Source organism: Physella acuta, unplaced genomic scaffold, assembly GCF_028476545.2.
Source record: "Physella acuta isolate Inbredline_101_S28 unplaced genomic scaffold, ASM2847654v3 ptg000098l, whole genome shotgun sequence".
Classification (NCBI taxonomy): Eukaryota; Metazoa; Mollusca; class Gastropoda; family Physidae; genus Physella; species Physella acuta.
The window spans coordinates 102-72,190 of NW_026731618.1; the positions used below are offsets into that span (position 1 = coordinate 102).

General features: G+C 40.4%; 4 protein-coding genes across 5 annotated transcripts; 1 reads left to right on the forward strand and 3 right to left on the reverse strand.

Moving 5' to 3' along the window:
- The first annotated feature begins 7,385 nt into the window (after positions 1-7,385).
- Positions 7,386-23,300, forward strand: LOC131930148 (box C/D snoRNA protein 1). Of its 2 annotated transcripts, none has more exons than XM_059286558.1 (9): positions 7,386-7,493; positions 12,066-12,228; positions 16,899-17,089; positions 18,297-18,397; positions 18,989-19,092; positions 19,600-19,668; positions 20,744-20,902; positions 22,314-22,444; positions 23,120-23,300. In XM_059286558.1, exons 2-9 carry the CDS (start codon positions 12,122-12,124, stop codon positions 23,260-23,262), a joined length of 1,005 nt encoding a protein of 334 aa, XP_059142541.1. In that variant the 5' UTR covers positions 7,386-7,493; positions 12,066-12,121; the 3' UTR covers positions 23,263-23,300. The 2 variants fall into 2 exon arrangements, with proteins under 2 accessions (XP_059142541.1, XP_059142531.1); XM_059286548.1 differs by having other exon boundaries at positions 7,395-7,549.
- A 654-nt stretch (positions 23,301-23,954) lies between these two features.
- LOC131930266 (phospholipid-transporting ATPase ABCA1-like) lies at positions 23,955-46,235 on the reverse strand. The gene is made up of 11 exons (XM_059286685.1): positions 46,092-46,235; positions 45,052-45,246; positions 43,868-44,153; positions 42,054-42,215; positions 38,511-38,640; positions 37,934-38,076; positions 32,727-32,953; positions 31,072-31,259; positions 30,481-30,651; positions 27,169-27,376; positions 23,955-24,825 (listed from the first exon to the last, which is right to left on the reverse strand). The coding sequence occupies exons 1-11, from the start codon at positions 46,179-46,181 to the stop codon at positions 24,604-24,606; spliced, it is 2,022 nt and encodes a 673-aa protein (XP_059142668.1). The 5' UTR covers positions 46,182-46,235; the 3' UTR covers positions 23,955-24,603.
- Positions 46,236-46,850: 615 nt separating this feature from the next.
- LOC131930453 (uncharacterized) lies at positions 46,851-50,455 on the reverse strand. Its single transcript, XM_059286948.1, has 6 exons — positions 50,444-50,455; positions 49,558-49,709; positions 48,167-48,214; positions 47,551-47,594; positions 47,001-47,335; positions 46,851-46,874 (listed from the first exon to the last, which is right to left on the reverse strand). The coding sequence occupies exons 1-6, from the start codon at positions 50,453-50,455 to the stop codon at positions 46,851-46,853; spliced, it is 615 nt and encodes a 204-aa protein (XP_059142931.1).
- A 1,323-nt stretch (positions 50,456-51,778) lies between these two features.
- Positions 51,779-56,520, reverse strand: LOC131930156 (phospholipid-transporting ATPase ABCA3-like). Its single transcript, XM_059286572.1, has 3 exons — positions 56,422-56,520; positions 55,044-55,198; positions 51,779-51,970 (listed from the first exon to the last, which is right to left on the reverse strand). The coding sequence occupies exons 1-3, from the start codon at positions 56,501-56,503 to the stop codon at positions 51,779-51,781; spliced, it is 429 nt and encodes a 142-aa protein (XP_059142555.1). The 5' UTR covers positions 56,504-56,520.
- Positions 56,521-72,089: the final 15,569 nt, after the last annotated feature.

Sequence of the window (72,089 nt, forward strand, 5' to 3'; positions counted from 1 at the left end):
ATATATATATATATATATATATGTATATATATATATATATATATATATATATATATATATATATATATATATTATATATAATTATATATATATATATATATTATATGTATATATATATATAAATATATATATATACTATATATATCTATATATATATATATATATTTGTATAATATATGTATCATTATATATATGTATATATATATATATATATATATATATATATATATATATATATATATATATATATATATATACATACATGTATGTATGTGTATGTGTATGTGTATGTGTATGTGTATGTGTATGTGTATGTGTATGTGTATGTGTATGTGTATGTGTATGTGATGTGTATGTGTATGTGTATGTGTATGTGTAATGTGTATGTGTATGTGTATGTGTATGTGTAAGTGTATGTTTATGTGTATGTGTATGTGTATGTGTATGTGTATGTGTATATGTATATGTATATGTATATTTATACCTACCCATCCAAAAATAATTTGGCCTGCTATACACGTTGGAGGGGTGGTAATCGTAAGCTGCAAGCATTTGAACCGCAATGTTTTGCCGATCTCCTTGAAGTCATCGAGTTCAAACTTGACAATAGCGATTGGTATTTCAGCATAAAAAACAACTTCATAGTCGGTATAAAAATTCGCCTTGAAAAATTTTGCCTCGCTCGTGGATGCGAAGGAGCGTATTCTGGGGTCTGACAAATTATAAAAGTTAAAAGTTAAAAGTATAAAGTTTAAAGTTAAAAGTATAAAGTTTAAAGTGCTTCGCTGTTTGAAATGTTTGAAGGATTTATACGAAAAAAAACTCGCGAACGTTTCTATGATCAAATTAAATGACGTCAATACCGATGAATTTCGAAAAAAATAAAAAAATAAAAAAGCATTGATTGTAGACCTAACATTCCTTTTTTTCAGAAATATGTTAGTACTAGCTAAAGAATGACTGATAAAATGGTTTTTAATTAAGAAATTGAATTCTATTAAAAAATAAGTCACTATTCCACTGATGAAAAATAAAACAGTACAGCGTGACCTATACACACACACATATATATGTAATATATATATATATATATATATATATATATATATATATATATATATATATATATATATATATATACTAGCGTACACGTCCGCGCGTTGCCGCGGGAAATAGAAGAAAGTCCGACGAAATATATATATATATATATATATATATATATATATATATATATATATATATATATATATGCATGTATAATATAATATAGGGCCTAAAATTATATACTACAAATATACAGGTGACTCAACAACGAAACAAATGACTAGTACGTTCTAAGTATCCTAAGAAAGAATTACATATTTTTAATCAGAGCCATCTTTAAAATTTACATACATTTATTTTGATTGCGGTTTAATTTTAATACATATTTTATTCATAATTAAAAACTGTTCAACGAATTATAATTAAAAATTACTTTAAATTTAAACTTATAATACAGGCCTATACATTACGAATAAATCCATACCCATAATATTTGGGTGTATATTATTTAAATAGAAAACAATCTAAAGTAAATTCCTATAACTAAACTTTAAAGAGATGTTATAATGTTAACTTTAAAGATATGTAAAAAGATAATGTTAACTTTAAAGAAATGTTATCAAGGAGAAGATATGAAGGAGTAACGTACACTCTTGTATGTTGAGAGACATGAGTTTATCAAGGAGAAGATGTGAAGGAGCAACGTACACTCTTGTATGTTGAGAGACATGAGTTTATCAAGGAGAAGATATGAAGGAGCAACGTACACTCTTGTATGTTGAGGGACATGAGGAGGGCCTCTACGGCTGGGGAGGCGGGCGTATACAAGAGGTAATCAATAGATCCTGTTCTTTCTAGCTGATGACGTGAAATCTTCTTCTCGTTGTTGGCTCCAAACAAGGAACTATCAGACTCACGCAGGGTGAAGATCGCTACGCACAGGACTGCTGGGAACACTAAACAAGAGCATTGGTTACAGCACAGGACCGCTGGGAACAAGAGCATTGGTTACAGCACAGGACCACTGGGAACACTAAACAAGAGCATTGGTTACAGCACAGGACCACTGGGAACACTAAACAAGAGCATTGGTTACAGCACAGGACCGCTGGGAACAAGAGTATTGGTTACAGCACAGGACCACTGGGAACACTAAACAAGAGTATTGGTTACAGCACAGGACCACTGGGAACACTAAACAAGAGCATTGGTTACAGCACAGGACTGCTGGGAACAAGAGCATTGGTTACAGCACAGGACCACTGGGAACAAGAGCATTGGTTACAGCACAGGACCACTGGGAACACTAAACAAGAACATTGGTTACAGTACAGGACCACTGGGAACAAGAGCATTGGTTACAGCACAGGACCACTGGGAACACTAAACAAGAGCATTGGTTACAGCACAGGACCACTGGGAACAAGAGCATTGGTTACAGCACAGGACCAATGGGAACAAGAGCATTGGTTACAGCACAGGACCACTGGGAACACTAAACAAGAGCATTGGTTACAGCACAGGACTGCTGGGAACAAGAGCATTGGTTACAGCACAGGACCACTGGGAACAAGAGCATTGGTTACAGCACAGGACCACTGGGAACACTAAACAAGAACATTGGTTACAGTACAGGACCACTGGGAACAAGAGCATTGGTTACAGCACAGGACCACTGGGAACACTAAACAAGAGCATTGGTTACAGCACAGGACCACTGGGAACAAGAGCATTGGTTACAGCACAGGACCAATGGGAACAAGAGCATTGGTTACAGCACAGGACCACTGGGAACACTAAACAAGAGCATTGGTTACAGCACAGGACTGCTGGGAACACTAAACAAGAGCATTAGTTACAGCACAGGACCACAGGGAACAAGAGCATTGGTTACAGCACAGGACCACTGGGAACACTAAACAAGAGCATTGGTTACAGCACAGGACCACTGAGAACACTAAACAAGAGCATTGGTTACAGCACAGGACCACTGGGAACACTAAACAAGAGCATTGGTTACAGCACAGGACCACTGGGAACACTAAACAAGAGCATTGGTTACAGTACAGGACTGCTGGGAACACTAAACAAGTACATTGGTTACAGCACAGGAACACTGGGAACACTAAACAAGAGCATTGGTTACAGCACAGGACCACTGGGAACAAGAGCATTGGTTACAGCACAGGACCACTGGGAACAAGAGCATTGGTTACAGTACAGGACCACTGGGAACACTAAACAAGAGCATTGGTTACAGCACAGGACCACTGGGAACACTAAACAAGAGCATTGGTTACAGCACAGGACCACTGGGAACACTAAACAAGGGCATTGGTTACAGCACAGGACCGCTGGGAACACTAAACAAGAGCATTGGTTACAGTACAGGACCACTGGGAACACTAAACAAGAGCATTGGTTACAGCACAGGACCACTGGGAACAAGAGCATTGGTTACAGCACAGGACCACTGGGAACAAGAGCATTGGTTACAGCACAGGACCACTGGGAACACTAAACAAGAGCATTGGTTACAGCACAGGACCACTGGGAACAAGAGCATTGGTTACAGCACAGGACCACTGGGAACACTAAACAAGAGCATTGGTTACAGCACAGGACCACTGGGAACACTAAACATGAGCATTGGTTACAGCACAGGACCACTGGGAACACTAAACAAGAGCATTGGTTACAGCACAGGACCACTGGGAACACTAAACAAGAGCATTGGTTACAGCACAGGACCACTGGGAACACTAAACAAGAGCATTGGTTACAGCACAGGACCACTGGGAACAAGAGCATTGGTTACAGCACAGGACCACTGGGAACACTAAACAAGAGCATTGGTTACAGCACAGGACCACTGGGAACAAGAGCATTGGTTACAGCACAGGACCACTGGGAACACTAAACAAGAGTATTGGTTACAGCACAGGACCACTGGGAACAAGAGCATTGGTTACAGCACAGGACCACTGGGAACACTAAACAAGAACATTGGTTACAGTACAGGACCACTGGGAACAAGAGCATTGGTTACAGCACAGGACCACTGGGAACACTAAACAAGAACATTGGTTACAGTACAGGACCACTGGGAACAAGAGCATTGGTTACAGCACAGGACCACTGGGAACACTAAACAAGAACATTGGTTACAGTACAGGACCACTGGGAACAAGAGCATTGGTTACAGCACAGGACCACTGGGAACACTAAACAAGAACATTGGTTACAGTACAGGACCACTGGGAACAAGAGCATTGGTTACAGCACAGGACCACTGGGAACACTAAACAAGAGCATTGGTTACAGCACAGGACCACTGGGAACAAGAGCATTGGTTACAGCACAGGACCACTGGGAACACTAAACAAGAGCATTGGTTACAGCACAGGACCACTGGGAACACTAAATAAGAACATTGGTTACAGTACAGGACCACTGGGAACAAGAGCATTGGTTACAGCACAGGACCACTGGGAACACTAAACAAGAACATTGGTTACAGCACAGGACCACTGGGAACACTAAACAAGAGCATTGGTTACAGCACAGGACTACTGGGAACAAAGAACATTGGTTGAATTTTTTGCCTAACCGTATATATCATCAACAATGTTTCTTCCAGACTTTTTTCTCCGGGTAGGGGGGGGGGGGCTTTTGAAATTTTCGGGGTGGGGGCTTTTGAAATTTTCGGGGTGGAAGGTGGCGGTCAACATTTTTCGGGGGGGGGGGGGGCGGACACTAGTAAAAGTGTATGTTTACTATATAAAATCCATCCGAAGAGATGCCTGGAATAAACTCTGATCATCAAGTATTAACGTGTTTTATGTAGTTCATCTACTACTAGGTATGGAGTGTCTGGTATCTGTATTAAAGTGTCATAAGGAGCTAGTCTATCTAGGTCACACGCGAATATATATATATATATATATATATATATATATATATATATATATATATATATATATATATATATATGTATATATATATATATATATATATATATATATATATATATATATATATATATATATATATATATATATATATATATATATATATATATATATATATATATATATATATATAAACACCACATAGGCTACATAGAATAAATATAGTCCTAATAAGTAGTGATCAGTTAAGCCTTTAACCCCTATGAACACTACTACCCTAGTTTGGACGCCCAAGTAGAGTTAGATATATCTACACCCGGGATCCACTTACCTAACTCTGCTAAAATACTATGGATTGAACGCCTTTTGATAAGGAAATGTTTCCATAACAGCGCCTTTAACTGTTGAACTGATCCCATTTTACAAATCGCTTTTCTCTAAAAATGTTTTCGTAGGCTATGCGTAATTTACAAAAATTCGCGCTATTTTATTTTCTTCGTCATTCATCTAAATAGAGCGACAGCTAAACACTAGACTATATCCATTAGTGTCTGGTTCAAAGCGGTGCTCCAAAATAGGGAATATCCGTTTTATCAGAGATCTCACACTAATTAATGTAGGTCAACAAGTGAATGGCGTCATGTAGCGTACGCAAAGGGGGGGGGGGGGGAGCAAGAAGAGCGACCGCTCCACCTACGACCATTTTAAGGATAGTGTCGGCTTTTCGGAGAATAGGCCCTAATTGAATAACATTTAAAACTACGTCCCGACACACACACGCAAAAACAATAACAGCAACACATTACTGAAACTAGGAATTATGTACCCTAAATATCACAGTTTTAACATTTGCAATTTTATCAGAAATGGAACTATCTGATCTATAACATTTTCCAAGACATTTTGTACATATGCATTGTGTAAAATCTCCATGCAACTATATATGGGGGGGGGGGGGCTGAGTAAATGTACAGAAAAATAAACACATTATCACTTGAAGAATGTTAGTGTGAGTCAAGATGATCAGCACGTACAGACCTACTCGACGATTTATATACCTAAATATCCCCCCCCCCTCGGGTAAATTATGTTAAAACATTAGGGGCCTATAAAAAGACTTATTTTAGTTCAGTGTCACACGTTTTATTATTTTAAGGACAGCTCTCTTTAATAAAAATTGTCATACGGGAAGCGATGACCGCACTGTACAACTTGTGCGTTTGTGTCTATCTTAAGGACAAACGTATATTTTCATGGCAGAACAAATGTCAAATTGATGTGTTTGTAAAAAAAAATAAGCTTATCGTTTGAACGTTAACACATTCATTGAGATAGTAAAAACATAAATCGCCAGGAAAATCGATGAATTGTGTATATTATTGTTAAAAAGTGAAAATTTGGGAGCCCCTAAAATCTGGGGACGAGCTAAGGCCTCACGACTTCTGTACTCTTGAGATAAACCCCACCATGTCCTTGTTGCTAACACTTGGCGTCTAGATTAGGTTTTAACTATTGTAAATTAGGCACTTACAACATCGCTACTATCCGACCTGTCACTTTCAATAACACACTCAAAACACAATTCTTACCTTACAAAAACGTGGTATGAATGCTTGCGAGTGCGAATTAATATAAACAGTGTAGACCCTATGCCTAACATTTGTGTTTTATTTTGTCATTAGTACCTTACTACACAATCTGGCGTTATCTGACTAAATGACTTTCAAATTCCTGTCTTACTATTTTTAAAAAGCCCTAATTTTTTTGGTCTGAATTCCGCTGCTGTTTGTGGTATAACTTTGTTTGTTATTTTGAAAAAAAAATGAAAAAAATGTGATTTACGCATTAAAACATTGATTTTTATAGCAAAAAAACAAACAACCACTAAGTAGTAAAGTGTAATTTACTATGGTTCGTAAGTGAAAATTAGGGGTCCCTGACTGAAGTCTCCCCAGCTCCTCCCCCCACCCCTTTATCCGCCACTTTCTAGACAGACTGACGACATACTGAAAACAGAGAAAGCAAGTTAAATAAAAGCTTGTAAAACAGCTAGATCATCTTGTTTTACAGGAATATAGAATCTATATTACTATATAATTTTAGGACTTTCTTGTGTACCTATACATCTAGTCTACATCATGGGCAAAATTTAGAATTTTTATCCATCAAGTTCCGCCTTTGACTACGAAAAAGAAAATGTAGATTTACATAGACGCTTATAATTTCTTGTTTTTAGGGCATTTTAAAATTTGTTATTATAAACACATTTTAAAAAGATATGTTCTAATATAGATCTAATTAATACTTAATTATGTTGTTACATCAAATCACCCGTTGAGTAGAATTCAAGACTTATAAATTTTATTTAACATTTTGCAAATTTTGTAAAAAAGCGAATGTTTTTTATTTCTTGGTTTTTTCCCCCATTTATAGAATGGGAGGCTACTCTGTTGTGTTTTCTCTATCAACAAACAATTACAAAGCATGAGGCTGATGAACGTTTAAGTTTCATAGCTTTGCTAGAAGAATCAACAGACAGTAAGCCGTTAAATAGTGGTTCCATCTATTAAATAAACAGATCTAGATCTATCTAGGTAGTAAATAGGCCTATTAGTCCCTAATATTATTAAGTTATTAATTTATTTTAGAATTTACTTTTAGTTTAGGGCCTAGAGAAGTAGCATGCCGCTGGTGCGAGAAAATCGGACAAATCGGCTTTTCCCTACCCCCTGCATGTTTAACTCTGTTTTTTGCATGATTTTATTGTGTTTATATTAACATGTTATACACTATTCTGTTCGTAATTGAATAACCTTTTAAACTGTATAATTTTGATTTTAATATGATTTCAAACGTTGAAGAAATCGCCGATTAAATTACATTTTTTACCCTCCGCGGCGACGTGCCGATTAGGGGGGAGGCTTTTTCGCCTTTTTAAAACACGGGTGCTACTTTGAGTCTATAGACTCTTCGAGTTTTCGCCATTCAACAGTGAAACTTGGCAGAAATACAGATTAGATGCAGACGTATACAGCGCAGGGTTCGTCGTCAAAATATATTAAATACTTTCGGAGATATCGTACAGCAAAGTTGAACCAAGTTTCCAGGGTTATTTATAGACCAATTTTTAATTTGAACCCTGCGCTGTATTGCTGAAATCTGGACGTTTATTAATATGTATGATATGTACTATAATGCCCTAAGATAGAGACGTCTATAGACTTTGAAGTGGACCGAAAATCAAAACATAACACGCCGACCGTTGTCCGACTGAACCGCTCGGCTGTGCTTCGAATCGCCCTCTTTACAAAGACGACGCGTTACAAAATTCTTATACACGAATCGAGTTTACATACTACAACAGTGAAACTTGGCAGAAATACAGATTAGATGTAGACGTATACAGCGCAGGGTTCGTCGTCAAAATATATTAAATACTTTCGGAGATATCGTACAGCAAAGTTGAACCAAGTTTCCCGGGTTATTTATAGACCGATTTTTAATTTGAACCCTGCACTGTATTGCTGAAATCTGGAAGTTTATTTATATGTATGATTTTCTCTACAATACCCCCAAATAAAGCCGCCCATACATTTTAAAATGGAGCAAAAATTAAAATTAACGCGCCGACCGCTGTCCGACTGCGTGCTCTGCTGTGTCGATCTACACACCGTGTGGCACGTCCGAATGCCTGGTCACGTGACGCTAGGCGGTCGATCCGATTGGATGATACTGTAAACAATTTCTAAAGATAGATAGGCCTACATGTGTTCCCGTGTTAGACTCGACGGCTATTTCTATTTTATATAGATTAGATCTATAAGCCGACAGACATGTTTCATAATTTTGTCCTTACCCATTTAAAAGGGAAAAAGTCTTATTAATATTTACGTCTCAGGTTTCAAATTTATCTTGTTTTTAAAATTAATCCAGATGGTTACTGTCCGATTATAACAATTCTGCGTTTCGCGCACCCTAATTTCATTTAAAATTAGAGCATTTCTTTTTCATAAAAACAGCTTTAATTTTTTTCCCGGTCCCCCTTTTTTTCACTACACACTTACATACGCTTAACAACGTGGAGGATACTAGCCTGCCAAATTGACCAAAAAGGGATGGGGTGGGTATGGGTGGGCATTCTGTATAACACCCAACGTAACACCCATAGCCTATGAAGCCTCACCCCGCCCCCACTAGTCCGTGACGCGACGAGTCGAATGTCGTCGCCTTTGATGTTGTACAACACCCGTACGGTACCTACTCAGTTCGTGGTGGATTCATACCCCACCTACCTCCCCCTTCTCTTTGTGGAGTTGATGTTACTAACCCTCGGGCATAGATCAAATAAATCTTGCCAGACTTTTGTCTCTGAAAGTACATAATATTCGTCTGACACGTTCATCGGGTTGGCCGACTAGCCTATCCAGCGGTCGTGTTTACGTAATAGGGCAATAAAATTCATTGGTCAGAAGATCTGGCTAGTCAGATTAAACAAAATCTAGGCAATAGCTTGTGGTGGTACACGTGTCTGTGTATAGGCACACACTGTAATCTTACACAATTTCTAGAATCTACTAAATCTACACAGTCAAGCACTCAAACACGTGCTTTTTTCTTAAGAAAGTTTTTAATTGTAAAAGGCCTACTGGTAGACCTACAAATTTAATAAGCCTACTTACTACTAGCATAAACATTGGGCTTAAATATAATTTATGTTATAGACCTATAACTTACACTAGATCTATACCTTGTGCAAGTTTTTAAAAAAAATGTTTCCTCCAAAAAATATTTTATTGAAATTGTAAAAAGGAATAATTTTAATATGGGTAATAATATTACGTAATTATCATAAAGCACACTCTGATTCTGATCAGACACATTTGTGACTAGACTAATTTTATAGCAAAATAACAAGAAATATAATTATAATGAAATAGGCCTAAATTTTGGAATAGAGTAGGCCTAAAGTATTGGACATAGATTACATAACATCTTTTAAGAAGTTACATAATCACAAATTTACTATTGTAATAGCATTCTTCTCTTTGTATTGTAAAACTTGATTAGTTATATTTTCTTTTAGTAGGCTATTAACTTGAAGTTAACTGACAATGAGCAAAAGTGATTTCAAAACTAATTAATGGTATATTTTGAGCAAAGGGTGGTATTACATAACCATAACATTTGATAGTTATGTAACAATGTTGGACCATTTAAACACTACCATTAGCTTCAGCATATATAAATGTCATATTATAGATTAAAACAGTGTTACATTTAAACAATGACTTCTTATCACATTGATTATTAGATGTTTTAAAAAAATAGAAAGGGGGGTATTACATAATCTATGAGATTAGTCGATTATGTAATCGAAGGACACTTTTTAAAATAGCATCATTGGATTCGGCATACAAAAATCTATAAAATACCATATCATGACATCAATTTATGATTTTGCTTGCTTTAATACCACATTTAGTGAAAAACTCTTTAAAATTTGGTCCATACCCTCCCAGTATTTTTCCTCTTTCAGGGTCTACCCCGGTTGTCTGAAAAAACTGCTATTTTTTAATGACAAAAAAAATCATAACTTTTTTGTTTATGGTCAGATTTTGAAAATTTAAACTGATCTGTAATCAGATTGACAGCCCCTATCCAAATATGTAACTATTATATTGTTTTACTGAAATTAAATTTTTGCATTGGCCTAGCTATAAGGCAAATAACTCAGCTATCAAGATAGAACATTAAACTTTGTTCAATACACATTACGTCTCGCAAAAACGAGAGCTTAGATTGGTTCCGACCCCGGGTCCGAATAGCCACTTCCAAAACATTATGCCTATCACTATCATTGAGTATCATTATCAAACTATCAATAAAAATAGACCTAATGATGCCCTAATGTCTTATATTTTTGCTAGCTCTTTTAGTAAACTAAGCCAACTTTTTAGCATATTTTAACTTTATGTGCAGTCATTATTAATAATATTGTTAGGCCTACTGAAAAAAATGCCAAAGTCAGGTCAGCCTGTGGCACTTGACTGAAGGAAAAAATACTTGACCTGTGACCTTCATTAAAATAGAATTTAGGAGGCTTCTGGGTATGTTTGTTTTCATGCTATCTCACGTCCCATAGGCTTACTAAAATGGCGACCAGTTTCACTTTTACTATGCGGTAGACTTGGATAAACATACTAATGATTATGAAGCCATCGTCAAAATTGTATACATTTCATAGCGTACTTATTGGTTAGTAGAGTAGATCCAAATCAAATTTGAATGAAATAGTGCGAATATGCCTTAATTTTTATTTTCCTTCTTTAAATAAAATTTAGTTTATACATTTATAACATCCACCTTATTATTTTCAACAAAAGTCTGTATCTGTAAGTTCTCCATGTATCGTTGAACATACTGATCACATTTTAAAAAATGATATTATTTTCTTACTACAAAAATGGACAAAGAATTCAAAAGTGCAAACATTTTGATAATTTTTTTCTGTGCATATCCTCTTAAAAACCTTTCCATCCCTACCCTAGATTTTCACCAAGTTTTGTGACAATATGTCTTTAAGTTCTTGTTTTAAAAATAGTCATATATAAGTTGCTGAATATTGTGATTTATGCTTGGTTTAGAATTAATTTGATTTGAAATGCACCAATATTAAGAGAATTTAATTTTCTTACGCATGCAAGATAAACTAAATTTTATGTCCAAATGGTATTTAACAACTCTGAATTTACTAATTCAAATCAAATATGCTCTGCCCTGGCTAATCCAATTACTAAAATGACCTGATTACCAGACAGTTATTAGTTTTAGTCCTCTACCACTTAATAAACAAAAGGCAGCAGTCTTAGCTAGTGGCTAACAAGAAACAAACTCAGCACAGTGAGGGTGCTATGAAACCCAGCACATTGAGAGTGCTATGAAACCCAGCACAGTGAGAATGCTATGGTAGCGTCACACATTCTTCAAATCACATCAATGACGCCCCTTAGCAAACAATGACAAAGTTGTTGGACACAGTGAGGAATGACATGACTGACAAAAAAACCTGCCAGTCCCTCCTCTCAAGACATTATCCCTTACATCTGACAGGTCCCTGACAACCTGTCCTGCCTGAGATTCTTGTAGGTTCTGCTGCCACTGCTTGTATGGACATGTTATCCAGCCAGACAGCTGATGGATGTGGAGAAACTATTCCAGACACATCAGTTCCAGTTACTGGTTGCCATGGTGCTGACATGGAACAATCTAGAAGGTATGGAACAAAAGACACATTGTGTGTGCTTGTATTTAGTTAACATATCTAAGGTGAGATCACACATAGATATGTTTTCTACGAGAGTTCAAGAGAATCACTAGAGAGGTTACTGCTTAGAAACACTGTTGGTAATGATGACAGGAAATTTTGGTTTTAAAGTCAAGCTGAATCATGTGTCTTGTGAGAGATTGTAAAGGTACACACAACATTGTGAGAGATTGTAAAGGTACACACAACATTGTGAGAGATTGTAAAGGTACACACAACATTGTGAGAGATTGTAAAAGTACACACAACATTGTGAGAGGTTGTAAAGGTACACACAACATTGTGAGAGATTGTAAAGGTACACACAACATTGTGAGAGATTGTAAAAGTACACACAACATTGTGAGAGATTGTAAAGGTACACACAACATTGTGAGAGATTGTAAAGGTACACACAACATTGTGAGAGATTGTAAAAGTACACACAACATTGTGAGAGATTGTAAAGGTACACACAACATTGTGAGAGATTGTAAAGGTACACACAACATTGTGAGAGATTGTAAAAGTACACACAACATTGTGAGAGGTTGTAAAGGTACACACAACATTCTGAGAGATTGTAAAGGTACACACAACATTGTGAGATTTTAAAGGTACACACAACATTGTGAGAGATTGTACAGGTACACACAACATTGTGAGAGATTGTAAAGGTACACACAACATTATGAGAGATTGTAAATGTACACACAACATTGTGAGAGGTTGTACAGGTACACACAACATTGTGAGAGATTGTAAATGTACACACAACATTGTGAGAGGTTGTAAAGGTACACACAACATTGTGAGATTTTAAAGGTACACACAACATTGTGAGAGGTTGGAAAGGTACACACAACATTGTGAGAGATTGTACAGGTACACACAACATTGTGAGAGATTGTAAAGGTACACACAACATTGTGAGAGATTGTACAGGTACACACAACATTGTGAGAGATTGTAAAGGTACACACAACATTGTGAGAGATTGTAAAGGTACACACAACATTGTGAGATTTAAAGGTACACACAACATTGTGAGAGATTGTAAAGGTACACACAACATTGTGAGATTTTAAAGGTACACACAACATTGTGAGAGATTGTACAGGTACACACAACATTGTGAGAGATTGTAAAGGTACACACAACATTGTGAGAGATTGTAAAGGTACACAACTTTGTGAGAGATTGTAAAGGTACACACAACATTGTGAGAGATTGTAAAGGTACACACAACATTGTGAGAGATTGTAAAGGTACACACAACATTGTGAGAGATTGTAAATGTACACACAACATTGTGAGAGGTTGTAAAGGTACACACAACATTGTGAGAGATTGTAAAGGTACACAACTTTGTGAGAGATTGTAAAGGTACACACAACATTGTGAGAGATTGTAAAGGTACACAACTTTGTGAGAGATTGTAAAGGTACACACAACATTGTGAGAGATTGTAAAGGTACACACAACATTGTGAGAGATTGTAAAGGTACACACAACATTGTGAGAGATTGTAAATGTACACACAACATTGTGAGAGGTTGTAAAGGTACACACAACATTGTGAGAGATTGTAAAGGTACACAACTTTGTGAGAGATTGTAAAGGTACACACAACATTCTGAGAGATTGTAAAGGTACACACAACATTGTGAGAGATTGTATAGGTACACACAACATTGTGAGAGATTGTAAAGGTACACACAACATTGTGAGAGATTGTAAAGGTACACACAACATTGTGAGAGATTGTAAAAGTACACACAACATTGTGAGAGATTGTACAGGTACACACAACATTGTGAGAGATTGTAAAGGTACACACAACATTGTGAGAGGTTGTAAAGGTACACACAACATTGTGAGATTTTAAAGGTACACACAACATTGTGAGAGATTGTACAGGTACACACAACATTGTGAGAGATTGTAAAGGTACACACAACATTGTGAGAGATTGTAAAGGTACACAACTTTGTGAGAGATTGTAAAGGTACACACAACATTGTGAGAGATTGTAAAAGTACACACAACATTGTGAGAGATTGTACAGGTACACACAACATTGTGAGAGATTGTAAAGGTACACACAACATTGTGAGAGGTTGTAAAGGTACACACAACATTGTGAGATTTTAAAGGTACACACAACATTGTGAGAGATTGTACAGGTACACACAACATTGTGAGAGATTGTAAAGGTACACACAACATTGTGAGAAATTGTAAAGGTACACAACTTTGTGAGAGATTGTAAAGGTACACACAACATTGTGAGACATTGTAAAGGTACACACAACATTGTGAGAGATTGTAAAGGTACACACAACATTGTGAGAGATTGTAAATGTACACACAACATTGTGAGAGGTTGTAAAGGTACACACAACATTGTGAGAGATTGTAAAGGTACACAACTTTGTGAGAGATTGTAAAGGTACACACAACATTGTGAGAGATTGTAAAGGTACACACAACATTGTGAGAGATTGTAAAGGTACACACAACATTGTGAGATATTGTAAATGTACACACAACATTGTGAGAGGTTGTAAAGGTAAACACAACATTGTGAGAGATTGTAAAGGTACACAACTTTGTGAGAGATTGTAAAGGTACACACAACATTCTGAGAGATTGTAAAGGTACACACAACATTGTGAGAGATTGTATAGGTACACACAACATTGTGAGAGATTGTAAAGGTACACAACATTGTGAGAGATTGTAAAGGTACACACAACATTGTGAGAGATTGTAAATGTACACACAACATTGTGAGAGATTGTAAAGGTACACACAACATTGTGAGAGATTGTAAAGGTACACACAACATTGTGAGAGATTGTAAAGGTACACACAACATTGTGAGATTTTAAAGGTACACACAACATTGTGAGAGATTGTAAAGGTACACACAACATTGTGAGATTTTAAAGGTACACACAACATTGTGAGAGATTGTAAAGGTACACACACCATTGTGAGAGGTTGTAAAGGTACACACAACATTGTGAGATTTTAAAGGTACACACAACATTGTGAGAGATTGTACAGGTACACACAACATTGTGAGAGATTGTAAAGGTACACACAACATTGTGAGAAATTGTAAAGGTACACAACTTTGTGAGAGATTGTAAAGGTACACACAACATTGTGAGAGATTGTAAAGGTACACACAACATTGTGAGAGATTGTAAAGGTACACACAACATTGTGAGAGATTGTAAATGTACACACAACATTGTGAGAGGTTGTAAAGGTACACACAACATTGTGAGAGATTGTAAAGGTACACAACTTTGTGAGAGATTGTAAAGGTACACACAACATTGTGAGAGATTGTAAAGGTACACACAACATTGTGAGAGATTGTAAAGGTACACACAACATTGTGAGAGATTGTAAAGGTACACACAACATTGTGAGAGATTGTAAAGGTACACACAACATTGTGAGAGATTGTAAATGTACACACAACATTGTGAGAGGTTGTAAAGGTAAACACAACATTGTGAGAGATTGTAAAGGTACACAACTTTGTGAGAGATTGTAAAGGTACACACAACATTCTGAGAGATTGTAAAGGTACACACAACATTGTGAGAGATTGTATAGGTACACACAACATTGTGAGAGATTGTAAAGGTACACAACATTGTGAGAGATTGTAAAGGTACACACAACATTGTGAGAGATTGTAAATGTACACACAACATTGTGAGAGATTGTAAAGGTACACACAACATTGTGAGAGATTGTAAAGGTACACACAACATTGTGAGAGATTGTAAAGGTACACACAACATTGTGAGATTTTAAAGGTACACACAACATTGTGAGAGATTGTAAAGGTACACACAACATTGTGAGATTTTAAAGGTACACACAACATTGTGAGAGATTGTAAAGGTACACACACCATTGTGAGAGGTTGTAAAGGTACACACAACATTGTGAGATTTTAAAGGTACACACAACATTGTGAGAGATTGTAAAGGTACACACAACATTGTGAGAGATTGTATAGGTACACACAACATTGTGAGAGATTGTATAGGTACACACAACATTGTGAGAGATTGTAAAGGTACACACAACATTGTATAGAAACAGCACATTGTACTCTCCACAGTACTCTTAGTTTGTTAGCCTATTTATATTGTACTTTTACTCTATAATCAGACTTTATAACCAATTGTTATATATAACCTTACTGTATAAACAATTAATATACCCAGACTGTATAAACCATGGTTATAACCAAACTGTATAAACCATGGTTATAACCAGACTGTATAAACCATGGTTATAACCAGACTGTATAAACCATGGTTATAACCAGACTGTATAAACCATGGTTATAACCAAACTGTATAAACAATTAATATACCCAGACTGTATAAACCATGGTTTTAACCAGACTGTATAAACCTTGGTTATACCCAGACTGTATAAACCATGGTTATAACCAAACTGTATAAACAATTAATATACTCAGACTGTATAAACCATGGTTTTAACCAGACTGTATAAACCTTGGTTATACCCAGACTGTATAAACCATGGTTATAACCAAACTGTATAAACCCTAGTTAACCCAGTATCCCCACTATCCACAGCACTAAGCCAGTCACCAGGTGTGAGATGTGTCAGATGGTTGCAGCCAAGTACACCTGCCCTGGCTGTGAGCTGAGGACCTGCTCGCTGTCCTGTGTCAAACAGCACAAGCTACAGCTGGGCTGTTCAGGGGAGAGAAACAAGGCAGCCTTTGTTGACATGTCCCAGTACTCCGATGGTCACATGTTAAATGGTAACTTTTGTTGACATGTCCCAGTACTCAGATGGTCACATGTTAAATGGTAACTTTTGTTGACATGTCCCAGTACTCAGATGGTCACATGTTAAATGGTAACTTTTGTTGACATGTCCCAGTACTCAGATGGTCACATGTTAAATGGTAACTTTTGTTGACATGTCCCAGTACTCAGATGGTCACATGTTAAATGGTAACTTTTGTTGACATGTCCCAGTACTCAGATGGTCACATGTTAAATGGTAACTTTTGTTGACATGTCCCAGTACTCAGATGGTCACATGTTAAATGGTAACTTTTTTTTACCTGAGAAACACGTTGAATCATGACTTTATCTAAACACGTTAAATGATAAACTTTCTGACTTCAAATTATCTTTCTATTACTGATTTAATATTGATTTGTACTAGTTTACATAGATCAGTCTAAAATTGTGTGTATATCCAACAGACTAAAATTGTGTCTATATCCAACAGACTAAAATTGTGTCTATATCCAACAGACTAAAATTGTGTCTATATCCAACAGACTAAAATTGTGTCTATATCCAACAGACTAAAATTGTGTCTATATCCAACAGACTAAAATTGTGTCTATGTCCAACAGACTAAAATTGTGTCTATATCCAACAGACTAAAATTGTGTCTATGTCCAACAGACTAAAATTGTGTCTATATCCAACAGACTAAAATTGTGTCTATGTCCAACAGACTAAAATTGTGTCTATATCCAACAGACTAAAATTGTGTCTATATCCAACAGACTAAAATTGTGTCTATATCCAACAGACTAAAATTGTGTCTATATCCAACAGACTAAAATTGTGTCTAAATCCAACAGACTAAAATTGTGTCTATGTCCAACAGACTAAAATTGTGTCTATGTCCAACAGACTAAAATTGTGTCTATATCCAACAGACTAAAATTGTGTCTATATCCAACAGACTAAAATTGTGTCTATATCCAACAGACTAAAATTGTGTCTATATCCAACAGACTAAAATTGTGTCTATATCCAACAGACTCAAATTGTGTCTATATCCAACAGACTAAAATTGTGTCTATATCCAACAGACTAAAATTGTGTCTATATCCAACAGACTAAAATTGTGTCTATATCCAACAGACTAAAATTGTGTCTATATCCAACAGACTAAAATTGTGTCTATATCCAACAGACTAAAATTGTGTCTATATCCTACAGATTACAGATTCCTTGAGGACGCCAGCCGTAAGTTGTACAGCAACAAAATGCCAGCTGAACATCGCTACAAACATTACGGATCTCCGTACCCAAACAAAAGAGTAAAGCCATTTCTTGTCCTGTTTGTTACACCATGGCTTTGTGTTGTTGTCTACATGCCTTTACTTTGTGTTGTTGTCTACATGCCTTTACTTTGTTTTGTTGTCTACATGCCTTTACTTTGTGTTGTAGTCTACATGCCTTTACTTTGTGTTGTTGTCTACATGCCTTTACTTTGTGTTGTTGTCTACATGCCTTTACTTTGTGTTGTTGTCTACATGCCTTTACTTTGTGTAGTACTAAACCCTTCTGCTCATTGTTTACCTTATGTCTCTGAAAACAAATTTAAACTGCTGCCCACTAATTGTAACATTTTAAACTGCTGCCCACTAATTGTAACATTTTAAACTGCTGCCCACTGAATGTATGATTTTAAACTGCTGCCCACTAATTGTAACATTTTAAACTGCTGCCCACTAATTGTAACATTTTAAACTGCTGCCCACTAATTGTAACATTTTAAACTGCTGCCCACTGAATGTATGATTTTAAACTGCTGCCCACTAATTGTAACATTTTAAACTGCTGCCCACTGAATGTAACCTTTTAAACTGCTGCCCACTGAATGTATGATTTTAAACTGCTGCCCACAGTGTAAACTACTGATGACAGCTGCATACAAACGAGGGGTCAAAGTTCATATGGTGGCACCAATGTTGTCCAAACACAAGACCAACACCAGCTTCTACACAATCAAGTAAGTGGAGTCAGTCACCACTAGGTAGATGTGTGAAGTCAGTCGCCACTAGGTAGATGTGTGGAGTCAGTCACACTAGGTAGATGTGTGGAGTCAGTCACCACTTGGTAGATGTGTGGAGTCAGCCACCACTAGGTAGATGTGTCGAGTCAGTCGCCACTAGGTAGATGTGTGGAGTCAGTCACCACTAGGTAGATGTGTGGAGTCAGTCACCACTAGGTAGATGTGTGGAGTCAGTCACCACTAGGTAGGTATGTAATGTGTGGGGTCATAAATGTTCCATGACAAAAAAGCTTTTTTAAAGCTTCATGAGTGAGTTCGTTTAAAGCTTTATATCTGTTAAAACTAAATGTTCTATATCTTTTCTCCAAAATTTAGATTGGCCTGTTCTGTTATTCATTTGGCCATTAATTTAGTAATTTCAGCCCCATTATACTGACTTCTTCAAAAACAAATTATAGCAGCGAAACACATTAATCTGTGATTATTATGTCCTTTTTTTACCAGAACAGACAAAATAGTGTGGCATATAGAATGGAACTTTGTAGCATCAAAAACTTTGGTCAAGGATGAAAAGTAAGTCAGTGGTCATTTAATGCAGAATACCATCATTTTAGACTGGTTAGTTAAACTGTTAGTTTGAGAATTGACACAATCGGCCATGTAACTGTCTAATCTAGACTTTAGGCACATGTAACTGTCTAATCTAGACTTTGGGCACATGTAACTGTCTAATCTAGTGACCACATGTAACTGTCTAATCTAGACTTTGAGCACATGTAACTGTCTAATCTAGACTTTGGGCACATGTAACTGTCTAATCTAGACTTTAGTATGTAACTGTCTAATCTAGACTTTGGGCACATGTAACTGTCTAATCTAGTGACCACATGTAATTGTCTAATCTCGACTTTGGGCACATGTAACTGTCTAATCTAGACTTTGGGCACATGTAACTGTCTAATCTAGACTTTGGGCACATGTAACTGTCTAATCTAGACTTTGGGCACATGTAACTGTCTAATCTAGACTTTAGTATGTAACTGTCTAATCTAGACTTTGGGCACATGTAACTGTCTAATCTAGTGACCACATGTAACTGTCTAATCTAGACTTTGGGCACATGTAACTGTCAAATCTAGACTTTAGGCACATGTAACTGTCTAATCTAGACTTTGGGCACATGTAACTGTCTAATCTAGACTTTGGGCACATGTAACTGTCTAATCTAGTGACCACATGTAACTGTCTAATCTAGACTTTGGGCACATGTAACTGTCTAATCTAGACTTGTTACTGTCTGTTGTGGGCCAGTCATAAAAAAGATGCCTGCCATTTGTCTGTTACTGTCTGTTGTGGGCCAGTCAGAAAAAAGATGCCTGCCATTTGTCTGTTACTGTCTGTTGTGGGCCAGTCATAAAAAAGATGCCTGCCATTTGTCTGTTACTGTCTGTTGTGGGCCAGTCATAAAAAAGATGCCTGCCATTTGTCTGTTACTGTCTGTTGTGGGCCAGTCATAAAAAAAGATGCCTGCCATTTGTCTGTTACTGTCTGTTGTGGGCCAGTCATAAAAAAGATGCCTGCCATTTGTCTGTTACTGTCTGTTGTGGGCCAGTCATACAAAAGATGCCTGCCATCTGTCTGTCGCCAGAGTGCCAGAGGATACCCCACTGATGGACGCGGCCAAAAAGTTTGTCAACTTTGTAGAGCACCCAGAGCTGAGGAAACCTCTGGAGGAATACAAGAAGGAAAATCTAGAACGTTCCAGGTTTTTGCTGAGGGTGGATGGTCTACCTGCCAATAGAACCAGGTAATTATTTACGGTGACAGCCTACATGCCAATAGAACCAGGTAATTATTTACGGTGACAGCCTACATACAAATAGAACCAGGTAATTATTTGAGTATATGTGGGGGCAGATCTGATCAATTTTTCAAGCTTTTATTTGACCAAGGCAAAAAATAGCAAAATATATACAGAAAAAGGATAATTAAGTAATTAATTAGAGTATTAAATAGTCTTTTAAGAGCAAATTTGACAAATCCTGACAAGGGTGGGGGGGGGGGGGGGGGTGACACCATAACGTTAACCTGCTAATGATAGAGAAAACATGCTACATCAAGCTGTAGGCCTATTTATAAGCAACTATAGATAAAAATCATTAGTGTTATATCTGAACACAGTTTAAAGGTATCAGTGGGGGGGGGGGGGGGGGTTGAGTGATGTAAACCTGCTAATGATAGAGAAAACATATGATAGAGTGGGGGGAAGTTACATTAACTCAACATTACAAGATATGCCTGAGGTAAAAGGTTTGGTTGAGAATCAGAGAATCATAATAACTTATGTGTTAATCCATGTATGGGGAGGGGGGAGGTAAAAAAAATACATTAAAAAATATATATGAATACATATACACATGCATATATACATACTCTTTTATATATATATAAATATTTTTATATATAAAGCAAAGTGGTCGGGTGCCCGATATATACATACATATATATGTACATATATTATGATATATATATATATATATATACATATGTATATATACACACACACACATATATATATATATAATTATTTTACGAGGAGGGGGGTGACATCATTAAGTGCAGTACCGGGTGACACCTGACCTCGCTACACCACTATCTGTGTGTTAGTCTTTTTACCTATTTATTATTACTTTTTTCCATGGGTTCAAACTGAGCAAAATTTCCACCACTTCTAATAGACCCATTTCTTTCAAACAACATGAGCTTTTAGACCCGATTTGACTTAATTTGATGTTTATTAATTTTTTTTAAAAATGTAATTAAAAATTGCTATATGATACTAAAGTAAAACATTTAAATATTTACAATTAAAATATTTAAAAAAAAGTAATTACAAGTTTTCATGCATGTGGTAGAAAATATGTTTCTCTAAAATATATATAGCAATGTACGGTAGTTAATGATCTATACAGAAAAGTGTGTGAGATCATACACATTTAGTAGGTGTATTCAATACATAAATACAAATAATTAATTATATAGCAACCCATGTTTGTCTGAAGTTATTTAAATATTTTTTAAAAAAAATTATTTCTATCTAGTGTATGTTAAAAATGGTTTTAATAATTTATTAATTTTTAAAATTCCATTTTTGCCTGTCATGTCATCTATTCACATCTGAAGACAAATCTGATCAATTTTTTTTTGTACCTGTCCAGGTACTTTGAGCTGAAGCCTGACCTGTCAATCGCAGGGAACCTGAAAGGTCATTGCTTGACCGAGTTCCCCAGTATTGCTGTCCTACCCCCATCTCCCGGCGATTGTGCAGAGTTCCTGCTTTTCTCTAAAGGTGAGAGATTCAACTTTGACCTTTATTGGACAGATCCTTGAAATCATTGAATTAATTAGCCAGTGTTATGTACTGCAGGTTTATGTCTGATTTTGTTCAAGGTAATCACTAGTGATTGTCTATGCTAATTTTGTTTTTAAAGCTTTTACTTCAACCATAGTTTCTCTAAATGAAGATAATTGTTGTATATTTATATTTCATATGTGCGTATACTGATACATGCTCCATGTCTGTGTTCATGATCTGTGTGTTTGTATGTTTGTCTATTGATCCACGTATCATGTCTGTGTTCATGATCTGTGTGTTTGTATGTTTGTCTATTGATCCACGTATCCATGTCTGTGTTCATGATCTGTGTGTTTGTATGTTTGTCTATTGATCCACGTATCTATGTATGTGTTCATGATCTGTGTGTTTGTATGTTTGTCTATTGATCCACGTATCCATGTATGTGTTCATGATCTGTGTGTTTGTATGTTTGTCTATTAATCCACGTATCCATGTATGTGTTCATGATCTGTGTGTTTGTATGTTTGTCTATTGATCCACGTATCCATGTATGTGTTCATGATCTGTGTGTTTGTATGTTTGTCTATTGATCCATGTATCATGTCTGTGTTCATGATCTGTGTGTTTGTGTGTTTGTCTATTGATCCACATATCATGTATGTGCAGATGACCTGGCCTACATGGAGTCGTCCAACCGTGTCCACATGATGAAAAACTTGCCAGGCCTCAACTACCAGGCAGAGCTAGAGCAGGAGCTCATCAACCCACACTCAGATATTTTCTCCACACACACGACCCCCCACACATGAGGGGGTCAGGGTCAAATAAACATTCACTTCTTTTTTGACTCTTTGTAATAGCTTAGTAATTATGTAAAGGTGGTTGTTTCCATGGTAACCATGTAGTTGCTCACATTGTTTGTAGTGACAACAGAATTTTGTTGGTATCTAATGTATCTTGCTGGTACCACTGCACTCCTATAGTACACATTTTGTGTAGCAGGTATTGGTGTCACCACTTTACTTGTATAGTACACATTTTGTGTTGCAGTTATTGGTGTCACCACTTTACTTGTATAGTACACATTTTGTGTTGTAGTTATTGGTGTCTCCACTTCTGTCAAGGCAGCTACACTGTCACCACTTATTGCATGGACACACGACATCACATGGACACACGACATCACATGGACACACGACATCACATGGACACACGACATCACATGGACACACGACATCACATGGACACACGACATCACATGGACACACGACATCACATGGACACACGACATCACATGGACACACGACATCACATGGACACACGACATCACATGGACACACGACATCACATGGACACACGACATCACATGGACACACGACATCACATGGACACACGACATCACATGGACACACGACGACACCTGCCACATTACTGCTGTCCCTAGTATTATATTTCATTGAAGTGACACCTGCTTATTTGGTCAAACTGAGCTTAAAGCTAGAGCTAAACTGAGCTTGAGTTTAACACATCTGGTCCTACACCAACAGGTCTTGTACATGTTTGAATGCAGTTGTACACAAGCAAATACATGTTCAGAGCAGGTTTTGTTGAAATGACATTTAATAGGTGAGATGACAACAAATACATGTTCAGAGCAGGTTTTGTTGAAATGACATTTAATAGGTGAGATGACAACAAATACATGTTCAGAGCAGGTTTTGTTGAAATGACATTTAATAGGTGAGATGACAACAAATACATGTTCAGAGCAGGTTTTGTTGAAATGACATTTAATAGGTGAGATGACAACAAATACATGTTCAGAGCAGGTTTTGTTGAAATGACATTTAATAGCTAAGATGACAACAAACAAATGACATTTAATAGGTGAGATGACAACAAATACATGTTCAGAGCAGGTTTTGTTGAAATGACATTTAATAGGTGAGATGACAACAAATACATGTTCAGAGCAGGTTTTGTTGAAATGACATTTAATAGGTGAGATGACAACAAATACATGTTCAGAGCAGGTTTTGTTGAAATGACATTTAATAGCTAAGATGACAACAAACAAATGACATTTAATAGCTAAGATGACAACAAACAAATGACATTTAATAGCTAAGATGACAACAAACAAATGACATTTAATAGCTGAGATGACAACAAACATTATTCTTTGGTGCTAGCTGAGGTGCTGTCTGTTCCTTCATGAGCAGCAGGAAGACCTGCTCTAGGGACGTCTGCTGGACTGAGAAGTGGCGGAAGTCAAAAATTTTCTTGGCGCTGACTAAAATCCTGAACAGTCTGGACAGGCGTGTGCTCTCGGGCACCTGCAGTTGGTAGTAGGAGGGTTGGGCGTTAAACACCTGGGGAGGTAGGAAGGTTGGGCATTAAACACCTGGGGAGGTAGGAGGGTTGGGCATTAAACACCTGGGGAGGTAGGAGGGTTGGGCATTAAACACCTGGGGAGGTAGGAGGGTTGGGCATTAAACACCTGGGGAGGTAGGAGGGTTGGGCATTAAACACCTGGGGAGGTAGGGGGCTGGGCATTAAACACCTGGGGAGGTAGGAGGGCTGGGCATTAAATCAGAGATCTTTTTTAAAAATCTAAGTTCAATATAAAAAACAACTATACTGGTATTGTTAAGATTTTTACCTTGACATTGCGTCATATTTTTGTATCACGGTCTAGGGGAAATAACTAAATATATTCTCTTTTCAAACTAGTATATGTACAGTAGCTTCCCTTAGATTAAATAAATTCATATTTTAATCGTCTTTTTTCTAGCCCAATATCATTACCCAAATCAATCAGAGATCTTTTTTAAAAAAATCTAAGTTAAAATATTTTAAAAACCAACTATAGTGGTATTGTTAAGATTTTTACCGTGACATTGCCTCATTTTTTTTCACGGTCTAAGGGAAATAACTAAATATATTCTCTTTACAAACTAGTATATGTACAGTAGCTTCCCTTAGATCAGAAATTTATATTTTATTAGTTTGCTTTTCTAGCCCAATATCATCAACAATATCGACTAGAACTATTTTTTATAAAAAAATGTAGGTTAAAATATACAAAACCAAAACGTGATTGTTAAGTTTTTTACCTTCACTTCGCTTCATTTTTTTTCACGGTCTAAGGGAAATAACTAAATATAATCAATTTACAAATTAGTATATGTACAGTAGCTTCCCTTTGATCAAATAAATTCGTATTTTTATTCGTCTGTTTTCTAGCCCAATATCATAACCAAAATCAATCTGAGATCTTTTTAAAAAAATCTAAGTTCAATATAAAAATCAACTATAGTGGTATTGTTAAGATTTTTACCTTGACATTTTTTTTCACGGTCTAAGGGAAATAACTAAATATATTCTATTTACAAACTAGTATATGTACAGTAGCTTCCCTTAGATTAAATAAATTCATATTTTATTCGTCTGCTTTTCTAGCCCAATATCATCACCAATATCGATTAGAAATATTTTTTTCTAAAAAAATCTATACAAAAACAAACCAAAACGTGATTTTTAAGATTTTTACCTTGATGTTGTGTCATTTTTTTTTTCACGGTCTAAGGGAAATAACTAAATATATTCTATTTACAAACTAGTATATGTACAGTAGCTTCCCTTAGATTAAATAAATTCATATTTTATTCGTCTGCTTTTCTAGCCCAATATCATCACCGCTATCGATTAGAAATATTTTTTTATAAAAAAATCTATACAAAAACAAACCAAAACGTGATTTTTACGATTTTTACCTTGACATTTTTTTCACGGTCTAAGGGAAATAACTAAATATATTCTCTTTACAAACTAGCATTTGTACAGTAGCTTCCCTTTGGAAAAATAAATTCATATTTTTTTATTCGTCTGCTTTTTCTAGCCGAATATCATTACCAGCATCGATTGGAGATATATATATATTTTTTAATTGATTAAAATATAAAAACAAAAAAATGTGACTATTTATATTTGCACCTTGAATTGAGTTTTTCACGGTCTAAGGGAATTAACTAAGTATATTATGTTTACAAGCTAGTTTTTGTACAGTAGCTTCCCTTTGATATCTTTTTATTTATTTTTTTAAAAATTGGTTTAGCTTAATATTATTATTACCTGTGTTTATTTCAGTATTTAGGTTAAAAAATTTAAATAATTTTTATTTATGTACTTTGACCTAAGCTCCTTTGTTTTACTCAATGGGAAATAAAATATATCTGGTTTACAAATTAGTATTTGCAAAGTAGCTTACCTTTGTTAGAAAAAATTAAATTTGTATTCATTCAGGTTAAAATTGTTATTAGTGCGTGAAAAGAAAATATAGAAAAGAATAAAAAGCTACCAAAAACTATGAGGGTATATTTGATATTTCTGCCAACTGAGACAAACTGCTGGCTGTCTAAAAAACAAAGTATTCAGCGTTGAGAAACAACTAGCTACCTACATGATTTTATTTGTGCGGAATTTGATAACAAACAAATGGAACTGGCCGTTACTGATGGATACAATAGAAAGTAAAATTATCAACTGAATCAAGCTAAGAAGTTATAGAATCAGGAAATAGTTTAAAACAGCGATCTTTGGTAACTAAACATAGTTATGGTAGAGCTGTTACATGTCCATGGTTGGCTGCCGAAGAAGACGAGCTTGAAAAATTACCAGTGTTCATGTCAGTTCAAATGTGAATATTTACGTACCTTGACCTCCGTGCCAATACAATCAATAATGAACTCAACAGCTGGCTCTAAGGGCGTCAAACTCCCGCCCTCTCGTTGTTGCGCGTGCAAGAAGACTGAATAGCCTTGACCGAATTTGGTTTTTAAGTGCTGAGAACTGCCCAGACAAAGAATGTTTCCGTTCTTGATGATTGCAATCTGTGTACACAGAGATTCGCATTCTTCCATGCTGAAATGTTTTTCTCCTATGTATCACTGGAAGACACGGACAATATGTACCCACTTCAGCCCCCCCCCCCCTCCCCAACATACCAACTTCACACCCCTCCCCCACATACCAAATGGACTTTCCTCCACAAGTTTCCACATTGTGGGGTTTCTGAACTAGATTTTTCGTTAATACAACTACCTCGGAACACATTTGATCACACATTTGGGCATTTTTATATGAACAACGTACCCAGCTGGACAACGCCTCTACATTTTAAATGACCCCCATTCAACTAACTGTGACGTCAGCACCATCGTCCACCTAACTACGTGACCTCACACCTGTGTTCACCTACCTGTGTGACGTCAGCACCATCGTCCACCTAACTACGTGACCTCACACCTGTGTTCACCTACGTGTGTGACGTCAGCACCATCGTCCACCTAACTACGTGACCTGTATTCACCTACCTGTGTGACGTCAGCACCATCGTCCACCTAACTACGTGACCTCACACCTGTGTTCACCTACGTGTGTGACGTCAGCACCATCGTCCACCTAACTACGTGACCTGTATTCAACTACCTGTGTGACGTCAGCACCATCGTCCACCTAACTACGTGACCTCACACCTGTGTTCACCTACCTGTGTGACGTCAGCACCATCGTCCACCTAACTATGTGACCTGTATTCACCTACCTGTGTGACGTCAGCACCATCGTCCACCTAACTACGTGACCTCACACCTGTGTTCACCTACCTGTGTGACGTCAGCACCATCGTCCACCTAACTACGTGACCTGTATTCACCTACCTGTGTGACGTCAGCACCATCGTCCACCTAACTACGTGACCTCACACCTGTGTTTACCTACCTGTGTGACGTCAGCACCATCGTCCAACTAACTACGTGACCTGTATTCACCTACCTGTGTGACGTCAGCACCATCGTCCACCTAACTACGTGACCTCACACCTGTGTTCACCTACCTGTGTGACGTCAGCACCATCGTCCACCTAACTACGTGACCTGTATTCACCTACCTGTGTGACGTCAGCACCATCGTCCACCTAACTACGTGACCTCACACCTGTGTTCACCTACCTGTGTGACGTCAGCACCATCGTCCACCTAACTACGTGACCTGTATTCACCTACCTGTGTGACGTCAGCACCATCGTCCACCTAACTACGTGACCTCACACCTGTGTTCACCTACCTGTGTGACGTCAGCACCATCGTCCACCTAACTATGTGACCTGTATTCACCTACCTGTGTGACGTCAGCACCATCGTCCACCTAACTACGTGACCTCACACCTGTGTTCACCTACCTGTGTGACGTCAGCACCATCGTCCACCTAACTACGTGACCTGTATTCACATACCTGTGTGACGTCAGCACCATCGTCCACCTAACTACGTGACCTCACACCTGTGTTTACCTACCTGTGTGACGTCAGCACCATCGTCCACCTAACTACGTAACCTCACACCTGTGTTTACCTACCTGTGTGACGTCAGCACCATCGTCCACCTAACTACGTGACCTCACACCTGTGTTCACCTACCTGTGTGACGTCAGCACCATCGTCCACCTAACTACGTAATCTCACACCTGTGTTCACCTACGTGTGTGACGTCAGCACCATCGTCCACCTAACTACGTGACCTGTATTCACCTACCTGTGTGACGTCAGAACCATCGTCCACCTAACTACGTGACCTCACACCTGTGTTCACCTACCTGTGTGACGTCAGCACCATCGTCCACCTAACTACGTGACCTGTATTCACCTACCTGTGTGACGTCAGCACCATCGTCCACCTAACTACGTGACCTCACACCTGTGTTCACCTACCTGTGTGACGTCAGCACCATCGTCCACCTAACTACGTGACCTGTATTCACCTACCTGTGTGACGTCAGCACCATCGTCCACCTAACTACGTGACCTCACACCTGTGTTCACCTACCTGTGTGACGTCAGCACCATCGTCCACCTAACTACGTGACCTGTAATCACCTACCTGTGTGACGTCAGCACCATCGTCCACCTAACTACGTGACCTCACACCTGTGTTCACCTACCTGTGTGACGTCAGCACCATCGTCCACCTAACTACGTGACCTGTATTCACCTACCTGTGTGACGTCAGCACCATCGTCCACCTAACTACGTGACCTCACACCTGTGTTCACCTACCTGTGTGACGTCAGCACCATCGTCCACCTAATTACGTGACCTGTATTCACCTACCTGTGTGACGTCAGCACCATCGTCCACCTAACTACGTGACCTGTATTCACCTACCTGTGTGACGTCAGCACCATCGTCCACCTAACTATGTGACCTGTATTCACCTACCTGTGTGACGTCAGCACCATCGTCCACCTAACTACGTGACCTCACACCTGTGTTCACCTACCTGTGTGACGTCAGCACCATCGTCCACCTAACTACGTGACCTGTATTCACCTACCTGTGTGACGTCAGCACCATCGTCCACCTAACTACGTGACCTGTATTCACCTACCTGTGTGACGTCAGCACCATCGTCCACCTAACTACGTGACCTCACACCTGTGTTCACCTACCTGTGTGACGTCAGCACCATCGTCCACCTAACTACGTGACCTGTATTCACCTACCTGTGTGACGTCAGCACCATCGTCCACCTAACTACGTGACCACACACCTGTGTTCACCTACCTGTGTGACGTCAGCACCATCGTCCACCTAACTACGTGACCTGTATTCAACTACCTGTGTGACGTCAGCACCATCGTCCACCTAACTACGTGACCTCACACCTGTGTTCACCTACCTGTGTGACGTCAGCACCATCGTCCACCTAACTACGTGACCTCACACCTGTGTTCACCTACCTGTGTGACGTCAGCACCATCGTCCACCTAACTACGTGACCTGTATTCACCTACCTGTGTGACGTCAGCACCATCGTCCACCTAACTACGTGACCTCACACCTGTGTTCACCTACCTGTGTGACGTCAGCACCATCGTCCACCTAACTACGTGACCTGTATTCACCTACCTGTGTGACGTCAGCACCATCGTCCACCTAACCACGTGACCACACACCTGTGTTCACCTACCTGTGTGACGCCAGCACCAGTGTTCTCTCAGCTGACCTGATCATATGCAGACACCGCCATAGACTTCTCCTGGACACCGGATCCAGACCAGCTGTCGGCTCGTCCAACATGATGAAGTGGGGGTTGCCGATGATTGCTATACCAACAGACAGCTTCCTCTTGTTGCCGCCACTATCGATACGATATATCAAACGCTAGCCACCCGTAAATGTGGGTTGGATAAATCAACCACTAGCCATCCTAAAATGTGGATTAGATATATCGACCACTAGCCAGCCTAAAATGTGGATTAGATATATCGACCACTAGCCAGCCTAAAATGTGGATTAGATATATCGACCACTAACCAGCCTAAAATGTGGATTAGATATATCGACCACTAGCCAGCCTAAAATGTGGATTAGATATATCGACCACGAACCAGCCTAAAATGTGGATTAGATATATCGACCACTAACCAGCCTAAAATGTGGATTAGATATATCGACCACTAGCCAGCCTAATTTATTTTTATTCTATTGATGGTATCAGATCTCGATAACCAGTAGATCAAATGTCACGTGAGTTGTACGATGAGATGGCGTCAAAAACCTGTAGTGTGATGTGCACTTGTCCTCGTGAGGCCTCAGTGTGATGAAGTCGATGATGGTCTCGGTCACCTCACGCAGGCTGCCCTCCTGCACCCCCCTCAACCTGCCGTACAGGTACAGGGTCTCTCGTCCTGTCAACACGTCATGGAGGGCGTCAAACTGGGGGCAGTAACTCATCATAGACTGGACCTGTAACATTAAGGGCAGTAACTCATCATAGACTGGACCTGTAACGTTAAGGGCAGTAACTCATCATAGACTGGACCTGTAACATTAAGGGCAGTAACTCATCATAGTCTGGACCTGTAACATTAAGGGCAGTAGCTCATCATAGACTGGACCTGTAACATTAAGGGCAGTAACTCATCATAGACTGGACCTGTAACATTAAGGGCAGTAACTCATCATAGACTGGACCTGTAACATTATGGGCAGTAACTCGTCATAGACTGGACCTGTAACATTAAGGGCAGTAACTCATCATAGACTGGACCTGTAACAATTAGGGCAGTAACTCATCATAGACTGGACCTGCAACATTAAGGGCAGTAACTCATCATAGACTGGACCTGTAACATTAAGGACAGTAACTCATCATAGACTGGACCTGTAACATTAAGGGCAGTAACTCATCATAGAATGGACCTGTAACATTAAGGGCAGTAACTCATCATAGACTGGACCTGTAACATTAAGGGCAGTAACTCATCATAGACTGGACCTGTATCATTAAGGGCAGTAACTCATCATAGACTGGACCTGTAACATTAAGGGCAGTAACTCATCATAGACTGGACCTGTAACATTAAGGGCAGTAACTCATCATAGACTGGACCTGTAACATTAAGGGCAGTAACTCATCATACACTGGACCTGTTACATTAAGGGAAGTAACTCATCATAGACTGGACCTGTAACATTAAGGGCAGTAACTCATCATAGACTGGACCTGTAACATTAAGGGCAGTAACTCATCATAGACTGGACCTGTAACATTAAGGGCAGTAACTCATCATAGACTGGACCTGTAACATTAAGGGCAGTAACTCATCATAGACTGGACCTGTAACATTAAGGGCAGTAACTCATCATAGACTGGACCTGTAACATTAAGGGCAGTAACTCATCATAGACTGGACCTGTAACATTAAGGGCAGTAACTCATCATAGACTGGACCTGTAACATTAAGGGCAGTAACTCATCATAGACTGGACCTGTAACATTAAGGGCAGTAACTCATCATAGACTGGACCTGTAACATTAAGGGCAGTAACTCATCATAGACTGGACCTGTAACATTAAGGGCAGTAACTCATCATACACTGGACCTGTTACATTAAGGGAAGTAACTCATCATAGACTGGACCTGTAACATTAAGGGCAGTAACTCATCATAGACTGGACCTGTAACATTAAGGGCAGTAACTCATCATAGACTGGACCTGTAACATTAAGGGCAGTAACTCATCATAGACTGGACCTGTAACATTAAGGGCAGTAACTCATCATAGACTGGACCTGTAACATTAAGGGCAGTAACTCATCATACACTGGACCTGTTACATTAAGGGAAGTAACTCATCATAGACTGGACATTCACCAGTAGTAATGATGAAATTTAAAATTAAAGCAAACGGAAATCAAGTGTGACCCACGGTTTTTAAGTGCGTTTTTATGTTTTTCCCTTTCATGTAGACGTTTCCTTTGGTGATGCTCAGGTCACCCGTCAGCATTTTAAATAGAGTTGTCTTCCCGGCACCGTTCTTGCCCAGCAGACCCAGACACTCCTTGTCGGGAATCCCCAGATTTGTCGGGTGAACCGCGGGCTTGCAAGACGTCAGATGGCAGTAGGTCTTTTGGAGGTCCACCATCAGGAGGGCATCTAGAATCACCAACATTGTAGGGACATGGGCAGACGGTGGAGATATGAAACCACCAACATTGTAGGGACATGGGCAGACGAAGATATGAAACCACCAACATTGTAGGGACATGGGCAGACGTAGATATGAAACCACCAACATTGTAGGGACATGGGCAGACGGTGGAGATATGAAACCACCAACATTGTAGGGACATGGGCAGACAATGGAGATATGAAACCACCAACATTGTAGGGACATGGGCAGACGTAGATATGAAACCACCAACATTGTAGGGACATGGGCAGACGGTGGAGATATGAAACCACCAACATTGTAGGGACATGGGCAGACAATGGAGATATGAAACCACCAACATTGTAGGGCAGACGGTGGAGATATGAAACCACCAACATTGTAGGGACATGGGCAGACAATGGAGATATGAAACCACCAACATTGTAGGGACATGGGCAGACGGTGGAGATATGAAACCACCAACATTGTAGGGACATGGGCAGATGGTGGAGATATGAAACCACCAACATTGTAGGGACATGGGCAGACGGTGGAGATATGAAACCACCAACATTGTAGGGACATGGGCAGATGGTGGAGATATGAAACCACCAACATTGTAGGGACATGGGCAGACGGTGGAGATATGAAACCACCAACATTGTAGGGACATGGGCAGACGTAGATATGAAACCACCAACATTGTACGGACATGGGCAGACGGTGGAGATATGAAACCACCAACATTGTAGGGCAGACGGTGGAGATATGAAACCACCAACATTGTAGGGACATGGGCAGACGGTGGAGATATGAAACCACCAACATTGTAGGGACATGGGCAGACGGTGGAGATATGAAACCACAGTAGTATATTAGGTCCCTTTTGGGTCGTATGGGTGAAGGAGCCATGGGTGAGCAGGAGCAGGAGCAGGAGCAGGAGCAGGATGCGGAACAAAGGATATATAGTAAAATACTCGCCCACCTGGCGGAGGGTGAAGGAGCCGGCGGGACAATGAGATATAGTAAAATACTCACCCAGCGGGGTGAGGGTGGGTGAGGGTGAAGGAGCAGGCGCAGGGTGAAGGAGCCGCAGGCGCAATGACATATAGTAAAATACTCACCCACCTGGGTGAGCAGGTGGGTGAGGGTGAAGGAGCCGCAGGCGCAAAGGCATATAGTAAAATACTCACCCACCCTAGGGTGGGTGAGCAGGTGAGGGAGTAGGTCAGTAGGTCACCACCGGTGACCTTGTGACGTAATCAGTGACCTAATTACGTAATTTTAACGAGTTTTTTAATTAGTTTTAAATTTTAATTAATTTTTGACCTAGTTACGTAATTTTAATGAGTTTTTTAATTAGTTTGAATTTAATTTTTAAGTTTTAATTAATTTTTTATTGACGAGTTACGTAATTTGATTATTTGTTTCATTTTTAATTATTTTTAAAAATTTTAATTTTTAATTAGTTACGTAATTTGATTTTAATTACTTTGTATTTTTTAAAGTTTAATTTTTTAAATTTTAATTTTTAATTTTAATTAATTTTTTTTTTTTTTTTTTATTTTTTTATTAACGAGTTACGTAATTTGATTATTTGTTTGTTTTTAAATTTTATTTTTAATTGTTGTTTACTTGTTGTTTATTTGTTTGGTTTAATTCATTTTAATTAGTTTGATTTTAATTACTTTGTTTAATTTATTTATTTGATATATTTCTTTTCTTTGTTGCATGGTGTTTTAAATTCTCCCCTACAACGACCGTGTACAAAAAACAGGTTAAATTCTCCACCACAACGAACGTTATAAACATAGAACATTCATTTAATCACATCTGTTACTTAGCGATCCGCGATCCTTTGTTTTTGACACGCGCTCCTCGTTTTTTAATGGGAATGTATTGATCGCACCCACGGGCCATCACACCTAATTAATTTGGTCACGCCTCGTGGGTTTATGTGTTGTTCACTAAAACGAACACAGCAGGGGTCCCGCATTTAATTGAAAGAGCTAAGTGTCTCTCCGCGAAGCCAGCGTTAAGTGTGGGAACACCTGTTACCACGTTAATCGATTTTACCGATCGCTTTGTTAGCTCCGCGAAGTACGTAGGTCATTATGCAACAGCTGTTGTGCGACAGCTGGTGGTGTAATTAGGTTGAGCAACCGTATAAATGACCGCGAAAATTGTGTTCTAAACACTTCGACTTCGGACTTCAATTCAAGCGTCACAGCGACTTATCCTGGATGAGACCTCTGTTGACTCCTGAGACTAAACCCACGCCAGCTTTACCAAGCATCACATCTACCTAACCCTACACGGACCACATCTTTTGTGCGTGTTTATTCTATTAAAGGTAAGGTTAATATTACTTTTGTTTTATGGGCGCTAACCCTATTAAAATCAAATCTTACTAAATAAGTACTCACATGTATTTACTTTACTTTTTTCTTTTTTTTTTTTTTTTTTTTTTTTTTTTTTTTTTTTTTTTTTTGTATCGTACACCGAGGTAAGGTTAATATTACGTTTATTTTTAGTACGTATTGTTTTAAGGGAACTAACCCCCATTCAAATACCTTTTAATTAATTACTTTACTTTTGAATCGTACACCGAGGTAAGGTGAATAGTACGTTTATTTTTAGTACGTATTGTTTTAAGGGAACTAACCCCCATTCAAATACCTTTTAATTAATTACTTTACTTTTGAATCGTACACCGAGGTAAGGTGAATAGTACGTTTATTTTAAGGGAACTAACCCCATTAAAATACCCTTTAAATAATTATGTATCTAAATAAGTAGTCAATTGAATTTTCTTTTTTAGTGTACAACCGACCCAACAAGACAACCAGTGAGCTACCTACCCATCCCTGAGGCATCCACTGAACCAAAGGATCCAGCTACATCCAACTACACCACTTCGGATCTCCACATACACCTACCTTCACGTTCAGCTTACACGTTCAATCTCATAGGTACGTTTCATTTTTAATTTTGTTTTAAGTATGTATTTTATTTTATGATTTTTATTTTATGTATTTATTTTATTTTTATTCTACAGCCACCAACCTACCCAAGCATCCACACACTAGACACCACGTCAATAATGGAAGCCGCCCAATCAACCAGCCAGCCAGCCATGACCCGCTTCACATGCGAGATCTGTGACCGGGTATTCGGCCTTAAAAAAAATTTGACACGACATCACGACTCTGTTCACGGCCGACAAAGACATTCCTGCACAACTTGCGGGAAAGTATTTACATGACTTGACAATTTGACGAATCATTATAAGAAAGCACACAACAACCAAACTATACCGAGCGACACCCCATCAGCGACCAACAGACAAACTGCACAACCCCGATACGTGACCGACACACCTACTGTCCAACTCTCAACAGCGAGCCAAACAGCTCGTACCGCGGCCAACACTAACTCCTTAAAACGACACACGACGTGAACAACCCATAAACCCACGAGGCGTGACCAAATTAATTAGGTGTGATGGCCCGTGGGTGCGATCAATACATTCCCATTAAAAAACGAGGAGCGCGTGTCAAAAACAAAGGATCGCGGATCGCTAAGTAACAGATGTGATTAAATGAATGTTCTATGTTTATAACGTTCGTTGTGGTGGAGAATTTAACCTGTTTTTTGTACACGGTCGTTGTAGGGGAGAATTTAAAACACCATGCAACAAAGAAAAGAAATATATCAAATAAATAAATTAAACAAAGTAATTAAAATCAAACTAATTAAAATGAATTAAACCAAACAAATAAACAACAAGTAAACAACAATTAAAAATAAAATTTAAAAACAAACAAATAATCAAATTACGTAACTCGTTAATAAAAAAATAAAAAAAAAAAAAAAATTAATTAAAATTAAAAATTAAAATTTAAAAAATTAAACTTTAAAAAATACAAAGTAATTAAAATCAAATTACGTAACTAATTAAAAATTAAAATTTTTAAAAATAATTAAAAATGAAACAAATAATCAAATTACGTAACTCGTCAATAAAAAATTAATTAAAACTTAAAAATTAAATTCAAACTAATTAAAAAACTCATTAAAATTACGTAACTAGGTCAAAAATTAATTAAAATTTAAAACTAATTAAAAAACTCGTTAAAATTACGTAATTAGGTCACTGATTACGTCACAAGGTCACCGGTGGTGACCTACTGACCTACTCCCTCACCTGCTCACCCACCCTAGGGTGGGTGAGTATTTTACTATATGCCTTTGCGCCTGCGGCTCCTTCACCCTCACCCACCTGCTCACCCAGGTGGGTGAGTATTTTACTATATGTCATTGCGCCTGCGGCTCCTTCACCCTGCGCCTGCTCCTTCACCCTCACCCACCCTCACCCCGCTGGGTGAGTATTTTACTATATCTCATTGTCCCGCCGGCTCCTTCACCCTCCGCCAGGTGGGCGAGTATTTTACTATATATCCTTTGTTCCGCATCCTGCTCCTGCTCCTGCTCCTGCTCACCCATGGCTCCTTCACCCATACGACCCAAAAGGGACCTAATATACTACTAACCACCAACATTGTAGGGACATGGGCAGACGGTGGAGATATGAAACCACCAACATTGTAGGGACATGGGCAGACGGTGGAGATATGAAACCACCAACATTGTAGGGACATGGGCAGATGGTGGAGATATGAAACCACCAACATTGTAGGGACATGGGCAGACGGTGGAGATATGAAACCACCAACATTGTAGGGACATGGGCAGACGGTGGAGATATGAAACCACCAACATTGTAGGGCAGACGGTGGAGATATGAAACCACCAACATTGTAGGGACATGGGCAGACGGTGGAGATATAGAAAATACAAAGGAATGTTGAACAATATAAAAATGTGTGCTTCTCTTCTGCACTAGAGTCTGACCATTCTTCACTATTAAACACAACACAACAACACACTGAACACAACGTAGCACAAGACCACCACGCTACCAGTCTGTAGTAATGTTTCCTTCTGCGTGTCTTTCACCCGTTTTCTCTCCTTTGTGACGTCACTGTCCTCCTCCAACGGGGTTTTGTCTGGATGACCCGTCCATTTTTTTAACGGTCGCCTCAAGAGCCACACGATCAAGTACCTGGCGTTACAATATTCAATGTTATCTACCCTACCAATGTGATACGTCTTCTGCTGTTTTAAGAGTATATATATATATATATATATATATATATATATATATATATATATATATATATATATATATATATATATATAAAAATATATATATATATATATATATATATATATATATATATATATATATATATATATATATATATATATATATATATATAAATATATATATATATATATATATATATATATATATATATATATATATATATATATATATATATATATATATATATATATATATATATATATATATATATATATATATATATATATATATAAATATCAGAATGACCTATGGACCTTGTAGTCCAGCAAGATGACCAACCTACCAGAATGACCTATGGACCTTTTAGTCCAACAAGATGACCAACCTACCAGAATGACCTATGGACCTTGTAGTCCAGCAAGATGACCAACACCCAGGCCACGGCCGCCTGACACAAAAGTTTGTAGCTGTTTTCTGTCAGGAAGTTGTGATCGCGTGAGAAGAGAAACTGGAAGCCATCTGTGGTAGATTGACATTCAGACAGGTGATATACAATGACATTCAAGCATGTGATAGAATAACATTCATGAAGAGGTGTAATCAAATTAAGACAGGTGATATACAATGATATTTAGACAGGTTCGAAATGTGATAGACATATGATACAATGAAATTATAATGCTAATTGGTGATACCTAAGCTCAGGGGTCTCCAAACTACGGCCCGCGGGCCAGATGCGGCCCGCGAGGCTGTTTTATCCGGCCCGCGGACATCTTTTTAGCTGCGGAAAAAGTTACGGACATTTTTATTTGTTTTGCCGTCCTCAGCAATAAAAACCCAAACATATCTGCCGAAACCAGTTTTTTTATTATTTAGGTAGAAAAAAAACCTACAATCAAACACACTGACGTCGGCATAATTCTTTTAAAAAAAAAACTTTAGCTTGAGAAGCCGCTAGATATGTAGTGGGCTTTCATCCGAGCTCTCTTACTTCTAAAATAAACCACGCTGTCGTCGGCACAATTCTTTGAAAAAAACAACAACAAAGTCTCTAGCTCGAGAAGCCGCTAGAAATATAGTGGGCTTTCATGATGTGCGTTCCTTCTTTGTGCCATTGGTTAGGGGCCCGAAGTCCTTTGTACATTTTCAATGTAAAATATGTGTTTGTGATTTTCGTATAGCTTCTATCCTGTACTATTCTGTATCCTACAAATTATCAAAAATAACATAATACTAGAAACTTAGGTTTTACATACGTTTACTTGTTTTTACTTTTACAAGAAATGTCATAGTAAGCTTGTAGTGCCTATACTTTGAATTATCTCCCCTGAGAAAGTTTTATAATTGACTTTTGGAAAAGTACCATCCCAAACTTCTGGCGTACATCGGCGCTTTGTTGTCTTTTTCATGTTTTTTCCCGAGCCGACCCCCATCCCACCCCTCTTTCTAGCATCGCAAGTATCGAATAGAGATAAATGTATCGTTTGTCAACTTCCTAACCGCGTATTCGCCACTTCAAATTTTGTCAGACACTAGCAAGCACTGGTCAGCAGACAAATTTTTACTTGCATAGTATTTGGTGCATCTGATTCACAGAACAAACAAGGTGGGATAATTTTTATATTGTTTAGAAAAGGTTAACCATTAGTAAATAAATAAATTGAACACCATTTATAGTCATTTACTGTTACCAAATGACGTCATTTAGGGGCGAGGTTCATGCTTTTTGTGAGTTGTTTAAAAAATGTGACATGTTGTGGATGGCCCCTAAATCAGGAGGTTATCCAACGCTTGAGCTGACACATATAAAAAAAACGTTTTTGTAATTATTACGCATTACGACATCTTTCATCCGATCGCCATGAAAATTTCGGAAGCGTTTGAGTACAGCCCTGCAAAGGTTTCATCTTAGGCCCCACGACGCCTCTTACACCTAGCTAGGTCGTAACCAAGGGGTAATCAGCGTAAACTGAGGCCTACAGCATCTTTGGGCATCGCATAATCAGGTGTTTTTTTTTAAGCGATATCGTGTTTCACTTTTTTTTTCACGTTGAATTCATTTATTTTTAGCTCTCATCGATGGCCGAGAAGAAGAAAAGGAAAATAGACGATGAGTGTCGGCAATTTCAAGAAGAATGGAATTTGAAATACTTCTTCATAAAATCCGGAGATAAAGCACTGTGTCTGATTTGCAATGAAACCGTGGCTGTGATGAAAGAATACAACCTGCGCCGTCATCATCAAAGCAAACATCAGGGTAAATATGTACAGTTGGAGGGTAAAGTCCGTGCCAAAACATATTCTAAATTAAAAAATCAACTCACACCTCAGAGGACGTTGATCAATAAATCCTCAAATGAAAATGAAGCCTTAACAAAGGCCAGTTATAATGTTGCCTATGTCCTGGCTAAAAGTGGCAAACCGTTTACAGATGGTGAAGTAGTGAAGGAATGTTTGATGAAGGTGGCTGAGGAACTTTGCCCAGAAAAGTCAAAACAATTTGAAAATGTAGCTTTGGGTGCAAATACAATCGCCCGCCGTGTTGCAGACATGGGTGAAAACATTGTGACTCAAATAACGAAACATGCAAGCAGGTTTTGCCATTTTTCAATTGCAATGGATGAATCGCTGGACAGCTGTTCCACCTCTCAACTTCTTGTGTTCATTAGAGGTGTGGATGAAGAAATGAACATAACACAAGAGCTGGCTTCTCTACATAGCATGTATGACACTGTTACCGGAGAGGATATATTCAATGAGTTGAAAAAAAACATTTGCTGATTATAACTTGGAATGGACTAATCTCAGTTGCCTGACTGTGGATGGAGGAACGAACATGAGTGGCATAAAGAAAGGCTTGGTTGGACAAGTGAAGCAGATGTGTAATCAGAAAAACATTCAAGAACCAATGTTCCTGCACTGTATTATTCACCAGCAAGCTTTGTGTGCTAAATATATGGACATTAGCTATGTAATGAATCCTGTGGTGAAGATGATGAATTTGATAAGGTCACATGGCCTCAACCATAGACAGTTCAGAGACATGTTGAAAGAAACAGACACAGTATCGCAGGATTTACCATATTACACAGCAATAAGATGGCTAAGTTGTGAGAAAGCTCTTAGCAGAGTATTTAAGTTAAGAAAGGAAATAGGTTACTTCCTGGAAAGTAAAGGCAAGCCACAGCCATTATTGTCTGATGAAGAGTGGGTATGGAAATTGGCCTTTGCTGCAGACATAACTAGTCATTTAAATTTTCTGAACCTAAAATTACAAGGGAAAGAAAATGTAGTTTCTGATTTATACACCCACATAAAGGCTTTCAGATCTAAACTTGTCATGTCCCCGGGCGCCGACCTTAGGGGCGCCAAAATGGGTTGGAAAAATAAATTGAAAGGTTGAGGGGGGTGAAAATCGAAAGTTTGAATGGGGGGGGGGGTGCAAATCGAAATCTCGAGGGGGGGGGGGGGGTGCAAATCGAAATCTCGAGGGGGGGGGGGGGGTGCAAATCGAAAGTTTGAGGGGGGGGGGTGCAAAAAATCGAAAAGTTTGTCCCCGAGCGCCGGGAAGGGTCGCTACGCCTCTGAAAAACAACATCCATGTTTTGATTTCTTTTTATTTGGACCTCAAGTGTGTTCTCGGCCCCCGAACTGCTATCTGATAGTCAATGCGGCCCTCGGGCTGAAAAGTTTGGAGACCCCTGCAAGCTAATGGTCAATTCTTATCGGCCACACGATGATGCCTGCAGACATGAGAGCTGGCAGACTTTTGTACGGCATCGTACGGCTAGACATAGTAGGTTGAGCACATTAGCACCTTAGCACCTTACCAACGGCATGGTACGGCTAGACAAAGTCGGCTGAGCACCTTAGCACCTTACCAACGGCATCATACGGCTAGACAAAGTCGGCTGAGCACCTTAGCACCTTACCAACGGCATCATACGGTACTTGCAGCATCATGACGATGAGCATCCCAGACAGCAGGTAGTTGGGGGACACGAAACTACACACCTGGTCCCACACGGCCCAATGGCCCTTAATGGCCACGCCCCCCAGCTTGAAAAAACCAATCACTGTGCCAATAGCGATACCTGCAGGAAAAATGAATGAAAGAAATTGGGACGGGGGGGGGGGGGTAGTCCGGTGATGTGTAAGGGCTCAAACTGTGGGGGGTGGTGGGGAGGGGGGGGGGAGAGACTAGCGACTAGTATATGTACACACCCATACACGCACACGAGCACACACACAGATACACAACCACACATAGAAACACACATATACATATATGGGTCTAGCACATTACCCCCTGATCAATGACGCCCTCCTTAGAGAATATATTAGAGTTGTACTTATCACATCAATATCCCTGTCGACCTCTATCATTATTCTCATATCTTTAACATTAACTCTGGTAATTACCAAGCCCTACCCCCTAACCCAGACCCCAAACGCAACTCATCCAATCCCAAAACTACCCCACCCCTTTTGTCGCTATAACGTATCCGGTCAACTAGTAATGTGTTACTATTTTTTTTACGTACAAGGTAGCTACTGAACGATATAGGATATAATAGGAGGGGGGGGGGGTTGAAAGAATGTCAGTGTTTAAAAACCCTGGTATAAATTATCATAACTTACCACCACCACTACTGTAGCAATCATTATCTAAAACCACCACGCCTACTGTAGCAATCATTATCGACCACCACCACTACTGTAGCAATCATTATCTACCACCACCACGCCTACTGTAGCAATCATTATCTACCACCACCACTACTGTAGCAATCATTATCTACCACCACCACTACTGTAGCAATCATTATCTACCACCACCACGCCTACTGTAGCAATCATTATCTACCACCACCACTACTGTAGCAATAATTATCTACCACCACCACGCCTGCAGTAGCAATCATTATCTACCACCACCACTACTGTAGCAATCATTATCTACCACCACCACTACTGTAGCAATCATTATCTACCACCACCACGCCTACTGTAGCAATCATTATCTACCACCACCACTACTGTAGCAATCATTATCTACCACCACCACCACTACTGTAGCAATCATTATCTACCACCACCACGCCTGCAGTAGCAATCATTATCTACCACCACCACTACTGTAGCAATCATTATCTACCACCACCACCACTACTGTAGCAATCATTATCTACCACCACCACTACTGTAGCAATCAGTATCTACCACCACCACCACTACTGTAGCAATCATTATCTACCACCACCACGCCTGCAGTAGCAATCATTATCTACCACCACCACTACTGTAGCAATCATTATCTACCACCACCACCACGCCTACTGTAGCAATCATTATCTACCACCACCACGCCTGCAGTAGCAATCATTATCTACCACCACCACCACTACTGTAGCAATCATTATCTACCACCACCACTACTGTAGCAATCATTATCTACCACCACCACCACGCCTACTGTAGCAATCATTATCTACCACCAACACCACTACTGTAGCAATCATTATCTACCACCACCACGCCTACTGTAGCAATCATTATCTACCACCACCACTACTGTAGCAATCATTATCTACCACCACCACTACTGTAGCAATCATTATCTACAACCACCACTACTGTAGCAATCATTATCTACCACCACCACGCCTACTGTAGCAATCATTATCTACCACCACCACTACTGTAGCAATCATTATCTACCACCACCTGACCTGACCTGACTTACCGATGACGATGTTAACGATGAGGATGACGAGCAGACCACGTGACGGCGTCGTGAAAGAGTTCTGCAGGAAGTAGAGGAAGGGGAAGGTCGCCAGCCCGTAGACCGTGGCCAGGGTCAAGGTGACCAGCCAGCGGTTGTTCATGATGAAGATGTAGGGGTTGACGTTCAGGGCGCAGATGATCAGCGCAACCACCATCAGGAACACCGGGAAGTCAAAGGCGAACGTGCCCAGCCAGTAGGCCAGGGGGTGGACGCCGCTCATCTCTTGTAGGAGCTTGGCGCCTGTCTAGGGATACACGGGTCTTGGGATAAGGGGGTTCACAGGTCTTGGGATAAGGGGGTACACAGGTCACGGGATAAGGGGGTTCACAGATCACGGGATAAGGGGGTACACAGGTCTTGAGATAGGGGGGTACACAGGTCTTGGGATAAGGGGTACACAGGTCTTGGGATAAGGGGGTTTTACACGGGTCTTTGGATAAGGGGGTTCACAGGTGTTGGGATAAGGGGGTTCACAAATCTTGGGATAAGGGGGGTTCACATGTCTTGGGATAAGGGGGTTTACAGGTCTTGGGATAAGGGGGTTCACAGGTCTTGGGATAAGGGGGTTCACATGTCTTGGGATAAGGGGGTACATAGGTGTTGGAATAAGGGGTACACAGGTCTTGGGATAAGGGTGTTTAGAGGTCTTGGGATAAGGGGGTTTACAGGTCTTGGGATAAGGGAGTTCACAGGTCTTGGGATAAGGGGGTTTACCAGGTCTTGGGATAAGGGGGTTCACATGTCTTGGGATAAGGGGGTACACAGGTTTTACGATAAGGGGGGGGGGGGGGTTACACGGGTATTAGGATAAGGGGGCTCACATTTTTTGGGATAAGGGGGTTCACGGGTCTTGGGATAAGGGGGTACACGGGTCTTGGGATAAGGGGGTTCACAGGTCTTGGGATAAGGGGGTTCACAGGTCTTGGGATAAGGGGGTTTACAGGTCTTGGGATAAGGGAGTTCACAGGTCTTGGGATAAGGGGGTTTACCAGGTCTTGGGATAAGGGGGTTCACAGGTCTTGGGATAAAGGGGTTCACAGATCTTGGGATAAGTAAATATAGACCTACTGCCCGCTCCCAATGATATAAGAAAACCAGGACCTACTGCCCGGCCCCTGTGATATAAGAAAACCAGGACCTACTGCCCGCTCCGAGATGAGACTATTGATGAACAAGACTGGGATAAAGGCCATGGCGAAGCTGATCCCCAGCATAGTCTGGTACTCGAAGGTCGACCTTGCCCTCTCCACTGGCCGCTCGTACAACGTCACACCCGTCTCGACGGCGAAATCTGCGCCCAGGGCGTCTTCCACTTGGGCGTTAATCAGCAGCTGGACCTACAGAAGGTCGAGTCAGTAGTGTGACCTACAGAAGGTCAATAGTGTGACCTACAGAAGGTCATGTCAGTAGTGTGACCTACAGAAGGTCATGTCAGTAGTGTGACCTACAGAAGGTCATGTCAGTAGTGTGACCTACAGAAGGTCATGTCAATAGTGTGACCTACAGAAGGTCATGTCAGTAGTTTGACCTACAGAAGGTTAATAGTGTGACCTACAGAAGGTCATGTCAGTAGTGTGACCTACAGAAGGTCATGTCAGTAGTGTGACCTCCAGAAGGTCAGTAGTGTGACCTACAGAAGGTCAGTAGTGTGACCTACCTAAGGTCAGGTCAGTAGTGTGACCTACAGAAGGTCAGGTCAGTAGTGTGACCTACAGAAGGTCAGGTCAGTAGTGTGACCTACAGAAGGTCAGGTCAGTAGTGTGACCTACAGAAGGTCATCTCAGTAGTCGGACATAAAGGACAGTCATACACGCATCCCAGCATGCTGAAACCCCAAATCTAGATCACCACCACCAAATGTATACATAATACCCTCCCATCCCCCCCCCCTTACCACTATACTCTGTGCCTGTCTACACTTAACCCCCCCCCCCCCCAGCCCCAGGGGCGTAGCGACCCTTTACGGCGCCCGGGGACAATCTTTCAATCTGGCGCCGCCCAAATATTTTTTATATTCATAATGCAAAACTGCAGCTAAAATGTGCTTTTAATTTTTTGTTCAACCCATTTTGACGCACCCTAGGGTCGGCGCCCGGGGATATATGTACCCCATCCCCCGCCCTCCTTACTCTCTACGCCTCTGGACCCCCCCCCCCCCTTCCATCTTTCTGCCTATACTGACCGCAATGCCCTGTGCCTGAACGATCTGGCCTTGGAAGAACAACACAGTCGGCCTGGGAGGATCAAACTTGACACCAAAAACCATTTTCATTTCGTAACATTCCTTGCCGTTTTGTTTGGCGTACTGCAGGAAGTACCTGTTGCTGTCGTTCTGTAACAAAACGGTGGTGGTGGGGGGGGGGGGAGAATGTACGTCGACAGTTTTCTGTTGGTGTCGTTCTGTAACAAAACGGTGGTGGTAGGGGGGGGGGGGGGAGGGGAGAATGTACGTCGGCAGTTTTCTGTTGGTGTCGTTTTGTAACAAAACGGTGGTGGGGGAGGGGAGAATGTACGTCGACAGTTTTCTGTTGGTGTCGTTCTGTAACAAAACGGTGGTGGTAGTTGGTGTCGTTCTGTAACAAAACGGTGGTGGTAGTTGGTGTCGTTCTGTAACAAAACGGTGGTGGTAGGGGGGGGGGAGAATGTACGTCGACAGTTTTCTGTTGCTGTCGTTCCGTAACAAAACGGTGGTGGTAGTGGGGGGGGGGGGAGAATGTACGTCGACAGTTTTCAATGACAGTAGATGTGTGGTTGTAGTCTATATATCAAGGTATAGACTTGGATAAACCCATGACATAATGGCGGTGTTATGTGCAGATACAATAGAGTATATCTGTCCCTACCAACTGAAATCTTGCAAGTTTTTCCGATCTATAAGTGTACTGGCCTCTAGTAAGTTCGCCACGTCGTAGGTGCTCTAAACTTTAAACACGACCTTCTTTCATACCTTATTAGTGACGTCATACTAACCATCATAACCGTCAGAACGTCATTCTGATCGTCAGGACGTCACACTTACCATCAGAACGAAACACTAGCCTTCATGACGTCACATTAACCATCCCACTAACCGTCCTGACGTCACACTTACCGTCAGGAGCTTTGGGAACTTGGCGAACCGAAACTGTTTCTTGTAGGCTTCCACCAGGTCCAGGGACGTGTTTTCATTGGTCCAGATGGGCACGACAAGCCCGGAGAATCGGTCAAGGTTAAAGACGAGGGGGGGCACGTAGGTGACCTGGCGGGCGATGTCCCCGTACACGCCCAGCAGCACCACCACCACGGGCACCGCCAGCAGCAGACACGACGACAGCGGGTTACGCCGGAACAGGGTCAACTTCTTGATGAAAATTCCCTTCAACTGCTGGAAGAAGAGGGTAGCTCTTTCGTTGTTTTTAGACTCCATAAATTTCCCGAACAGTTTTTCTGTGGATCCATAATTCCATTCACAATTTGTTGGGCGGCGCGAGCTCATGACATACAAAGTTATACATCTACACACTGTGTCACGGGATATAACTAATTTAACATTTACACACTGTGTCACGGGATATAAACAATCTAACATCTACACACTTTGACATTGGAGATCAGTACACATTGCCACGCTAAAAGTACAAGAAGTTTATAATGAAACCCACCTGACGCTAGCAGATCTATAGAGAATTTTAAGGTCGATCTCTCTCTGTAAAGATGACAGTAATATCATATTTAAGTTAGAGCTCTCTAGGGAATTTTTTTGTGAGGGGTTGGGGGGGGGGCTGTGGTGGGGAGGGGGGGGGGGTAGTTGTGGGCGGAGGCTGTGGACGGGGAATCCAGCAGCAAAGTCTGCCAACAAACACAGTCAAACGTAGTCAAACACAGCACTGTCAGCTGATGTCATTGTGTCAGCTGATGTCATTGTGTCAGCTGATGTCATTGTGTCAGTCAGCTGATGTTATTGTGTCAGCTGATGTCATTGTGTCAGTCAGCTGATGTCATTGTGTCAGTCAGCTGATGTCATTGTGTCAGCTGATGTCATTGTGTCAGTCAGCTGTTAGTAGCTGTTACCGTCCTGACTACAACGACAGACCAGAGCCTGCGACTTAACATGTAGTTGATGTAGACCAAAAAAATCTGTAGTCACGTGATAAGGTTCTGGGTCCTGTGCTTGGCCCGTCTCTTTCAAAGACTTACCTGATACCGTGTCTTTCAAAGACTTACCTGATACCGTGTCTTTCAACGACTTACCTGATACCGTGTCTTTCAAAGACTTACCTGATACTTTCTTCGATGACGTCTTCCGCTCTCTCTCCCGCACCTACTCTAGGAAAAGATGGAAACACGATATTATATCCACCGATATAATACTATATAACGACATCGAAACACAAGCACAACACAAATGCAACACACAAATACAAACGTAACGCAAACACAAATAAAAACGCAAACAAACGCAAACGCATAATCAAACAAAAATGCAAACACAACGCAAACGCAGACACAAAGGCAAACAGAAAAACACAAGCGCAAACACAAGCACAACTTGACACGAAAACGCAAACACAAATACAAACACACACACACAAACGCAAAAAGACGCAACGCAAACTCAAACAAAAACGCAAACACAACAAAACAGAAAAAAGCGTAAACAAACGCAAACTCCAACGAAAAAGCGAACACAAAGCAAACGCATTCACAACGCACACGTAAACGTAAACGCAAAACGGAAACGCAAAAAATTACAATCACAAAAGAAAACAGAAACACAAACTCAAAAACGCAAACTCAATCTCAAACACAAACACTTTATCAAATTACGCTCTCCCTGATGTCCGCACTCAAAGAGAGCCTTGTCTACAGAGTTTCTTACAGGCATATCTTCGGGGGGCTTTTTCTAAGCATATGAGCGAAAATATTGTTTGACATGTGCGTGTATTTAAAATTTTCTTCACGTTCTTTGTTGATGTATGCAAAAGCTTTGCCGACCATAAAAAAATTTAAGTCGTTTATAAATAAACCCTACTCCATTACTTATAATAAGACACCTGTATGCGAGTAAAATCACGGCAATCGGTGTGAACTTTTATGGTTCAAAAAAATCTACAGCGATGTCGGAAGGACGGTCGGAAGGACGATGTCGGAAGGACGGAAGGAATAAATGACTGACACACTACCTAGCCGATTATATTATAGATGACACAATATAATAATATATACACCAATACAATATTTTGTAACGACGCAATATATATATATATATATATATATATATATATATATATATATATATATATATATATATATATATATATATATATATATATATATCATCATTCCTTTGTGGCCCCTGGGGAGCAAAGGGCTGCAACCACACATCTCCAGCGGACTCGGTTTTGGGCTGACCCCTTTATCTGTGCCCATGTGTGCCCAGCTGCTTTCGCATATTCTTCTATATATTATATATACCAATACAATATTATATAAGGATACAAAGACATCAAACAGCCTAGCCTACCTAACTTCACAAAGACGTCAAATAGCCTAGCCTGCCTTACTTCACAAAGATGTCAAATAGCCTAGCCTACCTTACTTCACAAAGACGTCAAATATCCTAGCCTGCCTTACTTCACAAAGACGTCAAATAGCCTAGCCTGCCTTACTTCACAAAGACGTCCTCCATGGATGTGGCACTCAGGCCGTAGCCCAAGATGTTGAGTCTCATGGCCTGGTCCTCCAGCACCTCCAGCAGAGCCGGGTACTGATGTTCTTTGTTCTCTGGTAGCACGTAGTCGATCTCTGATCTAGTTTCACCCTAGGTAAACACACAAACACACGTAGTCGATCTCTGATCTAGTTTCACCCTAGGTAAACACGAACACACGTAGTCGATCTCTGATCTAGTTTCACCCTAGGTAAACACGAACACACGTAGTCGATCTCTGATCTAGTTTCATCCTAGGTAAACACGAACACACGTAGTCGATCTCTGATCTAGTTTCACCCTAGGTAAACACGAACACACGTAGTCGATCTCTGATCTAGTTTCACCCTAGGTAAACACGAACACACGTAGTCGATCTCTGATCTAGTTTCACCCTAGGTAAACACACAAACACACGTAGTCGATCTCTGATCTAGTTTCACCCTAGGTAAACACACAAACACACAAACACACGTAGTCGATCTCTGATCTAGTTTCACCCTAGGTAAACACACAAACACACAAACACACGTAGTCGATCTCTGATCTAGTTTCACCCTAGGTAAACACACAAACACACGTAGTCGATCTCTGATCTAGTTTCACCCTAGGTAAACACACAAACACACGTAGTCGATCTCTGATCTAGTTTCACCCTAGGTAAACACACAAACACACAAACACACGTAGTCGATCTCTGATCTAGTTTCACCCTAGGTAAACACACACACAAACACACGTAGTCGATCTCAGATCTAGTTTCACCCTAGGTAAACACACACAAACCTACCTGTATATATATATGTATATATGACTACTTAGAATATCTTCTCAAACCCAATCACCGAAGAGATCATACTCGAACAAAGATCTGACCAAAGATCTGACCAAAGATCTGACCACAGACGATATAGCCTCTGATGACTCACCGTGCAGATGGCGTCAGGCAGGTGTTCAAGAATCTCCATGGTAACACTGTCCCTCCTACAGCCCTCGTCTTTTACAATGCGCAGCTTATAGCCTGTACCTAAAGTATGTACCACAGAGCGAGATTTGAGACTGGATTATCGGACGGGAACCAAGGTTCGCCATACAGCCTTGGTAGACATCATTAAGTACAGAAGGCATCGCCAATTTTACTCAACGTTCATATTTTTTTTTTTGTATTTTAAAATGTACATTTTAAGCCAGCAAAACTTAGATTAAAACAAATTTACAGCAGTGTTTTTAAAGAGTGTGTGCTACAACACTGAACCATCTAATTTACTCACGATAAACTCTCATTAAAAACATGAGTGTGCTACAACACCGAACCATCTAATTTACTCACCATAAACTCTCTCTAAAAACAAGGGTTGCTACAACACTGAACCATCTAATTTACTCACCATTAACTCTCTTTAAAAACATGAGTGTGCTACAACACTGAACCATCTAATTTACTCACCATAAACCCTCTTTAAAAACAAGGGTTGCTACAACACTGAACCATCTAATTTACTCACCATAAACTCTCTTTAAAAACATGGGTGTGCCGCAGCATTTAACTCTCCCCTCCGCCATGATGGCGATTCTGTCGCCCAGTACATCTGCCTCGTCCATGTAATGGGTCGTTAAAAGGATGGTTCGACCTTCTCTCATTTTCTTTAGGAAAGCCCACATTTCCTGTCTGGCGGCGGGGTCAAGGCCGGTCGATGGCTCGTCCAGAAACACCAGCTGTGTAATGGCAAAAATTAGAATAAAAAAGCAACGAAACAATTGCAACTCCACAACAAAGAAAAAAATAATCACCAACATTACTCCCGTCCCTCCAACAAAAGCACCGATATTACCTCCGTCCCTCCAACAAAAGCACCAACATTACCTCCGTCCCTCCAACAAAAGCACCAACATTACCTCCGTCCCTCCAACAAAAGCACCAACATTACCTCCGTCCCTCCAACAAAAGCACCAACATTACCTCCGTCCCTCCAACAAAAGCACCACCATTACCTCCGTCCCTCCAACAAAAGCACCAACATTACCTCCGTCCCTCCAACAAAAGCACCAACATTACCTCCGTCCCGCCAACAAAAGCACCACCATTACCTCCGTCCCTCCAACAAAAGCACCACCATTACCTCCGTCCCTCCAACAAAAGCACCACCATTACCTCCGTCCCTCCAACAAAAGCACCAACATTACCTCCGTCCCTCCAACAAAAGCACCAACATTACCTCCGTCCCGCCAACAAAAGCACAGGCTAGAGACAGTTTCCGCTGCTGACCGCCTGAGATGGTTGAGGACTGGGAGAGTTTTTCCCCCCCTAGACCAATCAGATCCAGATCTTTGTAAATCTCTTCATCACCTTCGGCAGAGTATTTGCCCTTGAGCTGATGAGTAAATCACATTACTCGTATCAAAGGTGGACTAGACGGACCTTAATATTTGAAGTGTGTGACAGGTAGGTTTACGTAGATGTTTGTTGTGTGACAGGTAGGTTTACCCAGATGTTTGTGTGACAGGTAGGTTTACCCAGATGTTTGTGTGACAGGTAGGTTTACCCAGATGTTTGTGTGACAGGTAGGTTTACCCAGATGTTTGTGTGACAGGTAGGTTTACCCAGATGTTTGTGTGACAGGTAGGTTTACCCAGATGTTTGTGTGACAGGTAGGTTTACCCAGATGTTTGTGTGACAGGTAGGTTTACCCAGATGTTTGTGTGACAGGTAGGTTTACCCAGATGTTTGTGTGACAGGTAGGTTTACCCAGATGTTTGTGTGACAGGTAGGTTTACTTAGATGTTTGTGTGACAGGTAGGTTTACCCAGATGTTTGTGTGACAGGTAGGTTTACCTAGATGTTTGTGTGACAGGTAGGTTTACCCAGATGTTTGTGTGACAGGTAGGTTTACCCAGATGTTTGTGTGACAGGTAGGTTTACCCAGATGTTTGTTGTGTGACAGGTAGGTTTACTTAGATGTTTGTGTGACAGGTAGGTTTACCCAGATGTTTGTGTGACAGGTAGGTTTACCTAGATGTTTGTGTGACAGGTAGGTTTACCCGGATGTTTGTGTGACAGGTAGGTTTACCCAGATGTTTGTGTGACAGGTAGGTTTACCTAGATGTTTGTGTGACAGGTAGGTTTACCTAGATGTTTGTGTGACAGGTAGGTTTACCCAGATGTTTGTGTGACAGGTAGGTTTACCCAGATGTTTGTGTCACAGGTAGGTTTACCCAGATGTTTGTGTGACAGGTAGGTTTACCTAGATGTTTGTGTGACAGGTAGGTTTACCCAGATGTTTGTGACAGGTAGGTTTACCCAGATGTTTGTGTGACAGGTAGGTTTACCCAGATGTTTGTTGTGTGACAGGTAGGTTTACCCAGATGATTGTGTGACAGGTAGGTTTACCCAGATGTTTGTGTGACAGGTAGGTTTACCCAGATGTTTGTTGTGTGACAGGTAGGTTTACCTAGATGTTTGTGTGACAGGTAGGTTTACCTAGATGTTTGTGTGACAGGTAGGTTTACCTAGATGTTTGTTGTGTGACAGGTAGGTTTACCCAGATGTTTGTTGTGTGACAGGTAGGTTTACCCAGATGTCTGTTGTGTGACAGGTAGGTTTACCCAGATGTTTGTGTGACAGGTAGGTTTACCCAGATGTTTGTGTGACAGGTAGGTTTACCCAGATGTTTGTTGTGTGACAGGTAGGTTTACCCAGATGTTTGTGTGACAGGTAGGTTTACCCAGATGTTTGTGTGACAGGTAGGTTTACCCAGATGTTTGTTGTGTGACAGGTAGGTTGACCTAGATGTTTGTGTGACAGGTAGGTTTACCTAGATGTTTGTTGTGTGACAGGTAGGTTTACCCAGATGTTTGTTGTGTGACAGGTAGGTTTACCCAGATGTTTGTTTCAGATGTTTGTGTGACAGGTAGGTTTACCCAGATGTTTGTGTGACAGGTAGGTTTACCCAGATGTTTGTGTGACAGGTAGGTTTACCCAGATGTTTGTGTGACAGGTAGGTTTACCCAGATGTTTGTGTGACAGGTAGGTTTACCCAGATGTTTGTGTGACAGGTAGGTTTACCCAGATGTTTGTGTGACAGGTAGGTTTACCCAGATGTGTGTGTGACAGGTAGGTTTACCTAGATGTTTGTGTGACAGGTAGGTTTACCCAGATGTTTGTGTGACAGGTAGATTTACCCAGATGTTTGTTGTGTGACAGGTAGGTTTACCTAGATGTTTGTGTGACAGGTAGGTTTACCCAGATGTTTGTGTGACAGGTAGGTTTACCTAGATGTTTGTGTGACAGGTAGGTTTACCCGGATGTTTGTGTGACAGGTAGGTTTACCCAGATGTTTGTGTGACAGGTAGGTTTACCTAGATGTTTGTGTGACAGGTAGGTTTACCTAGATGTTTGTGTGACAGGTAGGTTTACCCAGATGTTTGTGTGACAGGTAGGTTTACCCAGATGTTTGTGTCACAGGTAGGTTTACCCAGATGTTTGTGTGACAGGTAGGTTTACCTAGATGTTTGTGTGACAGGTAGGTTTACCCAGATGTTTGTGTGACAGGTAGGTTTACCCAGATGTTTGTGTGACAGGTAGGTTTACCCAGATGTTTGTTGTGTGACAGGTAGGTTTACCCAGATGATTGTGTGACAGGTAGGTTTACCCAGATGTTTGTGTGACAGGTAGGTTTACCCAGATGTTTGTTGTGTGACAGGTAGGTTTACCTAGATGTTTGTGTGACAGGTAGGTTTACCTAGATGTTTGTGTGACAGGTAGGTTTACCTAGATGTTTGTTGTGTGACAGGTAGGTTTACCCAGATGTTTGTTGTGTGACAGGTAGGTTTACCCAGATGTCTGTTGTGTGACAGGTAGGTTTACCCAGATGTTTGTGTGACAGGTAGGTTTACCCAGATGTTTGTGTGACAGGTAGGTTTACCCAGATGTTTGTGTGACAGGTAGGTTTACCCAGATGTTTGTTGTGTGACAGGTAGGTTTACCCAGATGTTTGTGTGACAGGTAGGTTTACCCAGATGTTTGTGTGACAGGTAGGTTCACCCAGATGTTTGTTGTGTGACAGGTAGGTTGACCTAGATGTTTGTGTGACAGGTAGGTTTACCTAGATGTTTGTTGTGTGACAGGTAGGTTTACCCAGATGTTTGTTGTGTGACAGGTAGGTTTACCCAGATGTTTGTTTCAGATGTTTGTGTGACAGGTAGGTTTACCCAGATGTTTGTGTGACAGGTAGGTTTACCTAGATGTTTGTGTGACAGGTAGGTTTACCCAGATGTTTGTGTGACAGGTAGGTTTACCCAGATGTTTGTGTGACAGGTAGGTTTACCTAGATGTTTGTGTGACAGGTAGGTTTACCCAGATGTTTGTGTGACAGGTAGGTTTACCTAGATGTTTGTGTGACAGGTAGGTTTACCTGGATGTTTGTCGTGTGTGATAGGTAAGTTTACCTTGAGAAAGAACTTGAGATGCTCATAGCAGGTGAGCTTAGGGAAGAGGACCCCGTGTTGTGGGCACAGACCGATAAACTCCCTGGCCTCGCTCGTGTTGGTAGCGAGGTCGTGACCTTGAACTGTGGTTGTTCCACTTGTAGGAGGCAGAAAACCTGACAAGAAACATGACACAAATATTCCCCTAACAAGAAACATGACACAAATATTCCCCTGACAAGAAACATGACACAAATATTCCCCTGACAAGAAACATGACACAAATATTCCCCTGACAAGAAACATGACACAAATATTCCCCTAACAAGAAACATGACACAAATATTCCCCTAACAAGAAACATGACACAAATATTCCCCTAACAAGAAACATGACACAAATATTCCACTGACAAGAAACATGACACAAATATTCCCCTGACAAGAAACATGACACAAATATTCCCCTGACAATAAACATGACACAAATATTCCACTGACAAGAAACATGACACAAATATTCCCCTGACAAGAAACATGACACAAATATTCCCCTGACAAGAAACATGACACAAATATTCCCCGGCAGGAAACCTGATAAGAAACATGACACAAATATTCCCCTGACAAGAAACATGACACAAATATTCCCCTGACAAGAAACATGACACAAATATTCCCCTGACAAGAAACATGACACAAATATTCCCCTGACAAGAAACATGACACAAATATTCCCCTGACAAGAAACATGACACAAATATTCCCGTGACAAGAAACATGACACAAATATTCCCCTGACAAGAAACATGACACAAATATTCCCCTGACAAGAAACATGACACAAATATTCCCCTGACAAGAAACATGACACAAATATTCCCCTGACAAGAAACATGACACAAATATTCCCCTGACAAGAAACATGACACAAATATTCCCCTGACAAGAAACATGACACAAATATTCCCCTGACAAGAAACATGACACAAATATTCCCCTGACAAGAAACATGACACAAATATTCCCCTGACAAGAAACATGACACAAATATTCCCCTGACAAGAAACATGACACAAATATTCCCCTGACAAGAAACATGACACAAATATTTCCCTGACAAGAAACATGACACAAATATTCCCCTGACAAGAAACATGACACAAATATTCCCCTGACAAGAAACATGACACAAATATTCCCCTGACAAGAAACATGACACAAATATTCCCCTGACAAGAAACATGACACAAATATTCCCCTGACAAGAAACATGACACAAATATTCCCCTGACAAGAAACATGACACAAATATTCTGGTTAAGAAAAAGAGAAGCTTGGGAATAATGTGTTTTCTTATCCACAGTCAAACGGCAGATAAGAGGTAGTTTCTCGACAACCTGTGATCATGTTGATGGTAGTTGTCTTCCCTGCCCCGTTATGCCCCAGCAGCACGGTGATCTGCCCCATGTAGAGGTCCATGTTGACCCCAGCTACAGCTATATGTTGACCAAACACCTGCAACAAAATTTGACCCCATCAGAACTAAAACTACACCCATAACCCACCCTGACTTATAAATCGATATATCAATTAGACATACGGCTCCCACACACTCCCCGTTACATATTTCCAAATACACGCATACAAATAATGCACAAAGTCTCATTTATATGTATCTCACATTTTTAAGAGACCAGTCGACATATGCTCTATATGGGATTTCATCTGGCGCCGTAAAAACACATAACCCTACCCATATTTGACATAACGTCACAGAAACCTACCTGTATACTCCTTAACGATACACAAACTACCTGTATACTCCTTAACGATACACAAAGTACCTGTATACTCCTTAACGATACACAAACCTACCTGTGTACTACTTAACCATTCACAAACCTACCTGTACACTCCTTAACGATACACAAACCTACCTGTGTACTCCTAACGATACACAAACCTACCTGTATACTCCTTAACGATACACAAACCTACCTGTGTACTCCTAACGATACACAAACCTACCTGTATACTCCTTAACGATACACAAACCTACCTGTATACTCCTTAACGATACACAAACCTACCTGTATACTCCTTAACGATACACAAACCTACCTCTAACGATACACAAACCTACCTGTAACGATACACAAACCTACCTGTAACGATACACAAACCTACCTGTAACGATACACAAACTTACCTGTATACTCCTTAACGTCACACAAACCTACCTGTATACTCCTTAACGATACACAAACCTACCTGTATACTCCTTAACGATACACAAACCTACCTGTAACGATACACAAACCTACCTGTATACTCCTTAACGATACACAAACCTACCTGTATACTCCTTAACGATACACAAACCTACCTGTATACTCCTTAACGATACACAAACCTACCTGTATACTCCTTAACGATACACAAACCTACCTGTATACTCCTTAACGATACACAAACCTACCTGTATACTCCTTAACGATACACAAACCTACCTGTACACTCCTTAACGATACACAAACCTACCTCTAACGATACACAAACCTACCTGTAACGATACACAAACCTACCTGTAACGATACACAAACCTACCTGTAACGATACACAAACTTACCTGTATACTCCTTAACGTCACACAAACCTACCTGTATACTCCTTAACGATACACAAACCTACCTGTATACTCCTTAACGATACACAAACCTACCTGTAACGATACACAAACCTACCTGTATACTCCTTAACGATACACAAACCTACCTGTATACTCCTTAACGATACACAAACCTACCTGTATACTCCTTAACGATACACAAACCTACCTGTATACTCCTTAACGATACACAAACCTACCTGTATACTCCTAACGACATGTAACCCTACCTTGACCAGGTTGCGGACCTTGATGCCAGCGGTCAGCCCTGCAGGCGGGTCCTCAATGTAGTTCGGTTCTCTGCAGGCATGTCTGGGATCTGCTGGTGGACGTCTGGCGGGAACCAGTAGCTTTTCTGTGGACCATTCGATTCTCCTCACACCCGTGTTGGCAGTGGGGATCGTTTTAGTTTACAGACTCGGTTGTCCAACAGAAATTGTGTCGTTTGGGATAGTTTGTAGTTTTACGTTTTGTTTGCAGTTAGCATTTGGTCCGCCTGGTACATCCTCTCCCACTCACACACGAACCCCTCAGCTGCGAAACTTTTGCTCACCCTCCACCCTCCTGTTACCTCCCCACCCTCAGGCTGAACCTACACCATGTCATAATATTTTTTTATCATTAGTCAGCATGCTACAATGTTGTATCCTTCTGCACAGGAAAAGATAGCAACCACAACGACAACCCCCCCCCCACCCCCCTATTTTAAGTGAAGCAAACAAGCAATGTCTCACCGAGAAAAGGAAATCATAAGGCTGCGGTATGCCATACTCCCCAGGGGTGACGTTGCTGAGGTACCACAGGCAGAAGATGTTGAAGCCGGTGTTGAGGACCATCAAAACAAGCCCGTCAAAGAACGTTTGGTGTGGGGCCTCGTCATTGAGGAACATGGAGTAGAACCCTAGTCTGTGGGCTGGAGGGAGAGCTCATCATTTAGTGAGAGCGTCTTTGGGGAGCCAAAACTTTGAAGTAAAGAAAACTGGACTACAGTTTCAAATAGGAGAAATAGCGTAACACAGATCCTCAGTGTACGTTAATCACACGCCGCAGGGGTGAGGTAGACTAATCACACGCCGCAAGGGTGAGGTAGACTAACCACACGCCGCATGGGTGAGGTAGACCAAAAAAAAAGACAGATTAAATAAGTAATATATAGTTAAATACAAAAACTTACCTTTCAATTCTTTGGCGACCAACACGTCTATTTCAACAGCGAAACCAAAGTAGTAGACGGCCACGCCCACCAAGTACAGCTGCAGCCTGTTAGTCACGTACGGGAGGAGAGCGGTGGAGCCCAGCCCAATTCCGATATACACCACCACAGTCAGGGCTGCCGCGTTCCGACCTGCGGAACACGATACGGAACATGATGCGGAACACGATACGGAACACGATACGGAACATGATGTTGGCTGTTGTGTACACCAGCAAACACAGGCTCAATCTTCATAGGCCACTAGATCAAACCTTACCAAAGTTTGTATGTTTACCTGACTAATGTGTGTATGTTTACCTGACTAAAGTTTGTATGTTTACCTGACTAATGTGTGTATGTTTACCTGACTAAAGTTTGTATGTTTACCTGACTAAAGTGTGTATGTTTACCTGACTAATGTGTGTATGTTTACCTGACTAAAGTTTGTATGTTTACCTGACTAGAGTTTGTATGTTTACCTGACTAAAGTTTGTATGTTTACCTGACTAAAGTGTGTATGTTTACCTGACTAAAGTGTGTATGTTTACCTGACTAAAGTTTGTATGTTTACTTGACCAAAGTTTGTATGTTTACCTGACTAAAGTGTGTATGTTTACCTGACTAAAGTGTGTATGTTTACCTGACTAATGTGTGTATGTTTACCTGACTAAAGTTTGTATGTTTACCTGACTAAAGTTTGTATGTTTACCTGACTAAAGTTTGTATGTTTACCTGACTAAAGTGTGTATGTTTACCTGACTAAAGTTTGTATGTTTACCTGACTAAAGTTTGTATGTTTACCTGACCAAAGTGTGTATGTTTACCTGACTAAAGTTTGTATGTTTACCTGACCAAAGTGTGTATGTTTACCTGACTAAAGTGTGTATGTTTACCTGACTAAAGTGTGTATGTGTACCTGACTAAAGTGTGTATGTTTACCTGACTAAAGTGTGTATGTTTACCTGACTAAAGTTTGTATGTTTACCTGACTAAAGTGTGTATGTTTACCTGACTAAAGTTTGTATGTTTACCTGACCAAAGTGTGTAAGTTTACCTGACTAAAGTTTGTATGTTTACCTGACTAAAGTGTGTATGTTTACCTGACCAAAGTGTGTATGTTTACCTGACTAAAGTTTGTATGTTTACCTGACTAAAGTTTGTATGTTTACCTGACTAAAGTTTGTATGTTTACCTGACTAAAGTGTGTATGTTTACCTGACTAAAGTGTGTATGTTTACCTGACTAAAGTGTGTATGTTTACCTGACTAAAGTTTGTATGTTTACCTGACTAAAGTTTGTATGTTTACCTGACTAAAGTGTGTATGTTTACCTGACCAAAGTGTGTATGTTTACCTGACTAAAGTTTGTATGTTTACCTGACTAAAGTTTGTATGTTTACCTGACTAAAGCTTGTATGTTTACCTGCCTAAAGTTTGTATGTTTACCTGACTAAAGTGTGTATGTTTACCTGACTAAAGTGTGTAAGTTTACCTGACTAAAGTTTGTATGTTTACCTGACTAAAGTGTGTAAGTTTACCTGACTAAAGTTTGTATGTTTACCTGACTAAAGTGTGTATGTTTACCTGACTAAAGTTTGTTTTGTTTACCTGACTAAAGTTTGTTTTCTTTACCTTTGTTTATGACCGTAGAGAAGACACAGGCAGCTGATATAGTGTTGCCGACAAACACCATCTCCATTAGAAAAAAGATGATGGGGGAGGCAAGTAGCACCGCACCCTGGGCCGAGTACCCCACGTACATGACGCAGACGCCCATGAGAGCGATGACCGTCCCAGTTGTTGTGCTGACCACAAACCACGACAGCCAGTAGATAGACTCGCTCAGTCCCATCAGCTTCATCGACTCCTGGGAGACAGGCTCTGATTGTTTCAGTAGGTCATTTCGTCAGCGTTAAATGACGTCAAGGTCTTATGACGTCAAGGTCTTATGGCGTCATGGTCTTATGGCGTCATGGTCTTATGGCGTCATGGTCTCATTATGGACAGGTAGCAGGACAGAGACTAACATAAATATATCTGGAGAAGGACAAGACAAGATTCCAGCAGGACAGAGACTAACATAAATATATCTGGAGAAGGACAAGACAAAATTCCAGCAGGACAGAGACTAACATAAATATATCTGGAGAAGGACAAGACAAGATTCCAGCAGGACAGAGCCTAACATAAATATATCTGGAGAGGGACAAGACAAGATTCCAGCAGGACAGAGCCTAACATAAATATATCTGGAGAAAGACAAGATTCCAGCAGGACAGAGACTAACATAAATATATCTGGAGAGGGACAAGACAAGATTCCAGCAGGACAGAGCCTAACATAAATATATCTGGAGAAAGACAAGATTCCAGCAGGACAGAGACTAACATAAATATATCTGGAGAAGGACAAGACAAGATTCCAGCAGGACAGAGCCTAACATAAATATATCTGGAGAAAGACAAGATTCCAGCAGGACAGAGACTAACATAAATATATCTGGAGAAGGACAAGACAAGATTCCATGCCAGTACAGATAAGGAGCAGAACGTGGCGCTGGGTAGGACACACACTTGGACAGGCAGACACACATGTGACACGCCAGGCGCTTGACGGGAACCCCTAGGGAAGATGAAAGAACTAAACACTGCAAGGATGTCTTGGGGGACGAGAACTTACAGCCGAAGACCGGACAAATCGGGGGACTATGGCTGAGGCCCTATGCTACTCGGGGAATACAGTAACATTAACGCTCTCTTTCCCTCCATTCCCCCGCCCCTTACCTTAATTCTGCCCTCACGTTCCTCCACGATGAAGGTGGTGGTGAGGGAGAATATGCCGAGGAACATGAGCGGGAAGAAGAACTTGAGCTCAAACTTCCTCTCGTTCTTGGTGTACACGTAGCTGGTGGTTGGCATTTCCTGTAGCAGCGGGGGCGGCTCCGGACAGTCGTCAGCCGACACTTGCCTCCAGTAGTCGATGAAGATCTGAGACAATTTGTACTGCAGCACGCTCACGGACTCGGCACAGTAGTCTGGGCGAATAGAACAAAGATCTGAGACAATTTGTACTGCAGCACGCTCACGGACTCGGCGCAGTAGTCTGGGCGAATAGAACAAAGATCTGAGACAATTTGTACTGCAGCACGCTCACGGACTCGGCGCAGTAGTCTGGGCGAATAGAACAAAGATCTGAGACAATTTGTACTGCAGCACGCTCACGGACTCGGCGCAGTAGTCTGGGCGAACAGAACAAAGGGAGAGAAATCTTAGCTGTACACGTCTTGCTCCCACAGGGGCGGTGCTCTACCAACTTAAATATTGCCCCCCCCCCCCCCCCCAATAGCCATTGTCGTCTCTAACATTTTTTTTTAATTCTCACCAAAGTACGAGCCATATAAAGTCGTCGGGTAGTAGTCCTTCAATAAGACGACCTTGAACTTGAGTTTCCTCGGTAAAACATTGACGTCCTCCAGCTCGAAGTAGACGCTGCTCATGTCAATCCATTGTTCGTCCCTATAGGTCTCGGCTTCGTGGATGGTGGCAAAAGCCATGTACGAGTCGACTAGGACAAAATGGTGGATGGTGGCAAAAGTACGAGTCGACTAGGACAAAATGATGGATGGTGGCAAAAGCCATGTACGAGTCGACTAGGACAAAATGATGGATGGTGGCAAAAGCCATGTACGAGTCGACTAGGACAAAATGGTGGATGGTGGCAAAAGCCATGTACGAGTCGACTAGGACAAAATGGTGGATGGTGGCAAAAGCCATGTACGAGTCGACTAGGACAAAATGGTGGATGGTGGCAAAAGCCATGTACGAGTCGACTAGGACAAAATGGTGGATGGTGGCAAAAGTACGAGTCGACTAGGACAAAATGATGGATGGTGGCAAAAGTACGAGTCGACTAGGACAAAATGGTAGATGGTGGCAAAAGTACGAGTCGACTAGGACAAAATGGTGGATGGTGGCAAAAGCCATGTACGAGTCGACTAGGACAAAATGGTGGATGGTGGCAAAAGTACGAGTCGACTAGGACAAAATGATGGATGGTGGCAAAAGTACGAGTCGACTAGGACAAAATGATGGATGGTGGCAAAAGTACGAGTCGACTAGGACAAAATGGTAGATGGTGGCAAAAGTACGAGTCGACTAGGACAAAATGATGGATGGTGGCAAAAGTACGAGTCGACTAGGACAAAATGGTAGATGGTGGCAAAAGTACGAGTCGACTAGGACAAAATGATGGATGGTGGCAAAAGTACGAGTCGACTAGGACAAAATGATGGATGGTGGCAAAAGTACGAGTCGACTAGGACAAAATGGCGGATGGTGGCAAAAGCCATGTGCGATTCAAACATCATCCGTTTCAAAGTTCAAATACTTTGAAACGCCTTAATTGATGTAAACTTTTCACACACTTATTGACAATTACCAGAAGACACAAGCAAATACACACACGTCAACACAGACCCGCACACCCACACCGACTAGTACACACGCAAACATACACACAACTCACATCTTGAGCCATTGTCAAACTGCAAGAGTTTTTCAATGGCCGGCGAGATGGGAGAGTAGATGAGCCGTCTGACTCCGTAGGCCGTGGTCCAGCCCGCGTCGTGTGTACTCTCCTCCTGCACTATACTCTCCTTGGCCCCGTGAATCTTGGCGATAATCAAACACAAGGCTACCGGCAATACTGGGGTGAGACACAATCAGACACAATCAGACACAACATTTGGCGATAATCAAACACAGGGCCAGTGGCAAGACTGGGGTAAGACAGATACAACATTTGGCGATAATCAAACATAGGGCCACCGGCAAGACTGGGGTAAGACACAACCAGGCACAACATTTGGCGATAATTAAACATAGGGCCAGTGGCAAGACTGGGGTAAGACACAATCAGACACAATCAGACACAACATTTGGCGATAATCAAACATAGGGCCACCGGCAAGACTGGGGTAAGACACAACCAGGCACAACATTTGGCGATAATTAAACATAGGGCCAGTGGCAAGACTGGGGTAAGACACAGTCAGACACAATCAGACACAACATTTGGCGATAATCAAACATAGGGCCAGTGGCAAGACTGGGGTAAGACACAACCAGGCACAACATTTGGCGATAATTAAACATAGGGCCAGTGGCAAGACTGGGGTAAGACACAATCAGACACAATCAGACACAACATTTTGCGATAATCAAACATAGGGCCAGTGGCAAGACTGGGGTAAGACACAATCAGACACAACATTTGGCGATAATCAAACACAGGGCCAGTGGCAAGACTGGGGTAAGACAGACACAACATTTGGCGATAATCAAACACAGGGCCACTGGCAAGACTGCGGTAAGACAGACACAACATTTGGCGATAATCAAACACAGGGCCAGTGGCAAGACTGGGGTAAGACAGACACAACATTTGGCGATAATCAAACATAGGGCCAGTGGCAAGACTGGGGTAAGACACAATCAGACACAACATTTGGCGATAATCAAACACAGGGCCAGTGGCAAGACTGGGGTAAGACACAAGGCTACTGAATTATATTTTTTTTTAAACACGCACAAACATAATAAAAACAGAAATAAGACATGATGACTATTTAAGGCAGATAGAAAGCAGTTCAGCTATGACTTCAAATACAATTGAAGCCATTAGAATAAAATAGCAAGAAAATAAAAATAAAATTAGCGTCAGAGAAAAACATGACTACTACAGTCTCGGAACAAAACATGAAACAAAAACCAGGAACAAGAAGTGTTGTATGGTACAGAAAGGGCAGATACTGCCTAGTGTTTACATAGGGCAGATACTGCCTAGTATTTACATAGGGCAGATACTGCCAGGTGTTTACATAGGGCAGATACTGCCTAGTGTTTACATAGGGCAGATACTGCCTAGTGTTTACATAGGGCAGATACTGCCTAGTATTTACATAGGGCAGATACTGCCTAGTGTTTACATAGGGCAGATACTGCCTAGTGTTTACATAGGGCAGATACTGCCAAGTGTTTACATAGGGCAGATACTGCCTAGTGTTTACATAGGGCAGATACTGCCTAGTGTTTACATAGGGCAGATACTGCCTAGTGTTTACATAGGGCAGATACTGCCAAGTGTTTACATAGGGCAGATACTGCCTAGTGTTTACATAGGGCAGATACTGCCTAGTGTTCACATAGGGCAGATACTGCCTAGTGTTCACATAGGGCAGATACTGCCAGGTGTTTACATAGGGCAGATACTGCCAGGTGTTTACATAGGGCAGATACTGCCTAGTGTTTACATAGGGCAGATACTGCCTAGTTTTTACATAGGGCAGATACTGCCTAGTGCTTACATAGGGCAGACACTGCCAAGTGTTTACATAGACTTACACAGTTCTGCTACTAAAGTCCCCCAAGATCGTGTTTTGATGATTAAGTTTTTCCATAGTAAGGCGTTGAGTTGATGCTTGACTCCCATTTTTTGTCAATCAATGACGCAACGTTATGACACTTATTAATTGACCTATAGATCTATATACTGACTCTCATTGACGGACCATCATATTACTAATTATAATTTTTTTATTTTTAAAAAAAAAATGGGAATTTGATTTTAAATTTGCTTTGTTTTTTAAAGATGCAAACTTTTTTATGAAATAATGCAGGCGCATTATTTGTGTTTAGTGCTGAATCCGAACAATGCAAAACAAACGGTAAAACCCGAATGTTTGTGTAAATAAAGTATGTTTTTCTATATAAGCCACTAGCTGCATAACCGTGCTCCGCCAGGGATAATCTTTTTTTTTTAAATGTACCATCCTGCGAACAGAAAAAACCAAACGCAAACACAAAAGAACCCAATAACCCAACCAAAAGAAGAAAAAAACGCTAAAGCAAACGTAACACGCAAGCACAAACACAAAAGAAAAAAAAAGAAAAAAAACACAAACACAAACACAACGCAAACGCTAGCACAAACACAATGCAAACACAAATGCAAAAAAAACAGCAAAAAAGCACAAACACAAACAAAAAATAAAAAGCAAACGCAAACGCAAACGCAATGCGTAAAACAAATACAAACATAAAAAAACACAAACGCAAACAAAAACACAAACGCAAACACAAACACAATGCAAACACAAAAGCAAACAGAAACGAAAAGGAAAACGCAAATACAAACACAAACGCTAACGCAAACGCAAACGCAACTCACAAACACAAACAGAAACAAAAACATTTCTTTTCTAGAAATATGAGCGAAAATATTTGACATTGATCTGTTTAAGATGTTTTAGCAAAGTGCGTGTATTTAATATTTTCTTCCTGTTGTTTATTTAAGTCGTTACATAAATAGACCCTACTCCATTACTTATAATAAGACGCTGCGATGCAAGTAAAATGCACGGCTTGCGTTGTTTACTTTTATAGTTCTAGAATCTCTAGCGATGACGGAATGACTGACAGACACACTACCAGCAGCCTTTTATTATAGATGCTAGTTTTTAACTATGTCGCAAGACAGGCACAAAACAACTTGTTTTGTTAGATTGTCAGCTTTTTCTAGGTCAGCTAATAAGGAAATTATTCAATGTAAAAAAAAAAAAATAAAAAAAAAACTTTAAAATTAAATGATTTTTGTGTCAATTTTTTACTACAAAATAAAACATGCACATTCTTGTTACAGTTTTGAGCGTTTTACACCCAGTAGGCCTACTCCACATATACGGAGTATAGGGTACTTATTTTAATCGGGCAAAAATTATAAATCCAGATTAATCAAAATCTCGGCATTTTACGCGCAGAGGCGTAGCGATGGGGGGGGGGGGGGGGGCAGGGGGTACATGTGTCCCCGGGCGCCGACCTTAGGGGGTGCCAAAATGGCAATTTAAGGGGGGGGGTGAACATCGAAAGTATGAGGGGGGGGGGGGTGCAAATCGAAAATTTGCTCCCGAGGGGGGCGCCAAATTGAAAGTTTGTACCCGGCCGGGCGCCGGGAAGGGTCGCTACGCCTCTATTTACGCGTCATCAATTCGGAAAAACTGGGCCTTGTGTGTGTCTGTGAACACGATACATTTAGTTTGACGAAATTTCATATATAAGTGTTACATAAAATACGTAATTTTGTATCAACTTTTCATTTATTTCAAGTAACCTTTAATTTTTTTGCGTATATTGCAAAGCTCATTTCTCTGTGAAAAAAAGTTGACCGGGTCTTCCCGATATCCGCACCAAACAAGATCGTTTTTGACCTTTGTATTTTGGTACGCAATCCCGCTAATGTTTTCTAGATTTACTTTAAAAACGACAGAAAACTAGACTAGTTGTGTTCAAAGTAGGTGAATGTCCGTCTAGATTTTTCAGAACATGGGATTGTCGCAGCAGTTCTTCGCTTTGTTGTGGAAAAATTGGAAAATAAAGTATCGCTCTTGGGGCAGTATTTTGGCTGAGCTTAGTAAGTGTTTATAGTTGCATTGGTCATTAGCGGGGGGGCTAAGTAACTTGAAGTGTTTAAAGTTTGTATGGGTTATCCTGAGTGTTTAAAGTTTGTATGGGTTATCCTGAGTGTTTAAAGTTTGTATGGGTTATCCTGAGTGTTTAAAGTTTGTATGGGTTATCCTGAGTGTTTAACGTTTGTATGGGTTATCCTGAGTGTTCAATTTTAATGAGGTATTAAAGGGCGAATTGAATATATACATCGTTTATTAAAGGTTACTTAAGTAAACAGTTACAGCGCTTACTGTTCCACTGGTGTACAGTTCTATGTGTAGGTGTGTTCATGTGTTGTACGATTTGTGTCAAGAGTTTCTTCCAACATCTATTCGGTCACGAAGAAAGACTACCGACCCCCCCCCCCCCCCACCAACGAACGAAATGGAATTGATATAGAAAATGTATATTTTTTCAAAAGTGTCCGCCCCACTCCCCCCGGAAATTTTAATCCGTTTTTGTAACTTATGTTTAAATCTGCTAAAACAAAGAGCCGGTGTAATAAATGTGAATTATAATGATGGATGGCCAACGTTTGAAACAGTTGACAATATTGGCCCACACATAATAAAATGTGAATTATAATGATGGATGGCCAACGTTTGAAACAGTTGATAATGTTGGCCCACACATAACAAAATGTGAATTATAATGATGGATGGCCAACGTTTCAAATAGTTGATAATGTTGGCCCACACATAACAAAATGTGAATTTTAATGATGGATGGCCAACGTTTTAAACAGTTGACAATGTTGGCCCACACATAACAAAATGTGAATTATAATGATGGATAGCCAACGTTTGAAACAGTTGATAATGTTGGCCCACACATAACAAAATGTGAATTATAATGATGGATGGCCAACGTTTCAAACAATTGGCAATGTTGGCCCACACATAACAAAATGTGAATTATAATGATGGATGGCCAACATTTCAAACAGTTGATAATGTTGGCCCACACATCACAAAAATCGTATTATTTGTCGAAATCATTAACATGACATACTAAATGTTATTTAAAATATCATGAACATCCTAAACTGAATGTTATTTATAATATCATGAACATCCTGAACTGAATGTTATTTATAATATCATGAACATCCTGAACTGAATGTTATTTATAATATCATGAACATCCTGAACTGAATGTTATTTATAATATCATGAACATCCTGAACTGAATGTTATTTATAATATCATGAACATCCTGAACTGAATGTTATTTATAATATCATGAACATCCTGAACTGAATGTTATTTATAATATCATGAACATCCTGAACTGAATGTTATTTATAATATCATGAACATCCTGAACTGAATGTTATTTATAATATCATGAACATCCTGAACTGGATGTTATTTATAATACCATGAACATCCTGAACTGAATGTTATTTATAATATCATGAACATCCTGAACTGAATGTTATTTATAATATCATGAACATCCTGAACTGGATGTTATTTATAATATCATGAACATCCTGAACTGGATGTTATTTATAATATCATGAACATCCTGAACTGGAAGTTATTTATAATATCATGAACATCCTGAACTGGAGAGGGACAAGACAAGATTCCAGCAGGCCAGAGACTAACATAAATATATCTGGAGAAGGACAAGACAAGATTCCAGCAGGACAGAGCCTAACATAAATATATCTGGAGAGGGACAAGACAAGATTCCAGCAGGACAGAGCCTAACATAAATATATCTGGAGAAAGACAAGATTCCAGCAGGACAGAGACTAACATAAATATATCTGGAGAGGGACAAGACAAGATTCCAGCAGGACAGAGCCTAACATAAATATATCTGGAGAAAGACAAGATTCCAGCAGGACAGAGACTAACATAAATATATCTGGAGAAGGACAAGACAAGATTCCAGCAGGACAGATAAGGAGCAGAACGTGGCGCTGGGTAGGACACACACTTCGACAGGCAGACACACATGTGACACGCCAGGCGCTTGACGGGAACCCCTAGGGAAGATGAAAGAACTAAACACTGCAAGGATGTCTTGGGGGACGAGAACTTACAGCCGAAGACAGGACAAATCGGGGGACTATGGCTGAGGCCCTATGCTACTCGGGTAATACAGTAACATTAACGCTCTCTACCCCTCCATTCCCCCGCTCCTTACCTTAATTCTGCCCTCCCTTTCCTCCACGATGAAGGTGGTGGTGAGGGAGAATATGCCGAGGAACATGAGCGGGAAGAAAAACTTGAGCTCAAACTTCCTCTCGTTCTTGGTGTACACGTAGCTGGTGGTCGGCATTTCCTGCAGCAGCGGGGGCGGCTCCGGACAGTCGTCAGCCGACACTTGCCTCCAGTAGTCGATTAAGATCTGAGACAATTTGTACTGCAGCACGCTCACGGACTCGGCGCAGTAGTCTGGGCGAATAGAACAAAGATCTGAGACAATTTGTACTGCAGCACGCTCACGGACTCGGCACAGTAGTCTGGGCGAACAGAACAAAGATCTGAGACCATTTGTACTGCAGCACGCTCACGGACTCGGCACAGTAGTCTGGGCGAACAGAACAAAGGGAGAGAAATCTTAGCTGTACACGTCTTGCTCCCACAGGGGCGGTCCTCTACCTACTTAAATATTGCCCCCCCCCCCCCACAACAGCCATTATCGTCTCTAACATTTTTTTTTAAAATTCTCACCAAAGTACGAGCCATATAAAGTCGTCGGGTAGTAGTCCTTCAATAAGACGACCTTGAACTTGAGTTTCCTCGGTAAAACATTGACGTCCTCCAGCTCGAAGTAGACGCTGCTCATGTCAATCCATTGTTCGTCCCTATAGGTCTCGGCTTCGTGGATGGTGGCAAAAGCCATGTACGAGTCGACTAGGACAAAATGGTGGATGGTGGCAAAAGTACGAGTCGACTAGGACAAAATGGTGGATGGTGGCAAAAGTACGAGTCGACTAGGACAAAATGGTGGATGGTGGCAAAAGTACGAGTCGACTAGGACAAAATGGTGGATGGTGGCAAAAGTACGAGTCGACTAGGACAAAATGGTGGATGGTGGCAAAAGCCATGTACGAGTCGACTAGGACAAAATGGTGGATGGTGGCAAAAGCCATGTGCGAGTCGACTAGGACAAAATGGTGGATGGTGGCAAAAGTACGAGTCGACTAGGACAAAATGGTGGATGGTGGCAAAAGCCATGTGCGATTCAAACATCATCCGTTTCAAAGTTCAAATACTTTGAAACGCCTTAATTGATGTAAACGTTTCACACACGTATTGACAATTACCAGAAGACACAAGCAAATACACACACGTCAACACACACCCGCACACCCACACCGACAAGTACACACGCAAACATACACACAACTCACATCTTGAGCCATTGTCAAACTGCAAGAGTTTTTCAATTGCCGGTGAGATTGGAGAGTAGATGAGCCGTCTCACTCCGTAGGCCGTGGTCCAGCCCGCCTCGTGTGTACTCTCCTCCTGCACTATACTCTCCTTGGCCCCGTGAATCTTGGCGATAATCAAACACAGGGCCACTGGCAAGACTGGGGTAAGACAATCAGACACAATCAGGCACAACATTTGGCGATAATCAAACACAGGGCCAGTGGCAAGACTGGGGTAAGACAATCAGACACAACCAGGCACAACATTTGGCGATAATCAAACATAGGGCCAGTGGCAAGACTGCGGTAAGACACAATCAGGCACAATCAGGCACAACATTTGGCGATAATCAAACACAGGGCCAGTGGCTACTGGATTATATTTTTACTTTCTCGTATATACGAAGTATAGAGAAAGTATTGTAATCGTGCACAAAAATCACTTGAAATTTTAACAATTTTCACCGTATTACACCTCAGTCCTTCATCACATCCGAAGTATAGAGGACTTATTTTAATCGGGCAAAAATTATCAATCCAGATTTATCAAAATTAAGAGGTTTTATGCGTAATCCAGTCTGAAAAACTGGGCTTTGCAATTCTGTCCGTATGTCTGTGTGTCTGTGTGTGTGTCCGTATGTAAACACGATTACTTGAGTACCGTTATAGCTAGGTTGATGAAATTTCATATATAAGTATTTTATCAAAATCGTAGATCCGTATCAACTTTTGAGCGATTTCCGATAACCGGAAGTGGTACTTTTCCTACTTTGAATTTTTCAAAAGCCTATAACTTGAGTACTATTTCAGATAGATAAATGAAATTTCACATGTAAGTAAAAGATCTAATTCTCTACCTTCTGTTAAATTTTGAGTAATTTCCGTTGACCGGAAGTAGTAATTTACGCTACTTCCGATTTCTCAAAAAACTAATGTAAATTTTTAAAGTACTAATAATATTGCGCGCTATTGTGCACTTTTTTATTTGGCGTTCACTAGTTCACTTGGCGTGCAATTATTTTGTCTACGAGATTTTATTCTATTTTTAAAACTTTAAGTATTTAAAATGGATTAAAAATCATGTCAATAGCCCGAGTTCCCATCCCCTGTTGTTTTATATAAGAATATTCGAGAAAGTTTAGGGGAGATCACTCCCGGTTTATTTTTAAACACACACAGACATAATAAAATCAGAAATATGACATGATGACTATATAAGGCAGATAGAAAGGAGTTCAGCTATGGCTCTATTTAAGGCAGATAGAAAGGAGTTCAGCTATGACTTCAAATACAATTGAAGCCATTAGA

Coding starts and splice junctions, on each gene's coding strand:
- LOC131930148 (XM_059286558.1), top strand. CDS start 12,122: ATGGACATGTTATCCAGCCAGACAGCTGATGGATGTGGAGAAACTATT. Junction 17,090..18,296: donor CGATGGTCACATGTTAAATG/GTAACTTTTGTT, acceptor TATATCCTACAG/ATTACAGATTCCTTGAGGAC. Junction 22,445..23,119: donor GTTCCTGCTTTTCTCTAAAG/GTGAGAGATTCA, acceptor ATGTATGTGCAG/ATGACCTGGCCTACATGGAG.
- LOC131930266 (XM_059286685.1), bottom strand. CDS start 46,181: ATGAAAATGGTTTTTGGTGTCAAGTTTGATCCTCCCAGGCCGACTGTG. Junction 38,641..42,053: donor AGTACCGTATGATGCCGTTG/GTAAGGTGCTAA, acceptor AATCTACCACAG/ATGGCTTCCAGTTTCTCTTC. Junction 30,652..31,071: donor AAGTGCACATCACACTACAG/GTTTTTGACGCC, acceptor TCGTATCGATAG/TGGCGGCAACAAGAGGAAGC.
- LOC131930453 (XM_059286948.1), bottom strand. Junction 47,336..47,550: donor TATAGATCTGCTAGCGTCAG/GTGGGTTTCATT, acceptor ATGGATCCACAG/AAAAACTGTTCGGGAAATTT. Junction 46,875..47,000: donor AGTTCCCAAAGCTCCTGACG/GTAAGTGTGACG, acceptor TATGATGGTTAG/TATGACGTCACTAATAAGGT.
- LOC131930156 (XM_059286572.1), bottom strand. CDS start 56,503: ATGGACCTCTACATGGGGCAGATCACCGTGCTGCTGGGGCATAACGGG. Junction 55,199..56,421: donor TACCATCAACATGATCACAG/GTTGTCGAGAAA, acceptor GTTTCTTGTCAG/GTTTTCTGCCTCCTACAAGT. Junction 51,971..55,043: donor ATCTCAAGTTCTTTCTCAAG/GTAAACTTACCT, acceptor TTTACTCATCAG/CTCAAGGGCAAATACTCTGC.